Raw genomic sequence first — 72,089 nt, forward strand, 5'->3', positions numbered from 1 at the left:
CTCCATGCTCCCAACGCAGGGGGCCTGGGTTCGATCCCTGGTCAGGGAACTAGATCCCACATGCATGCTGCAACTAAGACCCGGTGCAGCCAAATAAATAAATAAATATTTAAAATTTTTTTAAAAAGTATAAATTGTGATGAAGGAGGAAACAGCGTGTTATGATAGAAAATAATAGCTGGGAAACCCTATGGTGACATTTTAAGACAGAGTTGCCTGGTTGGTCTTTTAAGCTAAGATCTGAAGGATGAGGAACCAGTCTATGTAAGAGTTTTGGGGTAGCTGGTGGGTGGTGAGGAGGGAAGGGGGGGTGAGCACTGTGTTCCAGGTGGCAGAATGACCCAAATGGCAAAAGCCCTGAGACAAAAAAAGGTTTGGCTATTTAGACAGGAGCTTTTTGTGGAAGAGGGACAGGAAATGCAGCTGGAGAAGTTGGCCAGGGCCAGATCATATAGGGTCTTATAGGCCATGGAAAGGAGTTTGGATTTTGTTACACATACAAAAAGGGATAGCCATTCTCAGATCAGTCCTGTTAACAGTAACATAATGAGAGGTTCTTAATTGGAATACTTGGATTGCATCAAATGAAATTTCAAGATCTAATTAATTAGCATGTATTACCTTAACTACTGTGTATCCCTTTACTATTATCCAGCCTTCTAACACCCTTTTCAAGAGTGCATGTGTTTTCTTTGGTAATTTTCCATTTGGAAATGCCCAGCATTTTATTTTAATTTCTCTACTATCTATCCCATAATACACTGATTGGCTTTTAGAAAGCATGTGTTGAAGTCATACTAAGTGACTCAGATATGGATCCTAACCTAATGAACTTGCAGAGTAGCAGCAGAGTTAAGATACATAAAATATTATAAAGGAGAATGTGTTAAGTGGCCTAAAAGATACCAATAAAGTACTCCTGGGAGTTCAGAAAAGAGATTTCTTTTAGCTCTGGGGGATTCAGGGGGAGGAGGGGGGGATTAAGAGAGAGACTTCCAGAAGGAGGTAGCATTTGCTCCCTGTTTTGAAAGGATAAGTGAGATTTAAACATTAGGAAGTCAAGGGCAAAAAATCCTGTTAAAAGTTCCAAGTATACATGAGTGCCTGTGTGTTTAGTGTGACCCTTAGTACACTGCGGATCCTCAATTTGATATGATTGTCACCAGACCCTTGGGAGACATCCAGGACTAAAATAGTTAGAAAGTGTTATGCAGTAGGATTGAAGTTCATAGCCCTCTGCAGGAAATTATCTGTAGATCCAGCCAGGGCTTGTTTGTCTTGACTTTCTCAGCTGCTTAAATTTATTAACAAATTATATGGAGGCCTAAAGAATTAGAGAGGCAGTTTAAAAAGAGCATTGGATGGGGAGACGAAGAATCCAATCTTGTTCTATTGCTATCTTGATGTGGGATCTGTTTCTTTGTCTGTAAAATGGAAAATGATGATTCTGTCCCTTCTACCCCCTTCCTATGAAGGCAGAGATGACTATGCACGGTGATGAAAAAGCTCAGAAGAAAGATACTGCATAAATTACATCAATAAAAACAACAATTAAGAAAGCACTATGATGCAAAATGACATTGTTTAAACTCTTTTAGGCAGAAGGCTTTGTATAGAACCATGGGGTAATTTGAAATTCTCTCTTCTTTATTTTGAAGAAGATATCTCAGTTAGGAAGTTAAAAGAAGACTAGAGATATTTAAATTTGTGGCTAAGTGTGGTCAATTCAGAAGGCATTTAATACGGCTGTCTGTCCTGACTAACTGGGTGGGGAGGGTGCGGGTGGTGTCCTTTGATAAAATGTGGAAGTGAAACACTAAACCCAGCACCAGTTTAAAAAGCAGCATTCACAGTAGCTTCAGGATGCACTTGTATCAATTACAGTCAAAGCATAAAAAATATTTGGAATAAGGCTGGAGATGCTGTACAGAAGGATTTCTTAGAAAAAAGGGGTTTCTTGAAAACTGAGGTGCAACGTCGTTATATTTTATTCTGAATGCCGTCACTGTATAATATATGTTGAAAAAAATCTAAAATTGAAGAATGGTAAAATACACTGTGGTGAAACATTTATTATATCTATCAACCTCCCAATTCTCTCCAGCTCAATATATTTAAATAATTATGATTACTACTTGAAGGAGATTATTCTTTCTGATCTTAATTTGAAGCAATTCTGATTTTAAATACTAAGAAGACAAAAGGAAACTAAGACTTTTAGTTAATTAATAAAGCTATTTCCTAGAGAATTAAAAAAAACTCTCAATACATTTTAACCTTTCAAAATCAGAGCAATACCATCAACCATATATTTGTCTTATATATTATTCAATGATTTATAATATATTTTTCAAAGAAAATATTTTGAATGAAACCTTAACTTTTGCATGTTAATTTATAAGTAAACCTTAATACCAAACCAGGGTTTCTAGAGGTTATGTTCTAGCATGTAAAATATTTAGAAAGGTTTAAAAAATGTATATGGAAAATACCTCTCTTTCATCTTTTATACCAAAGTTTTAATATTAAACCGGGTTGAAAGTGGACTGATGTTATGGGAATGAGAAAATAGGCTTTCTTGGAGATGGCATATCAAGAAGTGGGTTAGCTTTGTATGGTGCATAATTTACGTAAGTACTTAAGGCCAGCTTTAAGATACAACATTAACGATACCAATTATATAAATGTTTTCACACTTTTAAACATATTTCTCTACGTTATAACAAAACTTTCCTTATCCTATATATATGTGTATGTATGAGTCTGTGTATATACATATTTAAAATCTTGCTTATTATTTTGGACCAAATAAATCCTTAAAACGGGTACAATAGATGATAATTAAGAGCTATTGGTAATGGTTTTTAATTATTGTAAATAATGAATATTATAATTTAAATGCTTTTTTTTCCTTCCCCCTCTACATTTTCTTTGTGGTACCATGTATCATTTCCAAGTTCTCGTCTGTAAAGTACTCCAAAATAATTATGAAGTATTGTTACAAAATTAATAAGTTATAGTTAACCGTCAGAAGAAAATCAGTCCCGTCATTTTACACTCACATCTAACTTTTGACCCCTAATTAGTATTGGCTTGATTGTCCACTTTTCTACAACTTACTCTTGGAGGCTATTGTCTAAAATAAGAGCCAGCTTCGAATAACGACAGTTTCTTACCCTTAAGGACGATCAAAAGAACGTGCTTTAGTCTGCAAAGGCTTTTTCAAACAGGATTCTAAAAACGTTTTGAGCATTTGAAAATAAACATATTACCTCCCAATGTGAACTCTCAGAGAGACAACACTCATCTGGAAAGAGAGCAGCTTTAAGTAACGCTGCTTTTCTCTGCGTCTGAAATATTTTCCATATGAATATAATGCATCTTACTGGAATTTAAGTAGAACTCCTCACCCCCAAGTTCTGTGAGCTGTTATACACTCTTGGCTATTGAACTCTTGGGATATCTGAACTCTGGTCATCTATTCTTGTTCTCAGAGCTCCTTATCCTGCTGTCCTGAATCGAGTGTGTTTTGAAACGGGTGTACTCCGCTGAGGTCTCCCTCTGTTGCTTATCCTGTGTTCTGGCAAATCTGTCTTGGCTGACAAACGATATACATGAATAGTATTTTGTTACAAAGTCGCAAAGGAAGGGTATCATACTGGGTATTAAAATGCATTTTTTTTTTTTTTGCGGTACGCGGGCTTCTCACTGTTGTGGCCTCTGCCGTTGCGGAGCACAGGCTCCGGACGCGCAGGCTCAGCGGCCATGGCTCACGGGCCCAGCCGCTCCGCGGCATAGGCTCCGGACGCGCAGGCTCAGCGGCCATGGCTCACGGGCCCAGCCGCTGCGCGGCACGTGGGATCTTCCCAGACCGGGGCACGAACCCGCGTACCCTGCATCGGCAGGCCGACTCTCAACCACTGCGCCACCAGGGAAGCCCTAAAATGCATTTTTAAGGCAGCTTGAAGTTGTCTTCAAGTGAAGGGTGGAAGTAAGAGAGTAACGAACAGCCAGAGGCCTTCAAGGATTGGTGGAGCTCTTTGACGTTATGAAGGGCATTATAAACATCACTGAGGTCTCGCAGGATTGATAGATAGTTGTAGGAGAGGTAGCAGAGGATACCTGTTACCTAAGGGATGTAGTGACTTCAGGGGATTTGAAGAGAACAATTGTTGACTTACAAAGCATCTCCACAGGGGCTATGCTAAAACAACTACATATAGGCCGATTTAGTTTGCACACCTATCTCAGGAATGCAACTCCGTCGCCCCCCCACCAGCCTGCCACCAGGACTAAATAGGATATTCATGCAATTAACCTTTACTTTGGCGTAAAAATCTAATAATATTCTGTGATGTAGACTGGGGTAGGTACCCAGATTTGCTATGTTTCTCAACATTAAGGACACTATATAATTTATTCTTTCTTTTGCTTTGGTTATTTAAAATAGTAGTCTCCTACGTGGAGGAAGGTGTAACCAAGGGAGATGAAGGATTCTGAGAGATGAGAGTAGGAATTGTACAATACAGAGTGTTTCTGGGGACTTTGTTTTTTGGTTTGCTTCCAGTTTACTGTGAGGTTATTGCAGTTAGCATTTGTTGGGTTAAGTTAATTTATAGATTATATTATGTAGTTAAATTAAAATAACCTGACAAATTGTACATATAATTTAAGCATGAAAAGATTCCTGCAAAGAAACTTTGAAAATATTACTAATGATAAAATTGTAGTACCAACTTTTCTCCCCTCCTAGTAGTGGTCTTTCTCAGCCACATTACAAGATAAAAATAATTATGATCTAATTAGAGCTCTTCTCCAACACATTACAAAATAAAAGCAATACATTGGTAGTCTAATTGGAGCTGACAAGAAATTGGCCAAAGAACTTTTTATCAAGAAAGAGTTTTTGAAATATGGATTTATATTCACTATTGTTAATGATAAACTTCATCCTAAATGTGTATTATGCTTTGAGAGTAATAATTCAAAAAATCTTTAAAGAGCACTTGTCATAGGGCAGGCACTGTTCTACGTGCTGAGGGTACATCAGTGAAGCAGATACAGATGCTTGTTCTAGTGGAGCTTAACTTTCTATCAAGACAATAAAAGATAACACCATTGATATATTACCTTAGAAAGAAATAAGTGTTAAGGAGAAGAGGAACAGGGTAAAGGAATTAGGAGTGCTAGGGGTAGGGCACTGGTACAACTTTAAACAGGATTGTCATGGTAGGCCTTAAAGTGACATTTGAACGGAGACTTGAAGAAGATGTATACTTGTTATGCTATGCTCCTAAGACATCTGCATGCCAAGAATTCTTTATTTTATTTATTTAATTAATTTATTTGGTTGCATTGCGTCTTAGTTGTGGCAGGCAGGCTCCTTAGTTGCGGCACGTGAACTCTTAGTTGTGGCATGATGTGGGATCTAGTTCCTGGACCAGGGATCGAACCTGGGCCCCTGCATTGGGAATGCAGAGTCTTAACCACTGTGCCACCAGGGAAGTCCCTCCATGAGTTCTTTAAATTGGGGTTTATTTATAGTTATGGAAGATAATATTATGAATACGCTGGGCCCATACTGTGTACTAGCTTCAATAGCAATATAGAAAAAAGAGAGACTAACATTTATTAAATGACTATTTGGGCTAGGTACTGATTACATTATTTTATATAATCCTGTAAGGCAAATATCATCAGTCCCATTTTATAACCGAGGCTTAGGAGTACCAAGTACCTTGTTTATGATCACACAGCTAAGTAGGTGATAGAGCTGGTGCTGGACATTAATTCCTAATCTTACTCTCTGTTACAGTACCAGGCCCTGCAAAAAGTTTCATCAGTTGATCACAGCTGGTAGGAGAATTATGTTGAGAAAGATTCTGAGGCCAAATCTAAGAGCCAACAAAAAGAAATACTTTGACCAATGTTTACATATACATATATGTATTTATCTCTACACTGCCATGCTAGTTCTTGAGATAAATATTTCAAAAACAAATGAAAGTCAATTTAAATATAATGATGTAGTTTACAAGTAGTATTTTGAAAGGATCTTTATTTCTTATATAAATCATATTGTTTTTCTAAAACTTGACACTTCCCTAATAACCTTTTATACTCTACCAGTGAATAAACTGTTATCAATATGGCCCTGATCTACCTTCCCATAATTCTACTTCTCTGACTTGATTGTTGGTGTGGTTTTTTTCTGTCTAGCATGCTTACACAACCCATTAAAATTACCCATATTTCAAATTACAGCTTCCTAGTAAAATAGAATGCTTCTATTATTAGGAATGCCTACACAGAGACAAGTGTGTCAGAGATAATGTAGAAAAAATAAATGTACTATATTATGGGGCATAAAATTTTTTAAATTTTTAGTTAAACATTTAATAGAGATGGTATAATATAGTGGTTATTGTTAGAGACCATGGAGTCAACCATACACTACCTAACTAAGTGTATGTTCTGGAGAAAATTACTTAAACTCTGTGAAATTTCAGTTTCTTCATCTTAGTAGCATCAGATTCTTGGGTATTTATTAGAATTTGCTTTGTAGTCCCATACATGGTATTTATTTATTTTTAAATGTTCCATATGTGCTTGAAAAGAAAGTGTTTTCTGTAACAATTGAATTCAGAGTTCTATCATTAGCTCAAGCAAATAAATTGTGTTTTTCAGAATGTCTATAGCTATACACATCTGTATCATTGCTGGGAGAAGTGAGTTAGAATTTAATATCATAATGGTAGGGTTGGCAGTACTTCTCTGCATTTTTACTTTCTGTATTTTAAGGCCATGTTTTTAGGTGCGTATAAATTCAGAATTCTTAGAGCTACCTGGTGAATTTATCTTTTTGTTGTTATGTAGAGATTCTCTTTTGTGCCTATGCATATTTGCTTTAAAGTCTATCTTAACTGATATTAATAGTCTACATCAACTTTCTTTTGGTAAGAATTGGAGTGGAATAACTTTTCTACTCCTTTACTTTAAACCTTTCTATGATATTTTCTTATGTTTTAGGTGTTTCTCTTATAAATATACATGTAAAGTTTTGTTTTATTAATTCAATATGAATTTCTGTTTTTTTACTGGCAAATTTAGTGGATTTATGTTAATTGCAGTTTTTGATATTTATTGTCATCATCTCATTTCCTGCTTTATAGTTACCTAAGCTTTTCTTTGTTCCTTCTCCTTGCCTCAATCTTTTTCTGCTCTCTATTGCTTTGCTTAAGTTTTCTGTATTCTTTTTCTTTCCTTGCTGTTGCTTTGGAAGTTATATATTCAGTTCTCCTTTACTGGTTACCTATAATTTTATTGAAATTTTTATTGTGAAATATTTTATATATACAAAAGAATATATGTAATGTACATATACATCATAAAAAACAATAAAATGAACAACTGTATAACCAACACAAAGGTTAAAAAAAAAAGAATGTCAACAACTCAATTGAAGCATTCAATGAACCATCTCCTACGATCTTTGCCAGAGATAATTACAATCCTGAGTTTTTAAAACTGTATTTACATTGCTCTTTTAAAAATACTTTTATTGTGTATATTACACCCACGAACACACACGCATTTTCCATGTTTATGAACTTAAGCAGAATCATACCGTATGTATTCTTTTGCAACTTGCTCTTTTCCCCTCTACATTATGCATTACATTTGTGAGGTTTATCTGGGTTGGTATGCACCCTTCTAATTCATTCACTTTATACTCTTAAATTTTCCTGATCAATCTGGCTAGAGGTTTATCAATTTTACTGATTTTCTCCAAGAACCATCTTTTAGTTTCATTGATTTTCTGTATTGTTTTTATTTGTTTAGATCCTTATTACTTCCTTTTTGGCTTATTTTTGGTTTAATTTGCTCTTTTTTTCCCTAGCTGAAGTCATTGGTTTGAAATCTTTCTTCTTTTTTAATATAGATGTTTTAGTGCTATAAATTTTCCTTTGAGTATGATTTAGCAGCATTCCACAGATTTTGATATGCTGTATTTTCAATTTTATATAGTTGAAAACATTTTCTAATTTCTTGTTTGATGTCTTCTTTGACCCATGGGTTATTTAGAAGTTTAGTCTCCCAGTGGTTGCAGATTTTCTACATGTCCTTTTGTTACTGATTTCTAATTTAATTCCATTGTGGTTACTTTGTATGACTTGAATATTTTTAAATATATGAAGACATTTATTGCTGAGAATATGGTCTCTATCATAGTAAATGTTCTATGTACACTTGAAAACAATGTGTATTCTGCTGTTGTTGGGTTGAGCATTCTATAAATGTTAATTAGATAGGCTGATAGTGTTTTTCAAGTCTTCTGTATATTTGCTGATTTTCTTTCTATTCTATCAAGTTTGATAGAAGGATATTGAAATCTCTGATAAAAATTGTAGACTTATTTACTTCTTGCAGTTCAATCAGGTTTTTCTTCATATATTCTGATGCTTAGTTATTAGGTTCATAAACTTAGGATTTCTAACTTCTTAATGATTTGACCCCTTTATCTTTATGAGATAATTTTCTTTACCCCTGGTAATAGTTTTGTTCTGAAATCTACTTTGATCTTAATATAGGCCCTCCAGCTTTTTTTTTTTAATGGCCATGCCACGTGGCATGCAGGATCTTAGTTCCCCAACCAGAGATTGAACCCGTGCCTCCTGCGGTGGAAGCGTGGAGTCTTAACCACTGGACAGCCAGGGAAGTCCCAGCCTCTCCAGCTTTTCACTAGTATTAGGATAGAATAACTTTTTCTATTCTTGTACTTTTAACCTATTTATATCTTTATATTCAAAGTGGGTTTTTTGTAGGCAGCATATAGTTGGGTTTGCTTTTTTACCCAATTTGGTAACCTACACCTTTTAACTGGGAGTTTTTAAACCATTTACATTTAATGTGATTATTTATAATGATTAGGTTTAAATCTACCAGCTTGCTACTTGTTTGATCTTTCTTTGTTCTCCTTTTCCCCCTTTGCTACCTTCTTTTGGATTGGTGTTTTTTATGATTAAATCTTTTTTATTATCTTATTAGTTATAATTTCCTCTTTATTTTAGTGTTTGATTTAGAATGTATAGTGTTCATCTTTAATTTATAACAGCTTATTTCAAGTTACACTCATATTTAGTATAAGCACCTTATATTAGTATATTATTATATTTCCATTGCTCTCCTCCCAGCCTTTGTGCTGATGTCATACATTTCACTTTTACATGTTATACACCCCATACCACATTGTTACTATTTTTACTTATATTTTAATGGGATTTAAATGAGAAAAAAAATGCATATTTACTCACACAGTTATCATTTCTGATGCACTTTATTTATCTGTTGAGTAGGTCCATATTCCTATCTAGTATGATTTTCCTTTTCCCTAAAGGTCATTTCTTTAACATTTCTTGTGGGGCAAGTCTGCTGGTGATGAATTCTTTCAGATTTTCTATGTTTGAAATAGTCCTTATTTTACCTTCATTTTTAAAAAACAGCTTTTTTGAGGTATAATTCACATACATAATTCACGTATTTAAAGTGTAAATTCAGGACTTCCCTGGTAGCACAGTGGTTAAGAATCTGCCTGCCAATGCAGGGGACATGGGTTCGATCCCTGGTCTGGGAAGATCCCACATGCTGCGGAGCAATTAAGCCTGTGTGCCATAACTACTGAGCCTGTGCTCTAGAGCCCGCGAGCCACAACTACTGAGCCCATGTGCTGCAACTACTGAAGCCCATGCACCTAGAGCCTGTGTTCCACAACAAGAGAAGCCATTGCAATGAAAAGCCTGCTCACCACCATGAAGAATAGCCCCTGCTCGCCGCAACTAGAGAAAAACCTGTGCACAGCAATGAAGACCCAATGCAGCCAAAAATAAATAAAATTAAATCTTAAAAAAAAAAAGTGTACAGTTCAACAGTTTTTAGTATCTTCACAATTATGTGCAAGTATTACCACAGTCAATTTTAGAATATTTTCATCACCTGAAGAAGAACCCTGATATTCTTTTTTTTTCCTTTTTTGGCTGCACTGCACAGCTTGTGGAATCTCAGTTCCCTGACCAGGGACTGAACCTGGGCCATGGCAGTGAAAGCCCAGAAGCCTAACCACTAGACCACCAGGGACTCACCAAACCTGGTATTCTTTAGCTGTCACTCCCCAACCCTCTGTTTCCCCCCTCCCCAAGCCCTAAGTAACCACACACTTTTCTGTCTCTATAGATTTCCTTATTCTAGACTTTAATATGAATGGAATCATGTAGCATGTAGTCTTTTGTAACTGGCTTTTTTCACTTAGCATAATATTTTCAAGGTTCATCTATAATGCAGCATGTATCAGTACGTTATTTCTTTTTATGGCAGAGTAATATTCCATCGTATGGATACACTATATCTTGTTTATTTATTCATCCATTGGTGGACATTTGGATTGTTTCCACCTTTTGGCTATTATGAATGTTCACCTTCATTTCTGAAAGATATTTTCCCTGTTTATAGAATAGTAGTTTGATAGTTTTTTCTTTTAGTACTTTATAGATGTTTTTCTGCTGGCTTCTTGATTACATTTGCTCTGATGAGAAAATCTGCAGTTATTTTTATCTTCATCCTCTAAGTAATGTGACTTTTTTCTCTAGCTGCCTTTAAGATTTTCTCTTTATAACTGATTTTGAGTAATTTATTATAATCTACCTTGGTGTAGTTTATATTTATATTCTTAGGGTTTGTTGAAGTTCTTGAATTTGTGGGTTTATAGTTTTCATCAAATCTGGAAATTTTTTAGCCAGTATTTCTTCAAATATTTTTTCTATCTCTCCCTTTTTTAGAAATTCCAGTTACAAATATACTAGGTCACTTGAAGTTGTTACACAACTTATTGATATTATTTCCTTCCTTCCCTCTCTCTCACTCTCTCTCTTTCAAGTACTTTTTCTGTGTTTACTGTTGGATAATTTCTATTGCTGTGTCTTCAGGTTCACTGGTGATTTCTTCAGCAATGCCTAATCTGATGTTAATCTCATGCAATACAATTTTCATTTCAGATATTGCAGTTTTTAATCTCTAGAAGTTTGATTTGGTTTTTTTTTAGTACCTTTAATGTCTCTACTTAACATGTTTAACATTTTCTCTAGCCTTTTGAATATATGAAATGCAGTTATAATAGCTCTTTTAATGTTCTTATCTAATAATTCTAACATCTATGTTAGTTCTGGGTTGGTTTTGGTTGATTGATTTTTCCTCATTTTGACACACGTGTAAACTTTAAACATGCATATTTGGCTTAATAATGTCAATATTAATATCTCTAACTCCCTTTCAAATAATAAAGGGACCATAGAACACTTTTAGTAATTCTCTTCCGTTGCACATGTGATTGTCATGTATTTTTTGTTCCACTTTGATTGTAAATTAGCAGTATTATTTTTGTTTTGTATCATCAATTCCTCTTCACTGTTACCTACATATTTACCAGTTTATTTGTCCCTCATTGTTATTTTGAATTTCTCTTAAAGTTTTGGGTTTGATTTTTCTTCTTTTTTGTAATATGTATTAAATAATTCTTTAAATGAGGATTTATTTGAAATATATTGTCAAAGTCTTTGTCTAATGATAATATCTCTACTATGTTCTCATTTAAAAATCATAATTTAGCTGATTATAGAATTCTGCATTCACAGATACTTTTCCTTGATCTTTTGAATATATTATTCAATTTCTTCTGGCTTCTCTTTATGCTGTTGAGAAGTCTGTTTTCAGCTTAGTTATTTTTCCTTTGTGAATAACTCTTTCTGGCTATTCTGAAGATATTTCTGTTTATCTTTGGTGTTCTGTGGTTTCTTACACTCTGCTAATTGTGTCTTTAATTCATTTATCCTGTTTGAGACTCATTGTGTCTTGAGTGCATCAATTCTGAAAAATTCTTGTCTACTGTATTTTTAAAGTTATTAAAAAATTGAGATATAATTCACATACCATGAAATTCACCCTTTTAAAATGTATATACAATTCAGTGATTTTTAGTATGTTCACAAAGTTGTGCAACCATCATCACTTTCTAATTCTAGAACATTTTTATTGCCTGGAAATGAAACCCCATATCCATTAGCAATCACTCTCTATTCCTTTCTCTCTCCAGCCCTGGCATCTGGTAATTTACTTTTTGTCCCTGTGGACTTGCCTATGTGCCTATTCTAGACATTCCTTATAATTGTAATCATATAATATGTGGCATTTTGTGTCTGGCTTCTTTCACTTTGTGTAATTTTTAAATGTTCATCCATGTTATAACATGTATCAGAACTTCATTCCTTTTTGTGGAAAAATAATATTCCCATGTATGGATATAACACATTTTGTTCATTCATCAGTTGATGACATTTGAGTTGCTTTTTGGCTATAATGAATAATACTGCTGTGGATATCCATGTACAAGTTTTTATGCAGACATATGGTAACTATGTTTAACTTTCTGAAGAATTGCCAAACTCTTTTCCAAAGTGGTTGCACTATTTCAGTAGCCATAATCTCTTGAATATTGCCTTTCTCCTATTCTACCCTCTCCCTTCTTATGGAACTCTCATCAGAGATATGTTGGAGTTTTTTATTTTATATTCCATGTCTCTTTACATTTTCCCAGTTTTTAGCTTTTTGTGCTTCATTCCTCAGATCTGTCTTCCAGTTCATTAATTCTTTTATTCAACTGGTTTAATCTTTCATGTAACCCATTTCTTGAGTTTTCACTTTAAAGAGTTTAATTTTTTATTTCTGAAAGTACTAACATTAAAAAAAAAGTTGTATAGTTTTATTTTCCTCCTTAATCAATTTATTCTTTTTCATAGTACCTTCTTTTTGATGGCTTTATTCCTTTTTCCATATTCTCTTTCATAATGTTGTTTTATTTCAAGTTCTGGATATGGACTCTTGCTCAATGTGGATTGTTTTCTCACATATTTTGTTGTGAGATTATCTTTACTGAGGCTTTTTTTGCTTTTGCTTCTACAGTTGTTTTAGAGAGATCACCAATCATAGCTCAGTCATTGTGTTAACTTCTCAATTTGAGGCTTTCTAAATCAAGCATATTATATTCATTTTATCCCCAAGTTTATGAGAGGCACAGGCCTGAAATTCTGAATTTAGGGGGAAGGGTTTTTCCTCCAACCTAAAGCTGAAAAGAGATAGACAAGCTCCTTTCTCACCTTGTCCTGGTAAACATATTTCTTTTCTAGTTCATCTCTTACCAGAAAGAGCTGCCATTTGAGGGTCTTGGCTTTATCTAAGGAGTCTTAGCTTCTCATGCACACCCAAATCCTCATTTCCTTTTTCCTGCATGAATATTAAATATTTTTAATATTAAAATGAAAAACTGCATGAATATTGGTCCCAGTAACCCTTTAGGTTACTGGGACCAAGTTTTCTCCAGGGCAATTAAAGCTCCACTCTACCTTACCTCTTCATTTTGGGCACCTAGGATGGATGGAGTTTTTCCTCCCTCCCCTCCTTCCTTCTCAGTCATACTTTAAAAATAATGTTTATTTTATTTTTTCTAGCATTTCTATGTCTTTGTACTGGATGGTTAATTTTGGATATCTTAGATCATCGTATTATCAGAAGTCTCAGTTTCCTCACCATTAATGTGGGGAAAGTAATTTATTTACTTAAGAGCATTTTTAGAATTAAATGAGATAATAATGTATATAAAGTGGTAAGGTTAGTGCCTGATATGTAAGCTCAATAAATATTAGTTATTACAATTTTTAATTAATACTGATTGAGAAGCCCTAGATAAGAATGCAAATCCACATAAGGAAAACTACTCAAATGAATTTGAAAATTAATATTTTGGCTTCCTCTTAGGATGTAATGTTGCTTCATTCAAAAGTTTGCCCCCTCCCTTTTTTCTGGTTATCGCGGCATGAGGCACTATGAACTGCAAAGTCTCCCGAGACACCCTCTACGGAGGCGGTGCGGGAAGTCCTGCACAGTAACCAGTGCAAGCGCCAGAAGTTTTTGGAGACGGTGGAGCTTCAGATCAGCCTGAAGAACTATGACCCTCAGAAGGACAAACACTTCTCGGGCACTGTCAGGCTTAAGTCCACTCCCCTCCCCAAGTTCTCCATATGGGTTCTGGGGGACCAGCAGCATTGTGATGAGGCCAAGGCTGTGGATATCCACCACGTGGACATAGAGGCTCTGAAGAAACTCAACAAGAATAAGAAACTGGTCAAGAAGCTGGCCAAGAAGTATGATGCCTTTTTGGCTTCAGAGTCTCTGATTAAGCAGATCCCATGAATCTGGGCCCAGATCTGAATAAGGCTGGCAAGTTCCCTTCCCTGCTGACCCACAATGAGAACATGGTGGCCAAAGTTGATGAAGTGAAGTCCACGGTCAAGTTCCAGATGAAGAAGGTGCTGTGTCTGGCAGTGGCTGTTGGCCACATGAAGATGACAGATGATGAGCTTGTTGTGTATAACATCCACTTAGCTGTCAACTTCCTGGTGTCGTCGCTCAAGAAAAATTGGCAGAGTGGTGGGACTTTGTACATTAAGAGCACCATGGGCAAGCCCCAGCGCCTGTACTAAGGCACAGCTTAATAAACCATACTCCCACCATTAAAATGTGAACATACAAAACTTATTGCTTGAATATATACGATTTTGTATTATATATCCTTGAGTGTCTCACTTCATTTTTATCCTACTCTACTTAGCATGTGGGTGGTCAGGGAATAGTCTTTATTGATATTTGATGCCTGATTCAATTGGTATGTGTATTTTTTTCATTTTACAGATGCATTTCAATTCATCATAATGTGGCTTATATGATAAACATGTTTATAGTTTCTCTATTAAAATATTTACATTAAGTTGACATAAAATTAGATAATTTGAAATTCATTTTATTGAGAAAAAATCTCTCAGTCTTGTTCTAAAATATTTATTTTCCACAAAATATGCACTTTGGAAAACATTGCATAGGTTATTAACAGGCTATCTGGTTTATTTCCACTTAAGAATATAATTCATTGAAAAGAAAGGCATATCTGATTAAAATGCTGTGTGGAAGTGAACTTTTTCATGTTCTTAAAAGAGAGGAATGATGGAAGAAAAAAATAATAATATTTTTAATCTGAGTATGAGATCTTGAAATGGATGCTATTCTTTCTATTTCCTCTCTGTAACAGATATTGTGTTTCTGATTCTGTGTGTGTGTGTGTGTGTGTGTGTGTGTGTGTGTGTGTGTGTGGTCCCACTTTTGTTAATGTGTCTTCATTTCTCAGTGAAATGAAAGCTGACCTAGAACCGTGGTCACTCCTGTGTCAAAGTTGAAACAACTGTGGTCACTGAGCAATTACCATGGCAATTTGACTGGTCCTGAAGGGATAGTTGTGTTAGAACAAGATCTAAAATGATCTGTGGAAGGGAATGAACTGACGATTCAAACTGCAATGTAATTTGATCTTGTGTCTGTATTTAACCAAAAGGACCAAATTTGTAAACAGATACCTTACTCTGCAGAAGGATAAAAATCCTAGAAAACATTTAAATGCTCTTTGTTTCACTCAGCTGCTTTTTCTTGACAATTTTATTTTAATACTGAAATATTGATAGAGCCCTAAGAAAGACATATAGGATTGTGTGGTGTCTATGTCTAAGTAAAACGCTTTTCTTTTGGAACCATTAAACTTTTTTGAACTGGTATACTAATAAAAAATGTTATTTTTTTCTTTTTTTAAACATGAGATCCTAAAATATTTAGGAGGTGATTACCTGATACAGATTATTAAAATACAGAAGAAAAATTGAAAGAGTGACAAAGTATGTAGAAGTAGGACGTGTGTTTTCATTCTTTTTTTTTCCAGAGGGGTAATAGATTTGTACTGATCCATTTACCTTCTCTCATTTGCTCACATCTATTGTTCATCTGTGAGATTTTTGGCTGGAGTAAGAAGTACACAGCTGGAAGTCAATGAATATCCTGCCTTTTTCCAAACTGTTCTTTGTTTGTTGCTTTATCCTCATTCTTTCACTCATTCAGCATCTACTGAGCACCTGTTCTATACCAGGCACTTTGGTAGGTTGTAGAGGGTCCTTATTGAACAAGACAATCAGGGATCCCTTGGTGAGTGTCTAGTCCCGGACAGGTTTTCCCCTTTTTTGCTCTCTTTTCTTTCATTCATGCATTTTCCTGTCCTTTTATTTCTCGACCCTTTCTTTTTCTTACTTTTATTCTTTCCCGCATTTTCTTACTTCTCTCCCATTCTTTCTTTGGAAATTGTTAAAGGGCTTCCCTTTCTATTTCAGACTTGTCTAGGATCAATAGATGAGACTTCTTTCTTTGCACTGCACTCTTTTCCCATGGGAATTCAGGGACATTCATAACTTTTGGCCTGACTTAGCTGTGTCAGTACCTCCTCTGAGGAAAATTGGTTGCCAGCTGATGAGGGTATCATTTCCTCTACTGCCATGGAATCATACTCCTCTGCCTTTCATCAAGCTGCCAAACTTTGTGAAGAGTGAATCCTTTGGGGAAAGACATCGTCCTGTCTCTGTCTACAAGCAATCATTAATTTTTGTTAAAACCATTTTTAAAAAATTGGTTTTTATAGCCACGTACCTAAATTTATCTCCAATTTGGTTCCATTGGTCACAGAATAGTTTTACCTTACTGGCTGAGTATTTTCATTTCTGCTGAGCTTCCCACAGTGAATATCAGAGAGCGTTTTCCAGCAGTATTTTTGTGAAGGAGTGGGGTGGATAAAGCCCTAATATAAATTCCAACATGGCCTTTGTCCTATTGCTTCCTGACACAATGTAGTAAGAAATCAATGCAGTTAGAGTCACAAATGACAGTAGATAAGGATAAGCAATCTGGGTTCATCTGAAAGCACAAATGAATCAGAATTATAGGATTTATTTTAGCCCTGGAAGAGTTTTTCTGATCCACTTCTGCCTCTTTAAAGTTGAAGAGCAGAGATGTCAAGTGACTTGCTAGAGATCACACAGCAAGTTAATAATAGAGCTGGAGCTAGAACCCAGGTCTCAATTCCCAGTTTTCCTTTTACCTGGCAGGATATAGGAAGTAGGGTATGGGGGAAATTATCTTTTGGGGGAGAGGGAGATGTATTGTTTGTTGGAGGAGGATTTGTCAAATCCACAGGTTTCAGACTTTTGTACTCTTCAGCTGAGAATCAAAGAATCTAGTTTCATATGATCCTTGTGTAACTAGTTAAGATGTGGAAAAGAACTGGCATAAAAATTAAGTGCTGTCCACTGAATATCTAGTCTGTGTCTGTTAGCTTCTATATCCATGGGTAGGGTTCATTTTTATGTCTTGTTTTTTGGTTTTTTTTTTTTGCGGTACGCGGGCCTCTCGCTGTCGTGGCCTCTCCCGTTGCGGAGCACAGGCTCCGGACGCGCAGGCTCAGCGGCCATGGCTCACGGGCCCAGCCGCTCCGTGGCATGTGGGATCTTCCCGGACCGGGGCACGAACCCGCGTTCCCTGCATCGGCAGGCGGACTCTCAATCACTGCGCCACCAGGGAAGCCCTGTCTTGGTTATTGATGTTGCTTATTGTGTAGGAGAAATGTGATTTTTCCCCCCAACCTCAAGTGCTGCAGTTGTAGGTGAAGTTGGGGAAGTGAATATGTTTTTGGTGAGTTGTTTTGATGGAGAACTTTGAACTTTAATAAGGAGTCAGAACCCCAAGTTCATCCACTTACTTACTTTATTATTTGAGATGGTTTAGTAGAGTTTAATCTCAGTTCTGAGGAAGTCATTTGGACTCTGGCTGTCCACCCTCTGAACAAATAAGAATCATTTCTTCCCTGCTCCATTGGTGTGGATATTCATTTTTATTGCTGTGGTAGCCAGGCTCCAAGATGGTCCCCAATGATCCATTACCTCCTGGCAGTCATGGCCTTGTATAGTCCCCTCCTGTGTTGCGTCAGAGTTTGTCTGTGTGACCATCAGAATACGGCAGACATAATGTTATATCACTTTTGAGGCTACCTCATAGACGACATTGTGGCTTCTGCCCTGTACTTCTTGTATCCCTCACTCTGGGGAAGCCAGCTGCTAGTTATGAGGATGCTAGGACAGCCCTATAAGAGGTCCACGTGGCATGGAACTGAGGCTTTCTATCAAAAACCAGTGAGGAACTGGTTGAGGCCTTCTGCCAGTCCCCATGTGAGTGAGCCATCTTGGAAGGATGTTTCAGCTCTGTTCAACCCTTCAGATGACTGTAGCACCAGCTGATTGCTTGACTGCAACCTTACAAGAGACCCTGAACCAGAAGCACCCACCTGAGCCACACTCAGATTCCTGATCCCAGAAACCATGTGGGATAATAAATGCTTGTTGTTTTAAGCTGCTAAATTTGGGGGATAGTTTGTTACACAGCAATAGATAACTAATATAATTTACAAGACAGAAGTTGAACATTCTCAATTTAAAGGCAATTATAATAACAATAGATGTAGATATTTTTATTATGAGATGAGATGTTTTTATTATGTTTTTATTTGACTTAGAAACAAAAACTATATGAATACTTGGCCTATCTTCAGTATTTTCATTTTAAACAGGAAACTGAAGAACAGAAAAATGATGTAGTTATTGGAGGGAGTGGTGGTAGCTAAGAATTGAAACATACTTTTCTTTTTTCACGTCTCTTTAAAATATGGCTCTATTAAAATACTAAGTAAAGATTAAGTCCAAAATAACATCAACAAATTCAAAAGAGAGAGGTATGTTTGAGGAAACTTCCATTTAAGAAGTTTACTGAGTGCTATTGTGTTTCCTTGTTTTTGTTTTGTTTTGAATTGTAGTTGATTTACAATGTTTCAGGTGTACAGCAAAGTGATTCAGTTATACACATGTATATATTCTTCATATTCTTTTCCATTATAGGTTATTACAAGATATTAAATATAGTTCCCTGTGGTATACAGTAGGTCCTTTTTGTTTATCTATTTTATATATAGTAGTGTGTTTCTGTCAATCCTAAATTCCTAAGTTATCCCTCCCCCACCTTCCCCTTTGGTAACCATAAGTTTGTTTTCTATGTCTGAGCCTATTTCTGTTTTGCAAAGAAGTTCATTTGTATCATTAAAAATATATATATTTATTTATTATTTATTTATTTTGGTGCGCTGGGTCTTAGTTGCAGCATGTGGGATCTTTAGTTAGGGCATGCAGACTTCTCAGTTGCGGCATGTGGACTCTTAGTTGCAGCATGCAGGCTTCTTAGTTGTGGCATGCATGCGGGATCTTGTTCCCCAACAAGGGATCGAACCTGGGCCCCCTGCATTGGGAGCGTGTAGTCTTACCCACTGGATCACGAGGGAAGTTCCTCATTTGTATCATTTTTAAGATTCCACATACATGTAATATCATATGATATTTGTCTTTCTCTGTCTGACTTACTTCACTTAATATGAAAATCTCTATGTTCATCCATGTTGCTGAAATGGCATTATTTCATTGTTTTTATGGCTGAGTAGTATTCCATTGTGTGTATGTGTATATATATACATATATATATATATATATTCTACATCTTCTTTATCCATTCATCTGTCAATGGACATTTAGGTTGGAAAGCTATTGTTTTAATATTAAATCATTTCAAGTGGTCTGAGTCATTTTATCTTTACACACAGGTCAATTATGCCATCTTCAATTAATCAACTTGGAGAGGGTTTCAATGGATCATTTAACTCAGGCCTAGATATGAATATTTTTGATCAATTCAGCAAATGTTTGTCAAGAACACCACTGCTGGTCAGAGAATACATAGATAAATAAGATATCTCTGCCCATGAATGGTTTATAGGTTAGTGGCGGGGCGAGTAATTTCAGTAGTGGGAGAAGAGTTCTGATACAGGTATTCACAGAAAACATGCAGAGTATAGAGGAGGAGTACCTAAGTCAGCGTGGGACGACAAATGACTTTCTCAAAGTTGCACAACTGCTTTGTAGCATTTTGAATCCATCTTGGCTGTTTTCTAGACACAAGGGGTAATAACAAGACTATGCTGCCTGCCTATTAACTTTCACGTATTGGTAAGGTCTCTGTTTTTCTACAGAGACCCTTTCCACCACCTTTATTCACTGAGATATTATTCAAACCTCTTTTTAAAAAGAACTTCCAAAAAAATAAATAAAAATAACTTCCTTTGGGGCTTTCCTGGTGGTGCAGTGGTTGAGAATCTGCCTGCCAATGCAGGGGACACGGGTTCGAACCCTGGTCTGGTAAGATCCCACATGCTGCGGAGCAACTGGGCCCGTGAGCCACAACTACTGAGCCTGCGTGTCTGGAGCCTGTGCTCCGCAACAAGAGAGGCCACGATAGTGAGAGGCCCACGAACCGCGATGAAGAGTGGCCCCCGCTTGCTGCAACTGGAGAAAGCCCTTGCACAGAAATGAAGACCCAACACAGCCAAAACTAAATTAATTAATTAATTAATTTTTTTTAAAAAAGAACTTCCTTTTTCTTCCAGCCAGGATAAATGGAATGAAACAGAGACACCAAGAAAAAGAAACAGTAAAATGCAAACCAAAACCCAGGAAGTATAGAAGTGTTGGAAACATGAATTAGGAGACTGAACTACATAATGTAAAACTGTACGAATAAAACATTTAGGGTGTGGGGCTCTGAAAAAATTCAGTAAACAAATCTCCTTAGTGATTTGTCACAATTATTTTAGCTACTGGTCAATAAGGAATTTGTGGCAAAGTGCTGATTGGACTGGAAGGAAAGATTGCACCTGTGGATCAATTTGGTAGAATCTGGAACTTAATTCTTTTAGTTTGAACAAGCAAGTTTCAGACATTCTAGAGCCAAGGGAACTTCCAACAGTCTTTCATGAATGAAGCAGTATGAATGAACAGACCTTTCATGACTTCATTTTGAACTCTGCCTGCAGACCAGAGGTCAGCAGTCCCTTGGATCCCAGGAGGCTGCACAATGCCTGGAGGTCCTGGTGGTGCTGGTAACTGGTGCTGTGGAACAGGCGGGGGTAAAAGAGAAAAGGAAGAGGGGCAAAAGACAAAAAGAAAGGGACTGGAAGAAGTGAAGAAGGCGAGAAAGAAAAGAGAAGGAAAAGGAAGAATTAATAACTATGGTTTGTTGAGCACTGCTAGCCACTGTGCTAAGTGCTTTGCAAACTTTCTTCCAATCCTTACAACAGCTCTATGAAGTTAGTACTGGTAATACCTCTGTTTTACTGATTAGGGTACTGAGGCGCAAGTGAGGTCATTTGTCAAAAGTCATACAGTTGGTAAGTAGCAGAGCTGTGATTTGAACTCAGGACTGTCTGACTCCCAAATCTAGCACTTCTAACCATGATGCCATGAAGGAAATATATTCTCCTACTGCAGTGTGAAAGAGGGCCACTACAGACAACTGCCCGGGCTGTTCTCTGGCTGGCCCTTGGGGTTTATTTTTTTTGTTTTTTGTTTTTGTAGACAAGTCTTTAACAGAACGAAGATCCCTTAATTGGATTTGCCTGTTATCCAATATTGCACACCACATCCCATGCCGTGCTTCAGTTCCCTACATGAATCAGTTAGAACCTTTCCATTTAGTCTAATGAACCCTAATTCAGACAAAGGTAACTGTCACCTTTTGTTTCATCCTGTGCTTTTATTTTTCAAGTACCAGAGCCGACCTCTGAACTCAATCTGCACTTGCCTATTGATGCATAAATATCTATAATATCACAGTAAATTAAATTCTGTTTTAAAGGGTTTCTATTTAACAATCTGTCAGGACTTTCACAGCATTTGATTTCTGGTCTCCTCTGTCCAGTGACAGGTTTATCTCAATATGGCTTGATTAATGGAACCTTTTATTTGGTGTAAGCAAACCTATTATTACCATAATCTCTTAATGCTTGCTTAGGCAACATTGGGGTCTGGTGGCAGGGACTCTCAAAACTTCTGGCTTCTTTAGCTCCTCCAGAACACTGGGTGAGATTAACGGCGGGGAGACCCATGCCCTCCTAATGGGGATCATGGTAATGTTAGTGTCAGCTGAATGATAGAGTAGTCTGTCTCAGAGGCTTGGCCAAATTCCCTTTTAACCTCTGGGGTTTAAGAAATTCTTTTGACCTCATGCCAACAGATCCGCCTTCCTCTCCTTTGCTACCTTGTCCTTGCATGCCAGTCATCGGGGGGCGTGGCAAACATCTCCCTCGGGAGCTGAGAAATTGCAACGTGCCCTGTTGTAGCTGAGAAGTGGGATGAAGTCTAAAATAAAAGAATGTATTGGAAAAGAGTGTCTTAATGAAGCCAAGGGTCCAGGCACTAATAGCTCTTAAGAAACAGAAATGACTTTATGATGGATATTCCACAAGCAACCTTTTCAGAAAAGAAGAGTGCAACTGAATTTTTTGTTCCTAACAAGTACTTACCTCGGAGAGGAGCTGCCATTACTGCTGGATTATCTTCTTTGTGTCCTACATGCTTCCAAAACACTGGAAAAAGAATGTCTTGGATTTCACATAGACTCAACGTTGTCACTCTGTTTTACTTTGCTATTAAATATTTACTAACGTTAAAAGTGAGACATTGAAAATAAAATGAGAAATTTGTTTGTGCTGCAGAAATTCTTTTCTCTGCAGTTGTCCTACCTAGTGTTTTCTGCACTGGTGAAATGATAGGCTTCTGCCATATATTATACTGTTCTTTATTTGTACCCCTGTCCACCTCTAATGCTTAAACATCTCACACTTTTTTTTCTTTCTTTTTTTTCAGTTTGTGGTCATTGTGGTTTTAAGCACAACAAAATCCACCTGGAGAGTTTTGCTATTGTTTCTAAACTCCCTGAAGTAGGAAGGAGAACAAGGTAATATTAATAAATATGATTCAAGAGCCTAATAAATAATCAAATAAAGTCAGATAAAAGAAACAAGTGAATCTGTTATTTGAAGGGAGCATTATGATAGTTAACATTCTTTGTTAAGACTTGAATGTTCAAAGGGAAAATAACCTCTGAAAACAGCAGAAAAAAGTATTTTGTTTATCTAATGACCATACTAGCTTGATTGTTAATTTGATTACTTGAGTTTGCAATTTGTTATTAAATTTATATGCTTATATAGACTTTAAAATACAAGAGTTTTCTTTCTGGAGTTTTAACAGTGAAAAGGAAATATTATAGGAATTATTTCTTTTAAAGGGGTAACATCAGATTTTTATTATCAGTTTAGCTTTAATTGGATTAATTGTAATCATACTGAAAAAATAAAGTATAATTTAAATGTACTTTCAAAATTAGATATATGGTTTAAGAATATCCATTCAATAAAATAAGGAAGTAGAGAACCTAGTTTAATTTAAAGTGATGCTGCAAGTCAAATAATTTTCAATAACATAATTAATAATAAGGATCTTGTGTTCTGTTTGAAAAATATAGAACATTTTTGTTCATTGAAAGTGTTCTTTTGCAAGAAAATACAGAAATCTCTTAATGAGATACTGAGTGGAGGATTATTACAATTCTCCAACATGTTTCTAGTTTTTAGTTTATTTCACATCATGCTTTTTAACCTTCAACAACAAATATTGTTGTACCATGAAGACAGCAAATCCAAACAGTTACATATGTAGTCCAAAGGCATACACAAGAAAATCAATATTTGACATCTTTGCAACTCCCTCTTTGCAGTAGTGTTCAATAGCTCTTATTCATTATCCACTTATACCTCTTTCAGATTCGCCTTTGTCACTAGAAACCCATTTTTTTTTCTCCTTTGACTTCCACATAACTTCTTTGCCCTGTACTTTTACAGATGCCTTCTGGCTATAAATACTAATGAAATCTCTTTGCTTAATTCAATTTTGCTGGTACACTTACAGTTATGACCTAACTTTCCCACGAGAGAGACTGATTGAACATTCCACTACCTTATGGATGGGAGCAAACATTCTTACAGAACTGGACTGACAATTTCCATAATTATAGAATTCACAGCCTAATGACCTTAAAAAACAATAAAAAGATCTCTTGTTAATTCCCTTTCTGTTACTGACATTCAAGATATTTCATTTTTCACGGGACAACAAATTTACTTTTTTATTTTCCAAAGAGCAGTCTATCCTTTCCCCCCAGATTAAATTTTCTGAATATTGAAGTATTCCATTGAATATTTAGCATTTCTTTGTCTTTTAAAAGTTAGAATATTTATGATCCTTAGAATGCATTTGACTGATTTATAGCAATCAATTATAAGAGTACATTTTCAAATAGCCCTTTTAAAAATGAAGAATAGAATAATTAAAAAGATCACAAGTCCTCCCTTGCATATAATTATTTCATTATTTCATTACAGTGCAGAAATTATTTTTGCTGACTGTGAGCAATTTTAATTGAGCGAGATCTGTGTTAATATACGATAGCAAGCAGTTCTTCCTACGAAATAAGATCACTAATTGCCTAAATTTTTATTCAGTACAGTGAGTCTTATGAGTCACATTGCAATATAAACCTAATCACTAGGTAGAGTGGCTACAATACCTTTTGTGTAGTGTAGATATCCTAAAAGCATAACCTGCCTGCTAATTTATTCCTTCAACAGGTTTATTGCTTTATTAAGCATTTGTTTTATAGAAAATTCTTATTCTATCTAGTTATCACAGAAGAACTATGATAATGAAACATTAAAATTCAGACTTGAAGTATACTAAAGCCAGCATAAATAGGCAAAACTAAAACATAGCACCTTTGATTCTTCCTAAAAACCAGAATGCTCAGCACCCTAGCATATATTCTGGAAGCTTTTGGCTTACAAATAAAGAATAGAAATCTCGAGTGTAGCAAGATAGCATGCTATTAAGTGAAGTTAAATTAAATGTTAATAATAGCCATTTTCTTGTAAAAATTTAACATTCATCATAAACGGTATAGTATCCTTGGCATATCAAAATATTGTATACATATCTAAGATATCTTCTTAATAAATATTTTACGTATATTTGTTGCTGTGGGAGAATGTATAAATAGTAATAAAATTCATCAGAACCACTGTCTTAACAACATAAGCTGTTTCGATAAAATCTGAATAAACAGTTTAAAAAGCATGTTTTCATGTATAGTTTAGTATTGAATATGCTGTTGCTGATTTAACTTAGACCTTAAGTGAAAGGTACAGTATTTGAGTGTATTATTAGTTTAAATATAATATTTGAAAGTGAAAACAAAATACTTGAAAAACTCTATGATAGTATTAGTAATTCATTTATTCATTCAGTAAATATTTATTAATAATTTATATTTAACTTATCAATAAATCTAATTTACAAATACTATTTTCCCACTCCCTTCCAAGACAAGTGCTAACATTTTTGCCTTCTTTGCTTGGATTCCAGTATGTTCATTTGATGCTAAAAGGAGAAGTTGACCAGATTGGTATTTAGTTGACCAATGTAGAAGTTACAGAGTTGTTTATAATAATTTCCAGATTCCAATATTTAATGTGTCAGTGATGGCTAAAACCTTTTGGAAATCTCTAAGAAATTAGTTACTATTGTGAATAGGACAGTTGTTGTACTTGGATCTTTTTTAGCAGAGATCGAGAGAGTTGTGTGTGTTGTGGAGGATAAAATAAACTGTTGGCTGTAGAAGACTTTCTCATGGTGAAGAAATTTCATTGTAGTGCAGTGTGCAGTTAATGTGATCTAGAAGAATAAGAACTAGAGCACATGGAACTGATATAATATTGTACGATAAATATACTTCAGTTAAAAACAAAAACAAGGGCTTCCCTGGTGGCGCCGTGGTTAAGAATCCACCTGCCAGTGCAGGGGACACGGGTTCGAGCCCTGGTCCGGGAAGATCCCACATGCCGCGGAGCAACGAAGCCCGTGCGCCACAACTACTGAGCCTGCGCTCTAGAGCCCGTGAGCCACAGCTACTGAAGCCCATGTGCCTAGAGCCCATGCACTTCAACGAAGAGTAGCCCCCGCTCGCCGCAACTAGAGAAGGACCGTGCACAGCAACAAAGACCCAACGCAGTCAAAAATAAAATAAATAAATTCATAAAAAAGACAAAAGCAAAACTGGACTGTCCAGAGTCCTGGGTTCTGCTACTGCTGCAACCTAGCTTTAAGACTTTGGGCAAGTCTTGAAACTTCTCTGAACCTTAGTTTCCAGACCTGGAAAATGTGGATAATAATCCTTACCTTGCCGCCTCATAGGGATGCTGTCATGATAAATAGTAGCTTCCTTGTTTGTAAAATGTGAGCTGCAAATTAGACAGTTCTTAATCTGGGGGTGTTCCAAGAATCCCCTTGGAACTATGCAAATTTGTGTGTATGTCTTTCTGGGTATGAGGTCTGTAGTTTTTGTCAGATTCTCAAATGGACAAATGACCTGAGGAAGGTTAGGAAACACTAGATTTGAGAATCTCTAACATCCTTTCTACTCTTAAATTCAAATTCCATTCTCCCTCTATGAATAATATATATGAAAGCACTTTGAAAGACTGCTAAACAAATGCAAAGTATCATTCTCCATCTCCCTTTATGGATCTAGTCTATGTAAAAGTCATAGCCATACTTGAAAAGGTGATATTATATTATGTTGCATGGGTTATTGAATAAACATATTGCCTGAGGGAATCCTTCAAATACAAGGTTCAGTATTAGACCCCTAGGAAAATTGGAGTATCATAGACTCAGATTAAATAGAAGGCAATCTAGGTGAGAGTGCGAAAATATTTTAATATAGGTTCAGTGTAGCTTACTGAGCAAGCTTTAAAAGAGTAATTAAACTAGGATGAGGCTTTTTGATCTTGTTCTCATCTAGATTATGACACTTATAGCTGTGTCTCAATTTCTTCCTCTCTAAAATGATTTTAGTAATTCATACCTCACAGGATTTGGGGAAGATTAAGTTAGCCAGTTAGATTAGTTTAGTTATCATAGGTGAAGGTGTTTTTAGCTAAATGTACAGCAGTACATCAAAGCAATGGTATGAATTCTCCATTCAAAGGAGGAAAATACCACTGTTAAGGATTCCCTGAGAATAAAGACACAGACCTACTAGAGAATGGACTTGAGGATATGGGGAGGGGGAAGGGTAAGCTGGGACAAAGTGAGAGAGTGGCATGGACATATATACACTACCAAACGTAAAATAGATAGCTAGTGGGAAGCAGCTGCATAGCACAGGGAGAGCAGCTTGGTGCTTTGTGACCACCTGGAGGTATGGGAACATATGTATATGTATAACTGATTCACTTTGTTATAAAGCAGAAACTAACACACCATTGTAAAGCAATTATACTCCAATAAAGATGTTAAAAAAAAAGGATTCCCTGATTATTTTTTTTATTGTTTTATGACTTTATTTTGTCTTGCTACATATTTAATGACAGGTATGAAATCAGAAGTAAAATGTAACAATTAAGATACATTGTAATTTCTTCTTCTGGGTTTTTCCATCCTCTTTTTGATACTTTAAAAAGGAGTGATCATTTGTCTCTTTAAAGTTACATCTAAAATTATGTTAATTTCATGGCTTATCAGTAATTTTTAGTTTTCCACATATAATTAGCAAAAACATAGCTATACAAAACATTAAGAATATCTTTAAAGAATTGCTTTAAAACAAAATAACATTGTGCTATAGTTAAAAGACTGTGCAAATAGTTTTTTTAAAAACATCTTTATTGGAGTATAATTGTTTTACAATGGTGTGTTAGTTTCTGCTTTATAAAAAAGTGAATCAGCTATACATAAACATATATCCCCATATCTCCTCCCTCTTGCGTCTCCCTCCCATCCTTCCTATCCCACCCCACTAGGTGGTCACAAAGCACCGAGCTGATCTCCCTGTGCTATGCGGCTGCTTCCCACTAGCTATCTGTTTTACATTTGGTAGTGTATGTATGTCCATGCCACTCTCTCACTTCGTCCCAGCTTACCCTTCCCCATCCCCGTGACCACAAGTCCATTCTCTACGTCTGTGTCTTTATTCCTGTCCTGCCCCTAGGTTCTTCAGAACCATTTGCAAATAGTTTTTTAAAGAGTACTTAGGAAAAAATTAGGGAAAGGGAACTTTTTTTTTTCTTTCTTATCTCTAAAATGAGGGGAGTTGAAATTGTCTTATTTCTTTTTTTTGTTTGTTTTTTAATTGGGATATAGTTGATTTTCAATGTTGTGCTAGTTTCAGGTGTACAGAAAAGTGAATCCGTTATACATATACATATATCCACTTGTGTTTTTTTAGAGTCTTTTCCCCATAGGTCATTACAGAGTATTGAGTAGAGTTCCCTGTGCTATACAGTATCCTTATTAGTTGTCTATCTTATATATAGTATAGTAGTTTTGTATATAAAGATTTCCTGATTATGGAGGGGAGGCAGGTTGGGGAGGGCACACTGAGTTAGAGTACCCTTAAACACAGTGAAAGAAATTTAGTGCATATGAAGAATGTTTTTCATCTAAGAAATAGTTGACATGAGTATCAGTTTACCTCTTCCTTTCTAGATTTGCATCAGAATGGAGTGAAAAGAGCATTTGGCTCTAGATTTTGTTTGCTTTCTTACTAAGAGTGAGTGTGACTTCCTAGATAGAAGGCAGAGATGGGATCTTATGCATTTTTATATTCACAGCCCTATGCAGGTACTCAATAAAGTCTATTCACTGAATGCCCTTGGGCTGGTTACTTTCCCTAAGCGATTGTTTCCTCTATTTGTAATAACAATACTACTACCAATAAAAACTGGCTACCATTTATTGAGTACTCTGTACAAAGTACTTTACATGTTACTTTGTTCTAGCCTCACAAAAACCCTGTGAAATATTATCTCCATTTTAAAGGTGAGGATTCTGAAGTTCACAGAAGTGACTTACTTAAGACTATAACCAACCACCTTACACATTTATTGGAAAGATAAAATTAAAATTATGTAATGTACTTGATTGTGCTCTGAAAATCATTTAGGCTACACAGATGTCATGCTCCAGCTGCTCTTTTACTTTTTGTTTCATCAGCTGCTCTGGTTTCAAAGATTTTTTTTTTTTTTTTTGGTTCCTCAATCAGGTTATAAAATAATGAAATAGAAAATATAGTCAGATGTCAAGCAGTGAACTGCAACTGATGGATGAAAGCGCTAATGTTCTTAATCATTTAAACAGTAAAATTAAAAACTGTCATTTAATATAGTTTTTAAAATAGTAGCTATATTCATATTCTGCTTTTATATATTTTTGAGGTCTACTTTGAGTACTAAAACATGCGGGATCTTCCCGGACCGGGGCACGAACCCGTGTCCTCTGCATCGGCAGGCGGACTCTCAACCACCGTGCCACCAGGGAAGCCCTCAAAGATTTTTGCCTTATAAACAGCTTCCTCACGGAACCAAAAGGGTGCTTTGATAGAAGACTTAAGGTACCTTGCATCCCTGAAATGCAGATTTGGTGATGACAGGAAATGTTGTTGCTAGGTCATATTTGATTGGGCTAGATGCACCTATTTTGTTACCAAGTAACTGCTGCTGAGAGCTGAGAGAGGGAATGAAGAAGAGGAGCCAGGAATGTTTGAAGAATAAGGTCCTTTATAAATATTCCACCTGGAGCTCCTTCCACCACCTTGACGTTAAAATAGTTTAAGATAAGGAACACCAAGTAGTTCAGACATAAAGCTAAGATTCAAGGTTGGACTATCATCAGCCTTAACTGATGGGTGCAAAACCAGTAATCTCTGTGGGACCAGACCGTGAGTGTGCTCTGAATCTCTGGTTTCTGTGGAGCTGCGATTCATATTCACTCTAACATACAAAGTTGAAATACTTGAAAACTTCATAGCATAACAAAGACAGATTTATATAGAATAGTAGCATTTCCCACCTGTCACTGGAGGAGTGGTAAAGTCAAGTTAAAAGAAAACTGCTGATTATCATGGAGAGTTATGTTTTATTTCTGACAACTATATTTCTCCTGATTTTGAAAATATCCTTTTATGGAACAATTTGATTCTGTGCAATTTTTTTCTGCTTAAAAAATTTACTAGGCGACCCGGAAGAGGAATTTGATCATTTATCGCACATCTACACATTCACTAATAATGACGAAAGATTTGTTGGTTGTCTCGTTTATCTGAGAGAGAGAGATGAAGCACGCCATAAGAGAGGGTGGGGACTCTGGGCTCAGTGCCCAGAATTTTTCTTTCCTATTTGGATCACTGTGTTTGCTAGAATATTTAATTAATCCCACTCTTGGAGTAATGCTCATTGCTGAGGGCCATTGCTGAACTGAAATATTAAACCATATGCAATATATCTTCAATAAAATTTAGATTTAAAAGTCCCTAAATGATGTATGTATTTGACAGTCCTTAATGAAAACTGACTAAAGGAATTTCAGAGAATGAATAGGCTTAATAGTAACAATTCTTTTCATTCATGTGGAAGGAAGTTCAAAATTATAAAATTAAACAAAAGGAATTAACACAACATTTGGGGTAAGAGTGTACCAATTCTTGGATATATAATTTGTTTTATTGTTGTTGTTAAATATTTGGCTTTTCTACTATATCGCTAGTGAAGACCTTTCCTGAAGTTCTTTAAGACCAGTTCTTTTTGGAGTACAGTTTAGCCATGGTTTTAGACCATCAGGGGACTCTCTGATAATTCTCTTTTGAGTAATTCAATACATAGCATGATTTTCTCTTATTATTGAACCGATGCCTCAGCAAAAGGTTGGAAGAATTCTGCTGTTTGTAGCGAAAATCTTGTGCCAAGAGCATTAACCTTGAAGTTCTACACACTTTGCAGGTCAGGCAATTACCACAGTTATCCTATTTACTTATTTAAGGATGTGGCAAGAAGAGCTCCCCAAAAATGGACTGATAAATGTGGGTGGAGGGAAAAAATCAATTTCTTTTGTGAAAGGATAGATCCAGAATTGTAATGATGGAAAGATTCTAAGATTCAGTTAAAATATCTCTTGAACAGGTCGGAAGAGAAAAATAGTCTGACATATTGGAGGGTGCCTGTGCAGTCAAGAGGATAGAAAATTTGAAATGAGACAGTACGTAAGAATTTGATCAAATCCAGTGGTTTTCAAATTTTGTAAAGCCTTGAGTTCCTTTGTTCAAACAAAATCTCATATACTTAATATGTAAAGCAGGTTTAAGGGGAGCTACTCTCCTTGAAGCCAAAGAGGTTCCACCTGTTCATATGCTTCCCCTTTTTCCTTCCTTCTGAGCACAGTTTGAAAATCATCTAATCCAACTCTTCCATTTGAAAAATGTGAACATTCATTTCCAAGAGGAGTGGATCGACTTACCCAAGGTTATATAACTAAAAAGTGTCAGGGCTGAGTCCCAGACTGTGCTTTGCTCATTACAGACTTTCGCAGACACTCTTTCTGCTTCTTGCTTGGAACTCTGGGAAGAGAGCCACACTCTCTACTAGAATACTAGGGAAAAGTCATGTGGTCAGGAGTTTTGAAGACAGGTGGGGAATATGGATCACAAATACTATTCTCCCAGTCCTAGAGCTCAACCATTCATAGGACAGGTATTTATCGATTGTCTATTATGTGCAAGTCATGGCTTTAGGCTACAAAGGAAGTGCAGAATTCCAGAATAGAGGAAGAAACCGTATCTTTACTATTCTTTGCCTTCTATTTTCTCCTTAAAAATATGAACAAAGTGATAATTTAGAGAATACATATTGTACATTCACCATAATATTTTCGGGTGTGGACTCTGAAGTCAGACTGCCTAGTTTTGAAGTCTGGCCCTGACACTTGCCTTGGGTAAATTAATTAATTTCTCAGCACCTCAGTTTTCTCATCTGTAAAGTAGGGATAATAAAGTACTTGCATCATGGAATTGTCGTGAGGATGAAATACATATTTATATATAATTTAGAATAGTACCTAGCACATAATAAATACCAGGTAAGTCTTAGTTATGATTGTGATTATGATTATTGTCATATCTTATGTCACTCACAGTGATGATTCAAAATCATTGTTTTGGTTTTGTACTTCTTGTGTGTGTATATATATATATATATATATTTTTTTTTTTTTTTTTTTTTTTTTTTTTGCCGTACGCGGGCCTCTCACTGTTGTGGCCTCTCCCGTTGCGGAGCACAGGCTCCGGACGCGCAGGCTCAGCGGCCATGGCTCACGGGCCCAGCCGCTCCACGGCACGTGGGATCTTCCCGGACCGGCGCACGAACCCGTGTCCCCTGCATCTGCAGGCGGACTCTCAACCACTGCGCCACCAGGGAAGCCCTTCTTGTGTGTATTTTAAAACAAATCATTTGGAAATTATATTATCAATACCTAAGTTACCAAAGCATTGTCAATTCAATTTGGTAATATTCATTTCTTATTTTATAAAATGATATGGTTAACTGCTATATACTTGTATTTTATAAGTTTGGGCTGCAATAACAACGCATTATAGACTGAGTGGCTTATAAACAACAGAAATTTCTCAGTTCTGGAGGCTAGAAGTCTGAGATCAGAGTGCCAGCATGGTCAGAATCTGGTAAGGGTCCTCTTCTGGGTTGCAGACTGCTACTTCTCACTGTATCCTTCACGTGGAGGAAAGAGCAGAGAGCAGAAGCAAGCTCTCATGTCTTTTCTTATAAGGGCACTAATCCTATTCATGAGGGCTCCACACTCATGACCTGTTACCTCCCAAAGGCCCCACCTCCCAACACCACCATCACACTGGGCAGTAGGATTTCAACATATGAATTTTTGGGAGAACACAAACATTCAGTCCATAACAATACTCTACGTTTAGTGATAGTTCTTACAGTATATATAATATATACAGTATGATATATTTCACTTACTTGTGACTCCTTACTTAAATGGGAATCTTGATAAATAGAAATATATGGCACTCGCCAGCGATAACCTTATACCATTACTTTTTGTTTTTCAATACATGTGCTATCTCTTCAAACAAAAAGTAAGACTATGGGCACAGACAATGACATATGTATCTCTTCATGTTTCTAGAGTTTAGCCTTGTACCTTGCACATAGAAGGCCATCCAAAGATGTTTGCTGTCTCATGAATTCTACTGTTAATGGCAACATCTCTTCTCAATTTCAGTTTTTCTTTTCTAATTTTAAACTGTCAGCCTAATTATAATATCTTCTGTACTAATTTTTCTTTGTTCCACTGGTCCTAAGGTTCATAAATTTGTTGAACCATGAATAAAAGCAAAAAGCTAGCACAAGTAGGTAAGAGCCATATGCATTGCTTTAATGAATAGTCATCGCGACATATGGAGGAGGAGTGCCCGATTAATTATTGGGTTTGATGGAGTTGCTTCCTGCCTGAACAAGTCAGTCCAGGGGACAATTTATAGTGGCAAAATCCTGTGATGGGCTGGTCTGACCGATAAACAAAGTAAATAAATGAACCAAGTTGATTCAGTAGCCCAGATAATTTGCTAGATTAGCATGAAAATATTATACTGCTTCTTAAGAAGATTTGTATACTTTTTGGAAGTAGTAGAATCTCTTGGTGAAATCCCATTCACACATTTTAGTAATTTAATAAATTTCTTCAGCACATATAAAGCAAATATTTTTGCTCCTTTAGAGCCAGTGGTGCAAACTGTGAGTCATGTTAATAGTCAAATGAACAGGTGATTTTTAGACTTTTTAAAGTAATAAAAATCGTGTGTATTTAGGTAAACAAATTAAAATCCCACGGGATATAAAGTGAAACTAAATGTCTTCTTCCTGCCACTCCTAACTCCCTAGTACTTATTCCTGAGCAATAAACAGTATTACTCATTTTTTGGACATTATTCCAGATTTTTTTTAATGTATCTACCAAATTTACCTATCTTCTTGCAATTTGCTTTGTTCCCTTGACAGTGTATCATAGACTTATTTCCATATCAGAACATATAGATCTACCTTATTTAAACATGATTGTGCAGTGTTTTCCCTATGAATATAATAATTTAACAACTTTCATATTAATGGACAGTGTTTTGCTATTACAAATGATGCTTCAGTGATCATCCTCTAAATATCATCCTTGCACACTGGTGTGATTTATGTATAGGATACATTTCTTGTAGTAGAATTGGGCAAAAAGAACGTGTATTTGCCAAATTGCCCACTCAAAATAATGTATGAAAATGTCTGTTTTGGTGTTCTGTTCTTATTAGTTTGTTACAAAGATTTTATTTTATCTTCTAATCAGTATTTGTTTTTTCTGCTCCTCCTTATTTCGGAGCTCTACCCAAATGTCCTTTAGAGAACCATTTCTTTCCCATGTAGTTGGTGGGGCTCCACCTGGAATAGATGATGTGACTCAGTCCTGGCCAGAGTATTAAGTCCTCCTAATAACATTGTTTATTTTAATGCTTTTATTTTCCCTCAGTTTTATGAGAAATTGTATACACTTAAACTGTACAACATAATGATTTGATAGACATATACATTATGAAATGACTACTGCAATGAAGTTAATTCACACATCCATCACCTCACATAGTTGCCATTCCTAATAACATTGTTGTTTCAGGGCTGGGCCCATGACCTAAGTTGTTCCAAAGCCCCAAGCTCAGATGCGAGCCACCAGGAAGAGCTGACTGTTTTGCTAGACTGAAACCTGGGAGAATGTAGGCATGAAGTTGCTGACTGGCACATTGCCTCCTTGTGGCGTACAGTATGGAGGGAAGTAAGGCTGAGAGCCAGAGGCAGATGGTGAGTGCCTCTGGATCAGGTTTAGATGAAAGCCAGGAAAATCTCCCTCTGGAGTTTTCAGTTGTGTGAGCCAATTTCACTTTTTGCTCAATCTGGTGTGAGTTTTTGGTCATTTACAACCTAAAGAGTCCTACTGAATGTTTATACCTGTTTCTCCTAGCCCTAATACAGTGAAAATTTTAAGTAATATTAATAATTCCTTTTTATTGAGTACTAGTAATGTGTTGGGTACTGAACTAGATGCCTTACATGCATTATCTCAATCCTTACAACTATTCTAGAAATGCATTATTATCATTTTACTTTATAAAGGAGGAAAAGAATTCCAGAAAACTTAATTGTCAGCATCATCTGGAGGAGGGGTGTGTGTCATACTTTGGCCTCACTTGGGTCATTGGTCATGTGTCATGCTTTGTGCCAGGGCATGGAAGTCAACCGCATAGCATCTACATGGACCGAGAGGAGAAGGGTTGATTTCCAAATGGACAGCAGAGTTAATTGCTGGAAATAGGTTGAATGATGCTGGGCAGTCAAAAAGAGCAAATGCCCATTTCATGTGCACCTTGAATCTCCAACATGGCAGATAGAGAATGCAAGGTTTCCCAAACACAGGTACCAATGGAACTCCCCAAACCCCATCCCCTAGAATTTTGCCAAATACAATTTGAGAAGTCCTGATTCTGCAACAACAACCTTATTTGGAGAGATATTCCAAACGATGGAGAAACTGAGGTTGAGAGAGATTAAATGACTCACCTGAAGTCTCATGGATGTTTATTTTATTAGAGAAAAGGCAGTCCTTTTGCATTGTGGGCTCTGATTGCTTGTCTGCAAAATCTTGATTTCTCTGCTCAGGCATCTTTCCTCTTTTCTCCAAAGACTCCCTTGTTCTACAGAGCAGAAAAATCCCTGAGAAGACCATAGGGATTCTCTGCACATTCACAAGGGTGTAGGATTGCTTTTTTTAGTGACTGTTGTCAGGAAATGTGTTCTCTTTGGCACCTGTTCCTCCATCCCAGCCTGTCTCTGTCTCTTGTTTTAATCTGTAGAGTCTGAAACTGCCTATAACCTGGGGCCAAGTTTGTGTCTATGTTGTGTAGCAATGAATGATGTGACACTGGACTCATTACACTTCCCTCTCTGGGCCTCGGTTTCCCTCACTTAAAAAATGAAGTGTGTCTTTATTCCCGTCCTGCCCCTACGTTCTTCATGACCATTAAAAAAATTTTGTTTTTAAATTTTTTAGATTCCATATATATGTGTTAGCATACGGTATTTGTTTTTCTCCTTCTGACTGACTTCACTCTGTAGATGCAGACCTATTAGAGAATGGACTTGAGGACACGGGGAGGGGGAAGGGTAAGCTGGGATGAAGTGAGAGAGTGGCATGGACATATATACACTACCAAATGTAAAATAGATAGCTAGTGGGAAGCAGCTGCATAGCACAGGGAGATCACCTTGGAGCTTTGTGACCACCTAGAGGGGTGGGATAGGGAGGAGGGGAAGGGAGACGCAAGAGGGAGGGTATATGGGGATATATGTATATGTATAGGTGATTCACTTTGTTATAAAGCAGAAACTAACACACCACTGTAAAGCAATTATACTCCAATAAAGATGTTAAAAAAAAAATGAAATGGGGGTAGAAGCTAGACATAGTTTAAGGCCCCTTCCAGCTCTGCCATTCTAGTCTCTGTCTCCCTGGATTCCGATCCAATAGGCGCCCTGGGTTTGGATCCTCTGCTGTGCCAAGCTTATTATTTGGATTTTGACCTCTGTACCTCGTTCTTCCATCTAAACCCACTGGAATTTTTTTGTTTTGTCATATATTTTAGTATTCTGAGTTTTATTAATTTAAAATTGCAGAAGCAACACTGCTCTTTAGTCAGAGTTAAATAATCCTGAAACATAATAAAAGCAGAAGTTTCTTTCATGTAGCACACTCCCTATTCCCAGACGTAATTTCTTCCCTATTAACGACTTGGTATAGAGACTTCCATATATTTATTGTCTATTAGTATTTTTCTTCCTCCGTCTTTTCTCTGTTTTCCCCTTGGGTTCTTCTGTTTTTTATCAGCCCAGTCCTGTGACTGCTCATCTTGCCTTACTCAGTGATATTTGTGACTTCCAGGTTGCTGCCTCCTTATTTGTTTCTAGCTCAGTGCTTTATTTGACCCTCATTGCTCCAGGCTACTCAGTTTTCTCCAGGCTTCTTTTTTTTTTTTTAACATCTTTATTGGAGTATAACTGTTTTACAATAGTGTGTTAGTTTCTCCTTTACAACAAAGTGAATCAGTTATACATATACATATGTTCCCATATCTCTTCCCTCTTGCGTCTCCCTCCCTCCCACCCCCCCATCCCACCCCTCTCATGGTCACAAAGCACAGAGGTGATCTCCCTGTGCTATGCGGCAGCTTCCCACTAGCTATCTAATTTACATTTGGTAGTGCATATATGTCCCTGCCACTCTCTCACTTCGTCACAGCTTACCCTTCCCCCTCCCCACGTCCTCAAGTCCATGCTCTAGTAGGTCTGTGTTTTATTCCCATCCTACCACTAATCTCTTCATGACATTTTTTTTCTTAGATTCCATATATATGTGTTAGCATACGGTATTTGTTTTTCTCCTTCTGACTTACTTCACTCTGTATGACAGACTCCAGGTCTATCCACCTCATTACAAATAACTCAGTTTCATTTCTTTTTATGGCTGAGTAATATTCCATTGTATATATGTGCCACATCTTCTTTATCCATTCATCTGTTGATGGACACTTAGGTTGCTTCCATGCCGTGACTGTCTTTAAATAAAAACCATTATTTCTCCTACTGGTTCCTTGGCTGCTGCTTCTGTTGTACAGATCTTCCTCAACTTACCATGGGGTTACGTCCCAGGTGTAATCTTTTCACAATTTCATCACAACTTCCAACTCTAGTTCAGGTCCTGGCACATTGCAGGTTCTTAAAAACTGTTGACTCTTTTTGCAAAGCACTTCACATTAACAAATTGAATAATCTACATTGGCAGATACAAAAAAACAATAATGAGGTCCAAAGAGATTGAAATAACTTGCTTAAAATTACACAGATAGTAACAACAAAACCAGGATTCAAAGTCAGATTTTTTTGGCTCCAGAGTTCTGTGCTTCTCTCTATTCTCAGCAGTGTTAATCCATATTTTATTCATTGGGGGCCTTTGATACTCTCCTGATGCTTGTGGAGCCTTCCATCCTCTAACTTGGAATCTGGTTGGTTCGTTATTTCTTACGCATGGCTTAATGGGTTTCTTCTTCCAAACCCATCCCCTTCTGCTAGGTAATCAAGTAAGAAGTTCCTCCCCCGTCCCCAGAAAGGACTGGGCCCAATATTAAATCCAGAGTTTACTCTGATTTCAGAGTCTTTGTTTTTCAAGGCAGAATGGTTAGTTGAAAGAGTATTGACTTAGGAGCTAAATGGGTTCCAGTGTTGATTGTTTCCTTTAGTACTTGTATGGTTTTGGCCAATGCAATTAATTTTCCTGAGACTTAGTTTCTTTATATGTCAAATGGGGATGGTAATATTAATAATACTTGCCTTACAGGATAATTGTGACACTGGAGATCAAATATGATAAGTACTTAGGCATAGTAGACATACAATAAGTCATTGTTATTGTTTGAAGTCGTTACTTCAACTTGTGAGAGACCAAGCTGTTACAGGCCCCAAAGATAATTGATATTATTATGGGGGCTAATCTTTGAGTATACTGTCTTTCAGTTGTATTTGGGAGGGATGGGGGAAGAGACTAGCTTGGTGAGAAGGACACCCTTTTTTAAATTAATTTTTTTATTGGATTATAGTTGATTTACAATGTTGTGTTAGCTTCTGCTGTACAGCAAAGTGAGTCAGTTATACATACACATATATCCACTCTTTTTTAGATTCTTTTCCCATATAAGTCATTACAGAGTACTGAATAGAGTTCCCTGTGCTATTCAGTAGGTTCTTGTTAGTTATCTATTCTATATATAGTAGAAGACACATATTTGGCCTGGATTTGGATCTGGCCTGGATTTGGATCTGGCCTGTGGCAATTACCAGTTGTACAAACAGGCAAGTTGTTTAATCATTGAGCTTCAACCTCTTCACTTGAGAAAACAGGAGTAATAATACCAATCTTATAGAGGCTTTTGAGGCTTAACTGAAATAGTATATGTAAGGCATGGCAGTGATTTTAAAAATATTTGTTCTCCATAAGACATTGTTACAGAATGTCCCAACGTTTGTTATGTGTCATTGTATTCCGATTTGTGCTCTTAGCACTCAGCATTGCCATCACATAGTAGGAACTAAAAATATGTTTGTTGGACTGAATGGGCCCTTGAGTTGAATAGTACAAACACTTTATACCCAGAATTGTTTTTGTTTTTTTAAAGAAACTGATGTTTATTTTCTATCTACCTTATTTCTGTTTTCTGCTTAAAAGCCTGGGGAAGAACAGCTTAAGACCACTCAGTGGTTGCTCCTACCCTTTCAGTGGCCTGAGCCGTGGGAGCTGCAGGCCAGTCCTCAGTGGCGGGCTGAGGGCTCCTGGCTCGTGCAGGAACTTCTGGGCAGGCACTGCGGCACCTGCGCCTTCAGACCCGTCTGCGACCGCGGGTAGAATACAGTGAACTTGGGAGCTGCAGCTGTCCATTCACCCTGATGCTCCTCCTTGGCCATGGCCTTCTCAGCATGGCCTGCTCTTCCTTTTCAGTCTCTCCAGCACCTCTGTAGAAGCAGAGATCAGGCGTGACCTCCCACGGTGTGCACACGGGATGGTACCACGCATGTGCAGAACTTCCTGGGCCAGGATCCACCACCTCAGACCCACTGAGTGACCTCCCTTGTTGCTGCAAGGATGGCAGTGTCCACAGGGCGCAGAGGAGAGTCTGTGTTACAGGGAGCAGTGGTAGGTGGGTTAACGTACAACACCTCTGGGAGAGGCTGGTCGTCAGCCCTGGGATCAGTAACCCCCAGAAGACGCGGCCCCCGGAAGGCTGCCCGGATCTGGTTAGTGAAGGTTCCAGGAGTGAAGCGGACAGCAATAGGAGTGGCTCCAGTGACAGCAGCGAACTTCAGCACAGCCCTCTGGCCAGTGTTCCTGGAAGATATGACACTGATCAGTCAGTTTTTAAATGGTAACAATGGCACAAGCCATCTGCAGAAGCTTCTCCCAGGTCCCCTTCAGATCTGTAATGTAGATGCCATCACTTTTCCTTTAGGAGATGTATTGTTCCATTTGGAAGTCAAGGTTGGTGCCACCTAAGTGGGTTCCTGCTGCTTGGAATTTAAGGACATCCTCTTCCTTCATTTGTGGGACATCAAGGGCTATGGTTATTGTGAAAATTTCCCTTTAAGTTATTATGGAAACCCAAGACAACACCATCTAGATCCCTCTCCTGGTAGTGCAGCGTGGTACACCCAAAGTTTGACTCCTAGTATGCTCACTGTTCTGTGTCTGGAAGCCCTACAAAATAAAATGTTAAGGGAGTTTTATGCTGAGTAAAACCCCCAGGCTTAGGAACCAGTGTGCTTAAGACCTCAGATTTCTTTCTGGCTCTCAGTATGAGGGTCATGATTATTTCCCTTGCGTCATCCTCCACATGTGGCTTTTCATCTTACATTCTGGCTTTGCTCCAGGAGACGACACACTGCCTTATGCCAGGGACCTGGTGAAAGGTCACACTGGGAATGGCCAGGCTGGGAGGAGCTCACCTAATGGTGTGGGTCCCTGACTGCATTCTTTAGTGCTCCACCTTGGTGGGGTAAAAGCAAGAGTGAAAAATTCCAAAGGGGCCTAAAATTTTGAGTTTGGCCTGATAGTATAACTAGAAGGTTTTTTGCTCTGAATTGCTGTAACCGGGAGAGAGTGAGTTTCTGTCATTTCCCTACCAAATGAAAAATGGAATTTATGATGAATGGTTGTTAAATACAGTGATCTGAACTTATTCTTTCCAGCCTAGTGAGACCCATTCCAACCTTTTACAGACAGTTTCTTTAAAGACAGCATGAGAAACCTCAGTGTCCTCTGAAGGTTTTTGTAAAGGGATGCCAGCCCAGCTTTTATTAAACTGGGTTTATACATCATTTAATTGGTCATCTTGACATACCTCTTCCAGACTCTGCTTGAGCAAGGACAAAATGAGTTGAGTGTTCTCTTCTGCTGCAAATGCTGAGCTTGAGTGTTTTTTTTTGTTGTTGTTGCTTCAACTTTGTCTTTTTTTCATGTTGTCCCTGAATTTGTTAAGTTTGTCCCTTTTTCAGGTTTTTTTTTTTTAATCTACATCGATTATGTCTAGTGTGGTTGATGTTCACCTCAGTCCAATTCAGAGTACTAAAGCAAATATCTACTGAGCACCTGGTCAACACAAAGCTTGCTGGTGCTATTTTCTAGAGCTTCAATCACAGAGTCTTTAGAGCTGCAGCATTCAACACCGTAGCCATTACCCCTATGTGGCTATTGAAGTTTAAATTAATTAAAATTAAATGAAATAGAAATTTCAGCTCCTCAGTTGTACTAGCCATATTTCAGGTGCTCCACCGCCACATGTGGGTAGCGCATACCGTATTAGACAGCACAGACATAGAACGCTTCCATCCCTGTGGAAAGGACAGTGTTGTTATAGAGATTACAAGCGCAGCCTCTGGGGACAAACTGCCTGGGTTCAAAAACCTGGCTTTGCCTCTTGTTAGCAAGTAAATTCATCTTTCTAAGTCTCAGTTTCTTCATCTGTAAAACGAAGCTAATAATAGTAGCTACCTAACAGGGTATTTGTGAGGATTGAAATGAGATGAGGTATTTAGAGACTTAGCACAGCGCCTGGCTCATAGCAGGCCACCAGAGGAGGACCTGGGGGAAAGGGAGGTTGCAAATAACAGAATGTTCAAATAGCAGCTGAATTCGGTGTCTGAAATACTATAGAAAATAATTTCCCTTTTAATTAAAAATCTGGAGGTAGGCAATCCAGGATTGGCATGGCATGTCCCAGTGGGCAGGATGAGGTATGCATCCACTGTCTCTTTAGGTTCCCAGAATTTTCCTCCTGACATTTTCACTAGTGTCCTGTTGGCCTGAATTTAGTCACATGGCCACATCTAACTGCAAGGGAAGCGGCTGTGTTTCTAGCTAAAATTTTTATTACTGATAGAGGAAGGGGGAAATGGATATTGGAGGAAACTAGCAGTCTCTGATACTAAGAGAGACAAGACTGAAGCCAGAGTACAGAGGTCTTTAATGAAATCTAAGGAGTTTGTTTTTTATTGCTTGGTCTCTGTGGAGCTATTGATATTCTCAATGTAGGGAGTTAATACAATCAAAGGCTGCTCATGGTAATGGACTCTGAATTGGTTCCTCAAACTAGCAACACTCACCTTAGCAATACTCAGATAATTTCAAGAACAGTTACTGTCAATTAAAAAAATTTCCCCCTTAATCTTCCAACATTCTTTCCCACTCTCCCTCCTTTTTAAGTAAGGGGAAAGGTAGCCTGAGGGGAGGAAATGTGAGAAGGCAGCACTTCCATCTGACAGCTCTCCTTTTAAACTTCCTCCAGTGTATCACTGGCCCTCTCATAAAGGGCTGAGAGTGGAAATCAGTTCTTCACATGGGGTGGGGAGTGCTGAATAGAAGGAGTTGCTCTCTTTTTGTTATCAAGATAGTGTGCTCTCTCTCTCTCTCTCTGAGCACTTGTGCTTACCTCAGACACTGCATTGTTGATGGTGTGCCCCGTTAGATTCTAAGCAGCTTGAGGAGAGAGTTCAGGTCTTACTTGAGTCCATATCCTCTGCAATTAACACAGTACCTAGGGCAAGGCATATATAGGGTTATGGAACGTCTAAGTAAATGCTGAGCCCATGAATGCTGTGTAGATTGCATTAATCTTAAAGCAGGTGCACTCGAGCTGAAATCCTCATACTGTTGATTACTGCTGAGTTTGTGCTGAAAGCATTTCATGCAAAGGCTAAGAGAAAGACTTGAAAGGTGGAGACAATTGTGGCCACCTGGAATGTGATTCTGCTCAGAGTACACTGGACTGTGTAACAATCAGAGAGGTCAAATAGTTTGTGTTAAATCCTGGAGGAGTTCCTCTCTTTTCTTACTTTGCCTTTGTCTTTCTAGGCACTGGTTTACTAAGACAATAAAAAATATACTGAATTTGTGTACTTATAAAATATATCCTCAGGTAAGCCCCTCCAGTGAGATTTTTAAATCAATGAATGTTTACTGTGTCTGTGTAAAGCATTATGGTAGGGGCCAGAAAGAATAAAAATCGATAAATAAAAGAACGAATCCTAGCTTTCAAGGAATTTGCAATCAACAAACACTGTGCTAGGTTGTAGGAATCTAAATATGATTGACTAGGCTCCTACCCACAAGGGGATTACAATATGGTATGAAAAGCAGACAGATAAGCAGATGATGACATGTACTGTGATCTAGTGTTTGAACCTTTCTCAGGGCCAAATGTACATATTTTGGTTAAAAATTTAAAGAAATTGTCCATTTGAGATTTTGTGAAATCTGCAGACACATTCTAGTTAAGTGGTATGTAAAATGTTTTCGGAGAATCGGATATATTTTAGGAGTGGCAGGGATATGATATGCAACCAGGAGGGCGGGGGAGGAAAGAAAAGAGGGTTGATCATTTTGAGGTGACATTAAATTATCTTTTGACACCAGCTGTATCTTTTTTATAACAGAAAATGGAAATAACTCTGTCCTTGACCTTCAAAAAGAAATTGACTTACCTAGCTTAACTATTCAAACAAACAACTGTGTACTCTCTTCAATTCCTATGATGATTTTGATTTACTGTAAATGACTGAATTTAATGAACTAAATTATGCTATTTAAATGCATTTTGTGAATGGTATTGTAGTTTGTTACAAAGCATTATGTCTATGCTAAATTGTGCTGTAAATGATATGGTATGGAACATATGTGCTGTATTCATAATTTAACTGTTGCTATGCAGTGCCTTCTTAGAGAGGACATACTAAAAAAGGAGCCTTTATTTACCTGGTGAAATGAAGGTGATATCTCAGCAAATCACTAGGTCTTACTGACCTTGGCAGAATTACAGTGCTAATATTTTCACATGGATGAACTGTTCTTGAACAATTTCTCTAATGTATATGGCAGAAATAGGCTTTCCATTAAAACTACGTGTATATGGTATATCTTCCCTTTCCATTTTTTTCCCCTTCAACAAACATTTACTGCAGTCATAGCAAGGATAATTCCACCTCCATTAAGGTTCACGTTTTCTCCTGGCCTCTCAAATGGTAGAGACAATTGAAATCAAAAGTTTGTCCTGCAGTTGTGCTGGTGTTCTCTGAAAGGACTTGCATTAGATAACACCCTGCTCTTCTTCTTTCTGAGTAATTTGAGAGATTTTGTAAAAAGAGTAAATGCTGAGGCCAAAATAGCATCTTTATTTACTGATACAGGCTATGTTGGCTTAGTGTGGGAGCCAAATAGGCTTTCTAGCAAAATCCTGACATTAGGTATACTTACCCACTAGGTCCTGGGCTTTCTTACATGGAAGGATGGCATAGGTAAGATTTTTAACATGGAAAAGCAAAGAATTTGTGCTTTCTTTGGATAGACTCATCTCAAGAAAAAGAAGAGTTAAGCCAATGTGAGCATTCTTTATAAAGTTTTATCAGTTAGGTTCAAATGAGTAAAGGGAAGAGAGAGGGCTTAGCTGTCTTTATAGGAAGGAAACATTAGGCATAAGAAAAAAACCATTCCTCAATAACAAGAGGACTTTTTTAAAAAAGGAATTAGTTTAAAAGTTTATTGCTAAAGAGAAATCCATAGGATTTGTTGCACATTTATGATGATTATTGCATTTTTTCCCCTCTGAAGGGTATCTTCATTATAGTAATACTTCTATTATTTGCTAGATGAAGAGACAGCCGCTTGGGGCAGCCCCAATTATAAGTTCAGGAAAAATTGCTTGAAATTCAAGTGATCATTCTCAATAGTTCAATGCCGGCCATTATATTGTATTGACATAGCACAAGACTAAAAGTAAGGACACTTTGGTTCTCAGAGAAGTTTCATGATCATTAGCTCTGTCTTAGCTCAAGTTGCCATAACAAAATGCCGTAGACCAGGTGGCTTAACCGACAGACATTTCTTTTCTCACAGTTCGAGAACCTAGATGTCTGAGATTAGAGTTTCAGCAAGGTTGGTTTCTGGAGAGGACTTCCTTCCTGGCTTGTGGGTGGTGGCCTTCTTGACATGTGCTCACATGACCTCTTGTTTGTTTGCACTCAGAGTGAGTGAACTCTATAGTGTCTCTTCTTATAAGGACACTAATCCTATCATGTCTGGGAACCCACACTTATGACCTCATTTAACTTTAATTACCTCCTTTTGGCACTATCTCTAAATACAGTCACACTGGCGTTAGGGTTTCAACATATGAATTGGTGGGGGGGGACACAATTCAGTCCATAGCAGGCTCATTGTGTGACCAGGCAAGTGATTTCTATCTCATTTCCCCTTCCTATGCATGGGAGTTAATGCCTTACGTTAGCTCATAAGGTTACCACATTTAAGTTTAATTACCTCCTTTTGGCACTATCTCTAAATACAGTCACACTGGCATTAGGGTTTCAACATATGAATTGGTGGGGGCGACACAATTCAGTCCATAGCAGGCTCATTGTGTGACCAGGCAAGTGATTTCTGTCTCATTTCCCCTTCCTATGCATGGGAGTTAATGCCTTACGTTAGCTCATAAGGTTACCAGCACATCAAGTGAAACCATGGACGTTAATACATTGAAATGTTTAAAGTGCCATACATATGTCATTATTTTTATCCATTTATGAATCTAATAGTTACTGGTGGTTGGGTTTTCTTGATATTTGACCATCCTTAGTTCTTTTTCTCTTACCTGAATGTTTCTAGATGGCAGATAGGAAAGTTGAATTATGTCTGATTGTGGTCTCACCCCCTTAAGAAAACATCTTTTAGAGGCAGGAAACAGCATGAAGTGGGCATTGCACAACAAGAAATGTTGATTTTTCCATTATGACTTCAAATATTCAGCAACTGGATTTCACAAGCAACCAATCCTCTGGTAACAAATAAGAGTTCAGTTTTATTTTTATTTTGTTTTTCAAGTACAGTTTTTTTGGATCAAATGCATAAAAGGTTAAGAGAAGAATGGGCCTATCTCTAATCGGACTGCAAAAGAATATAATGTTGGCACTAGACAGAGAATATCAAGCTGGTGGGAGAGTTTTTTCAGTTAATGAGATTGAATTTTTCAACTCAGAGTTAGGTGTATGCAGATGACTAGATAGTCAGTTTTGATGAGTTGCTATAAGAAAAGAATTAGTTTTAGTCATTTTTCTGTGCTGTATTTGGCATTTTTCTTAGAGTGATTCATTTAACGTGTCTCTTGGTAATATTCTCTGTATTTATTTTAGAAGTAGCAGTAAATGATACAACTAATATTCTAAAATATTTTAATGGATATGAACTTGGAGTTCATCTATTTGCTCTTTCTTAGGATTATAGTACGAATTGCTGCTTTGGGAGCAGGGACAATATAATTCTTATCAGAAATGTAAAACTGGTAATACTATCTTTTTTAAAATAATTAATCCATTAATTAATTATTTTGGCCATGCCTCGCAGCTTGTGGGATTTTAGTTCCCCGACCAGGTATTGAACCTCGGCGCCAGCAGTGAAAGCACTGAGTCCTAACCACTGGAACACCAGAAATGGGACCTTTCTTTGTGATTGGCTACCATGAATGGCTATAGGTGGGGCAAACAGTCGGTTAATGACTGTAGGATTTCCCATATCAGCAACATGGAATTATAATGTTAGAGATTTTACATTTTTCTGAATGCCAGAGCATAGAATTTTGGCTGGTTATTCTAGCAAGGTGCCGGGCTGATATACAGCTAGAGTCAGAGACTTGGAGAAGCAAAATCTATATATAAAGTAAAGTGAACTCTTGGGGCATGTCTTTAGAGCCCCCAGACCACACTTGCAGATAACAAAACAAAAAACAAGGACTATTAAGTGATTTGTTCAAAGTCACCCAACAAGTTAGTGATTGATCCAGATACCCTAGACACTGTATTCTTCCAGTACAGTATTTCCTATATGCAAGAAAGGGACAGGTATTACAATCATCCTATAGAGAAATTAAGGCAAAGGAAATTCCTTGTGTGACCACCAAAGCTTTTAAGATCATAGAATTAGATCATCTGAATGTTTAGGAATACTTAAAGATTAGATTTTTAAATATTGTCTAATTAAATCTTCTATACAACACTTGAATCCAATCTACAAAGTCCCTGGCAAAAGGTCATTCAATGTTTGCACATTTAGAGTGATGGGAAATTTGATCTTTGTTTAGCTCAGATTGTTAGAAAGTTTAGTCTTATATTGGGCCTAATGTGTCTTCCTGCAACTTCAAGTCATAGGTTTTAATTCTGCTTTCCGGTGGTTCAAAAATCATAGTTAGCCACGGGACTATATCATCCTATACCCTCTTTCATGTGTATTACCCTTGTCTTTCCGTACTTTCAACATTCTATGTTTTAGTAGGACATACTGAAATGTCCACTGGATCAGTCAAATCTATAAATATGCCTCTTTGATAAGAATTTCAAGTTCATTGTATAAAACAGGCCTGAAAAATTTCCAAAAGTGTTAAGGAAAGGGAAGCTAGAGTCTATTATAATTCCTTTAGGCAAATTGTTTGATTTCCTTGAGGTATTTACAAATGCTGGTTCTCATGTGGGTCGCATTAGGACTAATATAATCTATTTGGCCAGCTTGATTCAACCCATTTTCTAAAACTCATTGATTTGTTATCTCTATATATCTTTGTGATACTGACATTTTCCAATATCCATGGATAGTACTCTATAAATTATGTAAGGTATTCCCTTCCATCCAGATCTGCAAATAATACTAACAGTTTAGTTTTGTGTACCTGTGTTAAGTAAATTTGATATATAACAATCAGATTTAGATAAAAAATTTCAGAAGATGATTAATTCACTCAAAGAATTCTTTTAAATAATTAGTTCCCCAAATGCCCTTTAAGTTTAATTAGTTTGGAAAAAAGTCGTGTTTAGACCTAAGATCTCTGGAATATTTCAAGTACATAAAGCAAGATATAGACATTTGAAAACTGCATAAGGGAGAATAGAATTATGGAAATAGATTTGTAGATGAACAAAGAGAATAGAGAGGTGAAATTCAACACAAAAGGCTATCTGAATATCCTGCATTTGGTGGGTTACAGACATGCTCCAAGCTGTTTGAGAGTTAGTGGGGCTTGTGGCTCAGCCTAAGAAGGTTAACTATTATTTTAAACAATCAAGTGTTCACAGACTCATAGAAAAGACAGGTCAGGTGTATGCCAGAATTTACAAGGGTTATCCAGGACAGAACCTGAATTAAAAACTTTAAGAAAATTTGTTTTTTGTTTTTAATCTATTCCAATGTCAGGAATTTTTTCTCCTTACAGTCTAACCTAAGCCTCTAGCTTGATTCTCATGAAAGAAAAAGTTACAAGTAGTTATCACCTCTTTGTAAGGACCCTCCATGTATACAGGCTCAGTTTCTCTCTGGATTATGAAGACCTTAACTTGCCACTAAGTTCATGGTGATTTTGTTAGGACCTGATAAGTGGGAAGATTCTCTTACTGATCTTATGCCCTCTTTTATCCAAGTGAGTAAAAGCCAACTGAGGGATGATAGTGCTCCCCAGCACTTATTTGTCTTGTTCAGGCTCTTGCCTCTGCACTTGCGGGGGCCCAATTTGGTATTTTATGTATTGTTTTGGGGTATAAGACTAGGTAACCTTATAATGACAATAAGGATAGGAAACATCACTTTAGAAAGTCAAAAAGTAAAGAATAGAATTCAATATAAAACTTCTGAAATATCTCTCATACTTAGTGGCAAAATTGACTGTTTACATTAGGTTAAAAGTTATTCGTAGAAAATGTTATGGGCCAATGTCTTAGGAGCCAAGTACAAGTCTGACTTTGGATCAGATCTGAACCAATAAATTGTGCGGTAGTTTTTTGCTGAAAACATTTAGAATGTATCTAAAATGCATTTTAAAGTCAGTTTGCTTTAGGCTACTTGATTTATGATATACCTTGGTGTAGCTTCATGTTTCTTCAGTGTATGATTTTCATCAACATTGGAAACTTTTTGGCCATTATTTCTTCAAATAGTTTTTCTTTTCCCTTCCTTTCTCTCTTTTCCTTCTGGGATTCCAATTAGTCACATATTAAGCTGCTTGAAGGTGTCCCACAGCTCACTGGTGCTCTGTTCATTTTTTTTTTTTTTTTCCAGTCTGCAGTGTCAAACTACCATTAATCCTATCCAGTGTATTTTTCATCTTCGACATTGTACTTTTCACTTTTAGAAGTTTGATTTAGGTCATTTTTATATCTTTGATGTCCTTCTTTAACCGTGCTTATGCTTTCCTTTTTCTTCTGGAACATATAGAGTGTATTTTTAATAGCTGTTTTAATGTTCTTCTCTCGTAATTTCTAATCTGTTTGATTTCTGGGTCTGTTTCTATTGATTGATTTTTCTCCTCATTATGGGTCATATTTTCCTGCTTCTTGTGTGACTTTGTGAATTTGGGTGCTAGACATTGTGAAATTTTATGTTGTTTAGTGCTGGTTACTTTTATGTTCCTGTAAATATTTTTAAGCTTTGTTCCAGGGCATTCAAAAAACTTGGAAATAGGTTAATCCTTTTGAGATTTGCTTTTAAACTTTGTTAAGGAGGACTAGAGCAACTTTTAGTCTAGGGCTAATTTGCCTACTACTGAGACATTATCCTTCTGAGTTTTTTACCTGTTGCTTTATATATTATGAGGGTGTTTTTGTTTTGTTTTTAGCCCTGGCTGTTGGGAATGTGAACTATTCCCAGCCCTGTGTGAGCTCAGAAAATTGTTCTGCCTGCTCCTTTCCCGTGGTTCATTTTCCAACCTTGGGTAGTTTCCTTGTATGTGTGTGCCTATCAACACTCAACATGAGACTCTGTAGATCTTCAGAGCTCTCTTTTTTGGTGCTCTGAAGGTACACCAAAGGTGCAAATCTCCTCCATGGTACTCTTCCTGTGATTCTAGCCACCTGGCTTCCCCACATTTTCAACTCTGTCTCTCACCTTAGGGAGACCACCTCATTTATTTTGCCTTCTCTTCCTTGCCTGTTGTCCCATGTCTGAAAACTATTATTTCATATATTTGTCTGTTTTTTTAGTTACTCCATCATAGCCAGAGGTGGCATCCTAAAAGTCAGTATATTTTAGGACTCTTAAGTGAGAAGAATGCTTTTTGGGGCTTCCCTGGTGGCACAGTGGTTAAGAATCCACCTGCCAAGGCAGCGGACATGGGTTTGAGCCCTGGTCTGGGAAGATCCCACATGCTGCAGAGCAGCTAAGCCCACGGGCTTAGCCCGTGGCTTAGCCACAACTACTGAGCCTGCACTCTAGAGCTCACGAGCCACAACTACTGAAGCCTGTGCGCCTAGAGCCCGTGCTCCGCAACAGAAGCCACTGCAATGAGAAGCCCGTGTACTGCAAAGAAGAGTAGCCCCCGCTCGCCTCAACTAAAGAAAGCCCACGCGCAGCAGCAAAGACCCAATGCAGCCAAAAATAAATAAATAAAAATAAAATAAATTTTTATATATATATATAAAAAAAGAATGCTTTCCAACTCTTTATTCTATACCCTAAAAATGTCCAATACACAGTATTTAAAGGCATTTATACAAACAATTGAAATCTTTCTTTGGGGAAATTAAAACAACAAAACTTGATTGCATATCATGATTTCATACTTTGCAGATGTTAATATTTAATCATATATAGAGTCATTTAGCTTAAGTGCATTAATGTAACTCATTTAAAAGAGGCCAGTAATTGTCCTATTAACTCCCAGCCTGGATGTTATCTGCTCTGCCCTGCTAGTAAGGCCAGAGGGGGACTCTTCTCTATTGGCACCCACAGAGATTGCTCTGATCTGTTGAAAATCCTGTTAAAATCTAATTACTTAGGAGAATCAGCCAGGGAATATCTAATGAGCTTGAGGAAACCCACTAGAAGAAATTCTGTGTTACTAGCGAATGAAATGTCTTCTGTCTTTCAATTATACTGGTACCATATGAACATAATTGCTGCCTTATAAAATGTGACTTTTGTTTGTTGTTTTTTAATTGTATGTCATGAATTTTTTGATGTGAAAATAACTTAATTTCCTATGGAGGACAAATGATGGTTTAAAGCTTAAATATGCATACTTTATTTCCTCACAAATATTTGATAACTTGTTATCAAATGCTTAAAAATGTACATTAATTAGTGAAACCACCACACAGGTGTGAAAATTTTGACTATTAAAAGAACTTGAGTTTTTAGTCGAGAATGAAAAACGTGTTCATCAGGAGACTTTGGAAAGGATTTTTCTCTGCAATCATCTTAAAAATATTGCCAAAAGAAGTTGATTTATTAAAAATGAAAATTTATTTGTCTCACTTATTCTGTAAATGTATCTTTGAGACTCTTAGTGTGGTTTACATTTCCTTCTCTAACAATTAGCAATATCTTTTTTTTCACATCCAATTTAACTTTGTATTTCAACTTTGCTGACTTTCCACTTCTCTATATTTAGGACTTTTTTCTTAACATTGGATGGTTGTTTAAGACTATGGGCTTTGTAGTCAGATAGACCTGAGGTATTCAAATCCTAATTCTTCTACTGAGAATGAATTTCTTAACCTTCTGAGTCTCAGTTTCATTTCTATACAATGGGAACACTAATTAATATGTTAAAGTTGTGAATATTTTATGAAGTAAAGCATGTAAAGTGCTTAGCACGGTATCATTCATGTTGTAACTGCTCAAGAGATGGGAGTTATTATTTTTGAAGACTAATTAAAATTTGGTATATGAAAGAATTGTGATATCTAAGATTCATTAAAAACTAATGTAGGGTGAATTTCTATTATCCTAATGTATTTCTATCACCATGCTCGTATTAAATTTGTTGAAAAAATTAAAAAGGGTCTATTTTTAGTAGCATGTCGGTGAACTTCATTCCAGAGTTTATCAAGTTTTTAGCCAATGTGTCACTTTATAACATGGATTGATTTCAGCAGATGACATCAGAAACAAAATGTGGTTTGGTGATACATTACTTAGAAAAATACCTGTCTTAGTGATAAATTATTATTGGAATATTATATGATTTTAATGATTGAGGAGAAAAAAAGACTATTACATATTATTTCAACAATTAACAATGTAGCTATTATTTAAAATTATTATCTGGCCTATAGAACTCTGGCAGTTGAAATACTTAAATTGACAGTGCTTTTATTTTCAATCACTTGATAATATGTTAAAATTCGATTTTCTATTTTGCCTAAAATATAGATTAAAACATTCTTTAATCAGACTATTTGGAAATTAATATACAAGTAGCCTTATAAAATGATTCTTGTGTTTTATAACTGGGCAAGGAGGTAGAATTATTATAATAACGTTTTCACTTAGAATATGCTCTTTTATATTTAAAATTCCTTTTTTGTATAATTCATTAATTCTTATAACAATTTTATGTAATAGCCATATAGTACTGTATTGTAAGCAATAAAAGGAAACAGAGAATTTTTGTATACATTTAGCTCTGATTATATTTATAGTATAAAAAATACACATACAAAGTATAATATACAAACTAGGATGTTTCAACAAAAGAATATTTAAAATAATTTGCTAACATTTGTGAATTTAATACTTTACATAGATTTGATCTTCTTGAAAAAAATCTGATTGAGAGATAATGAATGGTGTTATTTGGTGGGGGAAGAATTTAGAATTGAATGTATGGTAATTCACACTATTTGTTAAAAAGTTTATATGTAATCAATAAGTATGGCTAACTTATTTTATCTGGCAGGAATTATTATGCTATAATCAAAGACCAAACACCAGCTAATTTGTTCATTTAACAAATATTTATTGAGGGCTTATTATTTGCCATAATGGGAATGTAATGTTGAACAAGACAGGCAGGGAAGAAGAATTAGCAGATTCATTATTAAAGCTAATATTTTGCCACAATGTCAGTTCATGAAACTGTTCACTTAGCTGAAGTCCCTGACAGAAAGTGCTTTGGTTGTTGATCTTAGCATATGAAACTACCTGCTAAGCCTGGCTTTGCTGGGGAATTCATATACATAACTCGATTAAGTTAGCACCTTTTCATTAATCAGTTTCTGTTGATAACAGAAACAAATACTTCACTGACAAATAGAAGTAAAAATAAAAAAGAGGTAGTCTTACATCTTTATTTTGGTCTTTCCAAGGTTAAACTCTCTGTTTGGAAAACTTCAAATGTCTAAATCTCTGTAAAGCATGTCACATTGCTCCTCCACTATGCCCTTTTCCCATCCTGTCCACTCCCCCCAAGGACACACACTTCCACAACTTTGCCTGGCATATATGGTAGGCACTCAGTAAGTGCTATTGAATTAGTGTAATTAATAATTCTTTTATTCCATTAGGTTATATTTCTAGTTCTGTTGTTGATTCCCTGTGATAATTTGGCATAAAGCCAAGTCACAGGACCCCTTAATTTTCCTGAATAAAAATGAATGCTACATTTTCCAAAAACCTGATTAAAATATACTGAGGACTGTGAGATATTAGTTGGAGCTGTATGAAATTGTGATACTTGACCATTTTTTTTGACATACAAAAATAAATTTTTTTCTAAGGTGTTTTAACTTGACCAAAAATGTAATATAATTATTACAATAATCACGACTCTAAATATGTTAGTCACATCACTGCTTATAGTTTTCTTTCTACCTTTCTATCTATTTCACCTTGATTGCTAATTTTGGCCTTGCTTTCTTCACTGAATGGTATTTTATTACCAAAAAATTAATTGCATAATATACCTGTCACTCCAAATAGTAAATTATATATTTTTTAATGTTAATGAGCCTAGAGTCCAATAGGCTAGGTCTAGCAAGCAGTATTATTTGACTTCTTTAAGGACTTTTAGGTAGGGAATAGTGGGTAGTGTTTAAATCCTAAATTTTGCTATAGTTTAAAAAAAATCAGTTCATTTCAGTATTAGAAAGTACATATAAAACTAATTTTTATTGTTTCTAACAAACTGGAAGATTTTATTTGTCTATGATTTGAAAATTATTACTGTGTTTACTCTGAAAACTAAAATTTTAAGCCCTGGTCAACTGTTATTCTGATAATACTGTGAAATACCTTATAATTTTCACAAAATATAGTTATGACAAAATGATATTCACCAGAAATTATTATTCTATCTCTGAAGCAAGGTCACAGATGATCCTTCTTTTCTTTTTTAAATAGAAAGTAACCCCACTGTATGAGCTAAAGCTCCGCTAAGGTAAAACCCGCACTGCTGTGTGTTTCACATCATTTAAAGAAAGGAAACATAATTTAATTTGCTCAACACAGGGTATCTGGAAAGATGGCTGGAGAAGAGAGATGTAACCTCGCTATTTATGCAAATATCAGGAAGCTGTTATAACTACTTATGTGTTAATCCAGGAGCCCTGAGCAAGTAACTCAAATGAGTAGTCCCCAAATTCAGGGCCTATGACAAGGTTTTCACCAGTTGGCAGCAAAAAAAAAAAAAAAAAAAAAGAAAAAAAAAGAAAGGCAATATAAATTTTCCATAAAGCTAAATTTATTGAATTGAAAGAACTATTTATATTCATATATATGTAAAATTTATATATATATACACATACATATATATATCAATATGTATAGCCTATCTTTTCTTTGTAAGGAAAAAGCTTTTTAGAGTAGTTTTAGGTTCACAGCAAAATTCAGAAGGAGGTACAGAGATTTCTGATATGATCCCTGCACCCCCAACATGCAGAACCTCCCCCATTATCAACATCCCCCACCAGATGATACATTTGTTACAACTGATAAACCTACATTTATACATCATTTTCACCCAAAGTCCATAGTTCACATCAGGGTTCACTCTTGGTCTTGTGCATTCTATGGGTTTGGACAAATGTATACTGACATGTATTCACCATTATAGTATCATGCAGAGTAGTTTCAACTGCCCTAAAAATCCTCTGTGCCCCACTTATTCATCCCTTTTCCTCCCACTTCGCAACCACTAATCTTTTTACAGTCCCTGTAGTTTTACCTTTTCCAGAATGTGCATATAGTTGGAATCATATGGTAGGTAGCCTTTTCAGATTGGCTTCTTTTACTTGGTAATATCCATTTCAGTTTCCTCCATTTAATATAGCCTATCTTCTGTGAATTTATAGTAAATGATTTGTTCAGTGTTCCTATTTGCCAAAATAAACAGTTAGTCATCTTATGTGACTTCCCTGAATATTTTTTGAAATGTCCTTGAAATTGAAAAATCTTGGGGAACTTCCCCGGCGGTCAGGTGGTTAAGACTCCACGCTTCCAATGCACAGGGCACTCGATCCCTGGTCGGGGAACTAAGATCCCATATGCCATGCAGCGTGGCCAAAAAATAAGTAAATAAAATAAAAGAGACATTTTAAAAAAATCTTGGAAACATATACTATATATATCTGTTTTCTCACCTGTTGAATGGAAGTAATGATTTTTATTTTATAGGATTATTGTGAAGAATAAATGAGATGCATAGGTGGAAGTGCTTGGGATAGCACTTGACACTCTATGGATGCTTCTGATTTTAGTCCAGTCTGAAACTCTGGTGTAAGGCCCAAGATTTCATCCAGTTTTCCTTTGAGGAGATTGAAGATAGTAAGCTCAGATTGGGACATTCTTTGGCGCATAGTAGATGCCAAATAAATATTTTTCGAGCCTAAGTTTTAATAAAGTAGAAGAGTTTTGTAGGTAATTGGGCATGAGTGTCAGGAGTTCTAGAATGAGTTCTAGACAGGAAATCTTTTGTACATAGATGGTAACTGAAGTCAGTAAAGTATGAAGACAAGAGGACCTGGGACATACTATAATGATTTTAAAGCCCATGAAGCTGTGTTGCCTCCCCAGCATATATGCAAAGGAAGCACAAAGTCAAGACATCTTACAACATCCTCATAGCAGTTATTTGTTCCATGTCCTTCTTAATTTTGTAGGCTTTCCATCCTAGTTGAAAGTCTTTGGACTCTGCTTGTTGAATGTTTAATTCCAGAGCTGGAACCTCTTTTCCTGTGAGGCCTTAGCCATGCTGGGTGCTGTTGGCACTAAATATAATCCTTTAGGGTGAAAAAAATATGTCAGAACTAAAAGATTATTTAGGGGCCTTTAAGTCAAGTTGGGTTATTTCCTGATAATAAGTATATTCTCTGAAAAATGGTCCACCCTATTAGAGAAGCATGCCTTCTTTGACAGATCACGCAGCTTGAGAAGAGATGTACTTGGAAAGGTAAGGAAGAAAGGAGACCCTAGCTTAGCCAGCCAGAACGAATGAAGCCAGCCTGGCAATCAATGGCATGACAGATGTTGCAGCCAGATCACTCACACCCAACAGAGATGTATGCTTTTCTTACTCGTACATAAAAGGGCAGCCAGAAAGACTTTGTGCAGCCTGCCCTTTGTTACCAGCTGTCTGGCTGTTGGTAGGACTTGTCTCTGTTTATAGTACCCTCCCTATTTCATCCCAAGGGATACATTTACTCCATAAACCCTATTCTCATGTGCTTGGTCAGTCTGTCCACCAGAGTAGGTCTAAAGTTTCCTTGGCTTGATTTTAATTCCTGAACTTTTTGTTATTGAGATTGGGCCTCAGCTAAGCTGTGATGTTGGCAAAGTTCATTGTCCACAACTCTGGGATTTTTTTCTGTGCCCTTTCTGCCTGGCTCCTGAGGTGTTCTCCCTTTGAAGAGACTATATTTCTATAGTTCCTGCCTAAGGGAGATCAGAGAGACAGTGTGACAAAACAGCAAACTATGGTATTTATGGTAAATGCAACTTCTTTAGACCCTTAACAAACTTTTATCTGTATTCATACCCACCCTTTTCTTCTAGCTTAAATGTAAGAGATATCCATCCTTAAATCTAAGGCTAATTTCTCTATTTGTGCTCTGGATCTCATTTCCTCCTCCTAGCTAAGGTTCTTTACTTTATCAGTGATGCCCCCTCTCTCCTGTACTTTGGTTCTCTTCCTCTCTTAGAATGTCTGAGTTGTAACTTTGGTTTTGCCACCTGTTTACTGTGTGAACTTGGACAAGTACTTTCACCTCTCTAGGCCATAATTTTCTCATCTGTATAATGAAAGAGTTGGACTAGATGATCTCTAAACTCCTTTTTGTCTCTGATTTTCTTATCTAAATGTATAAATTTACAAGGCTGGAGTTTATCTTTGTATTCTTACATATTGACCTACCTGACTTGGTGATAAATTACTATTGGAATATTATACATTAATGATTGAGGAGAAAAAGACTATGGCATATTATTTCAACAATTAACAATGTAACTATTATTTAAAGTCATTGTCTGAGTTGGAGGAAAAATTTCCTGGCCTATAGAATTCAAGAAATATTTGAATTGACAATAGCTCTGAGGTGCTCACAACTTTAATGTTGTTCTAGTTTCTCTCTTAGAAAGCAAAATGATTTTTTTAAAAAAACTGACTTTATTTATTAAAAAATTTCTTTGTCCCTACCACGTGGCTTGTGGGATTTTAGTTCCCCAACCAGGGATCAAACCGGGGCCCCCTGCAGTGGAAGCGCAGAGTCCTAACCACTGGACAACCAGGGAATTCCCAAAATGATTTCGTAACTCAGTTTACACAGTTATATATTTATATATATATAAGAATATATTATACACTTGTATATACACACATATAATAAGAGTATATTATACACTTCTAGATTATTAGTATATTATAATACACTAATGTATTATTGAATTTGTTTTTTTTTTTACACATTTCCTCTTGTACTCTGTGTCAGTCAGAACTCTTCTTGTTGCAAGAAACTGAAACCTAATTCAAACCAACTTAAACAAAAGGATTTCCCAGGGGAGTAGTTAGCTTCAAGCCTAGATGGTTCTGTGGACTCAAACAAGGTCAGTAGGTCTCTGTATTATCTGTTAATCAGGATGGGCTAAATGCTGTTATAAACAACCCCCAAATCTCAGTAGCTCAACACAATAGAAGTTTATTTCTGTATACATAACAGTTTAATGAGCAGTCAGTGAATGGCCTTCCATATGATGATTAAGGGCCTCAAGCCCATTTCATCTTCTAGCCTGCTACTCCAAGGTCCTCAGAGTCCTCTGCTGGACACTTGACATCTAGCCAACAGATAGATGTTGGGGTGGGAGTGGGGGACAGCCTGTAGGATCACTGTCACTGACCAGAGTTTAGTCATATAACTACAATTGTCTGCAAGGGAGACAGAAATACAGTTTCACTGTGTGACCAGAGGGAAGAGTGAGCACATAGCAGTCTCCTTTGTACTCTCTTTCCATCTCTTGGCTCTGTGTATCTCTCCTGTGTCATTCTTCACCAAGTTCTCTCCACGTGGAGCAAAAATGGTTGCAGGTGACCACAGACTCAAATCCTCCTAATGTATCAACCTCGGTGGAAGAGACCATCTTCCCTGTCAGCTCCAGCAGAAAAGCCCCATCTGTGGACCAACTGAGGCTAGTGGAATGGTTCATACTAGTTGGCTAGGCCTGAGTCATTTGCCCCTCCAGTATCATCTCTACCTAGACTGCATGAGTGGGTTACCCTGGAAAAGAGGGGTTCTTGCTGCATAGGCAAGAACCAAGAGGTGTATACTACCTCCCTCTTAGGAACAGTGCTCATTTTAATTTTGTTAAAATATTTTTTCAGTGCCTATGTCTTGTCAATCTGTAAAATGCCTCCTCTTTCTTCTTCCTGCTCATTTCCCTCCTTGTCATTTACACTGATATGTGAATTTGTTTATCTCACCAAACAAATGAGTACCGATGGGGACAATATATTTGACTGGATGTATGCCAAAGTCATTCTGAAAAATGTTCCCAGAGGTACTGTCTCCAAAACAAGTCTGTTTAGAATATTGTCTATGGAAAGAGAATAGTGTAAGGGCAATGCTTATTCCATAAAAATTAATCTTTAGCAGTAGAATTTTAGGCCCCTGATTGGAGAAGTTGCTTTGGGTTGAATTGCTGCTCTGAAGCCTTCAAATCAGTCCACACGGGTGATTCTGTGTGGATGAAAGGCCAGTGAAGGAGGCTTCAGTGTCTGTGCACCAGCTGCACTGATGGACCCCATTGCTTGTATGGAGGAAGTTGACTTAGGGAGACTTATGGAATTTATGAGTAAGGGGCCAGGTTCCTAATGCCCACACAGAGATAAGAAATTTGGCCAAAAAATCTGTGAAAGGTAGTGAACCTAGAACTGATGCTCCTGAATAGAGCCTACAACTTAGTTCTGATACTCAAATGTTAGAAAAACTCTCTGTCCCAGATATGTGGAAAGAATCTTGGCATCTGTCTGGGAAATTAAAATCCCAAGCTTGTGCTATATGTATGTGTGATGCCCAAATTTTTTCTATCTGCATGATATAGGTATATATAGGATATATAGGATACATTATCCAAGAAATAGTCCAGGGACATTGATACTATTGAGAGAAACATATTTGCAGAAACAAGCCTAGAAATACTGTGTATCTTCCATACTTTTACAACCAGGGCACCTATTATGGCTATAGAATAAATAAATTCCCCTGAAATGGAATAGAAAAAAATTACAAACCATATAAAGAAAAAAGCTTCCATAAGGGAGAGTCAGCAGGTGCAACCAACAGAATTAGCACCCTAAGAACTAGAAATAATGGAATATTTTGAAAGAGATTATAAAATAAATGTTTGTTATGATTTAAGAAATAAAAGGAAGACTAGAAGCCATTCTGAAGTAAGAGCATTGTATTAAAAATGAGCAGGTAACAGAATATGTACAAGATCAATATGAGGAAAACTACAAAACTCTGATGAAAGTAAAACTAATAAGTGAATTCAGCAAAGTTGTAGGATACAAAATCAGGACATCAAAATCAGTTGCCTTTCTGTACACTGACAATGAACAGTTGAAAAGGAAATTAAGAAAACAATTCCATTTATAATAGCATGGAAGAAACTTAAATGCATATTACCAAGTGAAAGAAACCAATCTGAATAATCATATTTACTGTATGATTCCAACTATATGACATTCTGTTAAAGGAAAAACTATGACGACAGTAAAAGGAGGTTGCAGTGAAACTATTCTGTATAATACTATGTTGGTGGATATATGTTATTATACAATAGTACAAATACATAGAATGTACAACACCAAGTGTTGAACCCTAATGTAAACTTTGGACTCTGGGTGCTAATGATGTGTCATTGTAGGTTCATTGATTGTAGCAAAGGTATTCCAAGAAAGAATATTACAGAACTTACAGAAATAATAAACTGCATGGATGGTGTAGTAGCCACTATCATATTCACCATTGTTGTTTCCTGGGCACATGGAAAGCTATACTTCTCAGCCCCCTTGTAATTGGGTTGCACCATGTAACTAGTACTGGCCAATTGGCTCTGAGAGGAGTTCACTTTATGTTCCAAGTATCTAACTGCACATATAAGAAATGTCAGTGCTTGTTTCCTGCTTATTGACCAAGGAAGGCATTTATTTGAGGTAGTGAGGCTTCCCTCACCTGAGGGGATGCTTCCTGCCTATCTTGTTCCTCCTTTCCATATTCTTGCCTTCTAGTCCCCTTGCAGCTTGGGATGGCCAAGGGACTCATTTTGACCAATGAGACATAGGGGAATGCCTGATGTAGGGCTCTGGGGAAAGTTTTTCTTCTTAGGTAAAAGAGATTTATGAGGAGAAAACCTTTTATCCTCTTCTTTTCTGCTTGAAACAGTGGTGTGATGATGTTGTGTTTGGAATGGGGACAGCTCTATCTTATGACCAAGTATGAGGACCAAGGAGAGTGAGGAGCAGAAAAATAGAGTCTGTGTCCTTGGTATCACCATTGAGCTACTGCTCTTTCAACCCTGGAGCATCCAAATTCCAGATTTCTAGTTATGCAAGATAATTAAGGGTCTTATTGCCTAAGTCACTGTTAATGGGGTATTCTGATACATTTCACACTGTTTTCAAGCATACATGTAATATTTCTAATAATTGACCCATATTAAGCCAAAAGGAACTTCAAAATATCCTAAAGAACCAGAACCATATGGAACATGCTTTCTAGTTATAGCATAATATCAATATAATAATATAAGTATAATATATAATAAAAATGAATATCAAAAGTTTAAAAATTATTATATTGTGGAATCTAAAAAACTCTTCTAAATTCATAGATCTAAGAAGAAATGATGATAGAAACTATGGAATATTTAGATAACAGTGAAAGAACTACATCATATCAAAACATATAGCAGCAGAAGTATACTCAGATGAAAATTTATAGCTTAAATTCATATATTAGCAAATAAAGAGATATTAAAAATTAATGAATTATAGACAATAGAATAGTGCTTACCAGGGGCCAAGGGCAGGGGAAAATGAAGAGTTATTGTTTAACAGGTAGAAAGTTTTTGTTTGGGAAGATGCAAAAAGTCCTGGAGATGCATGGTGGTGATGGTTATACAACAATGTGAATGTGCTTAATGCCACTGAACTGTACACTTAAAAGTGGTTAAAATGGTAGATTTTGTGTTATGTATATTTTACCACAATAAAACATTTTCTTAAAAAATTAATAAAAAGTCAGTTCAAGAAGTTGGAATAAACCCCCCAAAAGCAGAAGGAAAAATGATGATAAGAAAGGAATGTAATTAAATAATAAAAATGGAAATAAATCCACAAACTAAAAGATGGTAATCTGAAAGGGCCAACAACAGATTTATTAAGAGAAAAAAGATAACAGGAATGACGAAGGGAATGGCTCATTGAGTTAATCACTTTAGGGATGTCTAGTAAGCTAAGGACTGTCAGATGTCCCCTTGAATGAGCAACAAGCATGGAATGGCAAGGGCAGTCTCAGCAGAACGGTAAGGTCAGAAACTTCATTCACTAGTTTTTGAAATGAGTAAGTTGGGAAGAACTAGGAACATTGAGCACAGATGATTCCTTCGAAACTTGATTGTGAAGGAAAGGAGACAGTATGAGAGAGTAAGTGAACAAGCGTGAAAGAATACTAGCTGGAAGGGGAAATAAGAGCACTGGTACTCATAGTTGAGAGATTTTTCTCCAATTGTGTTCAGCAACCTTTGTGAAAGAAGGAATTGATGTAGAATAGTGTTTGGGGGTGCCTGCTCTGCTCATATTCCCTGCTTAGGTACAAGATGTAGCAGCCATATTTTTAAAATGTAACTCGACCTTTTCTGGACACAGTTGATTAGCAGGGGTGGGGTGATCACTTATACTCTCTCTCTTTCTCAAGAGTTTGTCCCAAGAGACAGAGATTTTTGCCTACTGGTGGTAAGGGTGGACCTTTAAGACATAGATTTGAGGCTGGCAGCACACAGCGTTTGGTACATCCAGAGGAAGCTTGTTGGGAGAAGATGGGGTGGGGGGCAGCCCCATCTTTGGGAGGTTGGGAGAAGCATGGAGGTGGAGGGAAGAGGAGAAGAGAGGAGAAGGCAAGGGAAGAGACAGGGGAAAATAGAAATAGCAGAGATGAGAAAGACCATATGAGCTCTAAGAAGAACGTTTTGATTTATTTTTCCAAGCTTTCTTTCTAGCTCTTGTTTCAGTGAAATCTGGCTCTGTGAATATCTGGGTCAGAAAATTTGCCCCATATAAACACTATAATAAAGTATTTGTTAATTGAACCAGATTTAGTATATATCTATTCCTTGAAACAAAACAGCTTGAAATATATGGTTGTATTATCTTAGGTGGTGGGAATAGCATGTATAAAGCCATAAAGGAGCAGGAATTAAAATCCAGTTGAACCAAGGAGAAATCATAATGGGAGTAGTAGCTAAAGGCAAAGAAAATTAAAGCAGTAGGAGTAAGCCACCACAAGTCCATGGTGGAAGGAAAGTGAGGTTGAATTGACACATTAACAACCAATCCACCTATCCAACTTTCTCAGTGTAACTTTCAGCAGGATGACTCTGGCTAAAGCTTGCCATGTCATCTGCCTTCTCGTCACTAAACCAAACTTGAGTCCACTTACCCATGTGCAGTAAAGCCAATCTCCTGATACCAGTTTGTGATGAAGGAAAGTGCAGAGTTTATTGCAAAGCCAAGCAAGGCATATGGGTAGCTAATGCTCAAAAGGCCTGAACTCTGAACCTTCCGATGGATTTCAGGGAAAGGTTTTTAAAGACAGGATGAGGAAGGGGGTTGCAGGGTGCATGATCAGCTCATGGATATTCTTCTGATTGGTTGGTGGTGAGGTAATCGGGAGTCAACATCATCAACCTTCTTGTTCCAACCGCTCTGAGTTCTACATGCTTGTGGTCAGCATACAGTTAACTTCTTCTTCCTGGTGGGAGTTTCAGTATCTGTAAAATAGGTCAAAGGATAAGGCTCAGAATCTCATCTGTAGCCCTCCAGGAGGAACTAAAGGTCCTTAACTTTGTTTCATGGCTAAACTGTTATTATTTTGCCTTGCTTGACTCTTTTCCTTTGTTTCTGCATTTTCTCACTTCTCTGATTAAATTTATTCTTTGGAACTTTGTGAAGGCCTAGGAGACTAAATTTTTTTTTTTTTACTAACAAGAGGCAGGTGGAGGACATGGTGGGAGATCTCTCCTGGGAAGGCTCCATAGGGTCCTGCTCAGTTACATTCTTACTAAATCAGTCTTTCCCTTTTTGTTTAAAAATAGTTGAATAAAATTTTTTGAAGTTACTTTACAGAAGACTGAAAGTAAGTGTCAGCCCCATTTAACAGCAAGTTTAGAAGAGGGGATAGAGTAAGCTAAAGCTTTCAGCAGCAGGAAACACTCTGAAACTCTTTCCTTGCTTACAGCATATTATGTTTTCCAAAGATGGTCACAGTAGTACATACCCCGTTCCACATGTTCTTACCATATGATGATAACATTTTTTTCATTGAGAGGTGGGATCTGTGCACTGAAATTGCAGAAAAATTTGTATAACTGCCTTGACCAATAAAACGCAGCACAAGTGATGTTGCATTACTTCTGAGACTGGTCACAAAAGACAGTTTTTACTGCGCTCTCTCTCGGGGTGCTTGCTCTTGGAGCCCTAAAACCATGTTGTGAGGAAGCCCAGGCCACAAAGAGACACCATGTATGGGTGTTCTGGCCAACACCTTCAGCTGGACCCCCAGCCAACAGGCAACATCAGCTAACAGTAAACTTCAGATGATCCAAATTTCAAGTCTTCTAGCTGAAGCACAGAAATCATGGAGAAGATGCCGTCTTCACTGTGCCCTGTCTAAATTTCTGACCCATAGAAACTGTGAGAATTGATATATGATTATTGTTGTTTTAACTCACCTAGCTTTGGGGTAATTTTTTATGCAGCAATAGATAACTAATATACTACTTATATCATAAACCCAAATCATAAGGTTGGTGCTGACCAAGACAATGCCAAGTTTTCTTGAAAGAAATAAAGTTTTTAAAAAATTATTATGGAATATTAAGTTTTAATGACATTCCTGTCTAACTTTGTCTTTGGGGAATGAAAACATTGTTATTTTGACCTAGAAAATCAGTTGCTATTATAGCCCTTTATTACAGAATCCAGAATCTATGTAACAGTTACTGCTTAATGAATTATTAGACTTTCAAATTTCTTTATCCTAAGATTCTTATTCAGTTCTTTGCACATAGTAGGTACTGAATTAAGATACTGAAATACTGAATTAATAACAAATACTGAATTAAACTGAAAATTTCAATGTAAAGCACGTCATTTTACAGGGCAGTGGCAGTGAAAATGCCATAATTTCTGTGAGAATGAAAGGTTTGTGAAAGAAGCCATTTGACAATAGCATTTTGAGCAATTTTAGTGGCAACACCAAAAGGGTTGCCTACAGTGGCATTAAAATCGATTAATAAAACTCGATTGAGTGCTGATAAAAATTTTTACTTGGATGAAGAAGACAAGGCAAGTGAGGTTGCCACTGAGGAAGAAAAGGAGGAGGAGGAAGAAAGTGAAGAAGAACCATCAGACAGTGACAGAAGTAAAGATAATGAGTTTAGTGATGAAGACAACTTACTAAATAGTACAAAATCTAAACTTCTGAAGTTGACTAGCAGCAGCATAGATCCTGGTCTGAGTATTAAGCAGTTGGGTGGTTTGTATATTAATGTCAATGCAGACAAGCTACAGTTGAACAAGAGAACCCTAACACAGATCAAGGAAAAAAAGAAAAATGAGCTTTTGCAGAAAGCCGTCATTACTCCTGATTTTGAAAAAAACTACTGTGTCCCACCATATAGTGAATCAAAGTATAAACTTCAGAAAAAACGCAGACAAGAGCGACAAAAAACAGCAGGTGATGGCTGGTTTGGTATGAAAGCTCCAGAACTGACAGATGAACTGAAAAATGATCTCAAAGCACTGAAGATGAGAGCTAGCATGGACCCAAAAAGGTTTTACAAGAAAAATGATAGAGATGGCTTCCCCAAGTACTTCCAGGTATGAAGCAAACAGAATAATGGTAGTGATGTTCTGAGGATTTTAGTTTGGAAAGCACTATAGTGATTTGTTTACTCTTAAATGAATATTTACAGAGCACATCTGCTCAGGCCGTATAATAATGGCCAGAACCCAATTCAGACAGCCACCAGCTTGTAATGGCTTTCCATATAGAAAGACGGTGTTCCAGACGGTAACTAGGTTTCCAAACGGTAACTAGCTTTCATAATTTCTTCTCTAAAAATTATGAAACCTATAGATGGTTTATGTACCATATATGAGTATTATTAGCCTAAGAGCAAGACTCCTTGCAGGATGGGGCAGGGAAGAGGGACTCATGTACACCAAACTCTTCTTTTTTTCAAGGTTCTTTATTCTGAAAACAAGTTAAAAGTTGGTTTCCAAAGTGTTTTCAGATGAAAGTCCAATTGATTCACCCTCTGGTAGCTCTCAAGTTCATTTCATTCTTCTTGGCTACCTTTCTCATGGATTACTGTAATAGTCCTTTGCCTCCAGGTCTGCTCTCCCTTTTGGTTCATCCTCTACATTGTAGGCAGTCATCTTTCCTTTTAAAAATAGCAATCTTTTATGACACACCTCTGCTCAATGATAATCAAGATACTCAATGGTACCTTCAGTGATTCTTATAACCTATAGGATAGAGTGTATACCCTTTAAAGTAGCCCTTCACCATGTGCACCCAAACCAGCTCACCACCCCTTTTTTGGTCACATAGTCTCCTCTTAAGCTCCAACACACTCAGCTACTCATTCTTCTCAGATATGCACAGACTGGTCTAGTCATTCTGACTTTACAAGTGTTTGGCTCTGCCATGTTTGCTTGGTGAAATTTTACCCATACAAATCCAACCTAAAATGTCATCCTTTGTTAAACCTTCTTTACCTCCATTAGGTAGAATTCGCCATTTAGTTTTCAGAGCATCTAGAGTGTTTTGTTCAGCATAATATCAGGTTATGCTTTAATTTTTTAGTTGTGTACCTTTGGCTCTTCTTTGAGACTCTGGGGTCTTCCCTGGTGGTGCAGTGGTTAAGAATCGGCCTGCCAGTGCAGGGGACATGGGCTTAAGCCCTGGGCTGGGAAGATCCCACATGCCACGGAGCAACTCAGCCCGTGTGCCACAACTACTGAGCCTGTGCTGTAGAGCCCACGAGCCACAAATACTGAAGCCTGCTCACCTAGAGCCTGGGCTCTGCAACAAGAGAAGCCACCGCAGTGAGAAGCCTGTGTGCTGCAACGAAGAGTAGTCCCTGCTCGCCGCAACTAGAGAAAGCCCACAAGCAGCAACGAAGACCCAATGCAGCCAAAAAAATAAATTAATTAATTTTTTAAATTATTTTTAAAATTAAATTAAATTAATAATTTTAAAAAGACTCTGGCCCCCTCACCAGCAGGGACCAGATATTCTTTGTCTTTGTTTCCCTAACACCTAGCACAGTGCCTGGCACATAGTAGACATTGTAAATTTTACTTGGTTGAACATATGAACAGATGCAGAGTGGTCAGTAAGAAGGTTCTAAGTTGGCAGCAATTATGATAACCTAGGAGATCAAATAGGTATATAGTAGAATGTATGTGTCAATTTCGTTAAATTGGAAAACTAAAATAAAAGACTTTATCTGTCCCACTTTTCCTCCTCTGTTTAGACTATTCACCAAGAATTAACTGTCTAGCACTTATATAAAAGGAATTTTGGTTTTACTGTAAACTCTAATGAAGAAATGTCATTAGTAGGACCCAGTGCAGATTGAATAAGTGATTTTTTTCTTTAAGAAACGGCAAAACTAATTTTAATACTGGTAAATTGTAAGCTGTGTTTTCCATTACTTTGTATAAATATACTTTGTTAGAGCTACCCTGAGATATGAAAGATACTTGGCCTTCAGGTATTGCATGACTTATTTCAATCAATCATTCATAGATTGGAACCATTGTTGACAATCCAGCTGACTTCTACCATTCACGAGTTCCTAGGAAACAAAGGAAGAGAACTATTGTGGAGGAACTGCTGGCCGATTCTGAGTTCAGAAGGTAAAGGAATTTATGTTTCACTTAATAATATGTTTGCTTTCCCTTAGAATATGCATAAACTTTAAATTCAAGATAATTTTTAAATGCTTTAGCACAGAGTTTCTAAACAGCAGCACTATTATATTTTTTGGATGGAATAGTTATTAGGGGGGACTGTCCTGTACATTGTAGGATCTTTAACAGCCTCCCTGATGTCTATCCACTAGATGCCAGTAGTGCACTCCCCTCCCCCCCAATTGTGCATGATCAGCTCATGGATATTCTTCTGATTGGTTGGTGGTGAGGTAATCGGGAGTCAACATCATCAACCTTCTTGTTCCAACCGCTCTGAGTTCTACATGCTTGTGGTCAGCATACAGTTAACTTCTTCTTCCTGGTGGGAGTTTCAGTATCTGTAAAATAGGTCAAAGGATAAGGCTCAGAATCTCATCTGTAGCCCTCCAGGAGGAACTAAAGGTCCTTAACTTTGTTTCATGGCTAAACTGTTATTATTTTGCCTTGCTTGACTCTTTTCCTTTGTTTCTGCATTTTCTCACTTCTCTGATTAAATTTATTCTTTGGAACTTTGTGAAGGCCTAGGAGACTAAATTTTTTTTTTTTACTTAACAAGAGGCAGGTGGGGGACAGGTGGGAGATCTCTCCTAGCCATAAAGGAGCAGGAATTAAAATCCAGTTGAACCAAGGAGAAATCATAATGGGAGTAGTAGCTAAAGGCAAAGAAAATTAAAGCAGTAGGAGTAAGCCACCACAAGTCCATGGTGGAAGGAAAGTGAGGTTGAATTGACACATTAACAACCAATCCACCTATCCAACTTTCTCAGTGTAACTTTCAGCAGGATGACTCTGGCTAAAGCTTGCCATGTCATCTGCCTTCTCGTCACTAAACCAAACTTGAGTCCACTTACCCATGTGCAGTAAAGCCAATCTCCTGATACCAGTTTGTGATGAAGGAAAGTGCAGAGTTTATTGCAAAGCCAAGCAAGGCATATGGGTAGCTAATGCTCAAAAGGCCTGAACTCTGAACCTTCCGATGGATTTCAGGGAAAGGTTTTTAAAGACAGGATGAGGAAGGGGGTTGCAGGGTGCATGATCAGCTCATGGATATTCTTCTGATTGGTTGGTGGTGAGGTAATCGGGAGTCAACATCATCAACCTTCTTGTTCCAACCGCTCTGAGTTCTACATGCTTGTGGTCAGCATACAGTTAACTTCTTCTTCCTGGTGGGAGTTTCAGTATCTGTAAAATAGGTCAAAGGATAAGGCTCAGAATCTCATCTGTAGCCCTCCAGGAGGAACTAAAGGTCCTTAACTTTGTTTCATGGCTAAACTGTTATTATTTTGCCTTGCTTGACTCTTTTCCTTTGTTTCTGCATTTTCTCACTTCTCTGATTAAATTTATTCTTTGGAACTTTGTGAAGGCCTAGGAGACTAAATTTTTTTTTTTTTACTAACAAGAGGCAGGTGGAGGACATGGTGGGAGATCTCTCCTGGGAAGGCTCCATAGGGTCCTGCTCAGTTACATTCTTACTAAATCAGTCTTTCCCTTTTTGTTTAAAAATAGTTGAATAAAATTTTTTGAAGTTACTTTACAGAAGACTGAAAGTAAGTGTCAGCCCCATTTAACAGCAAGTTTAGAAGAGGGGATAGAGTAAGCTAAAGCTTTCAGCAGCAGGAAACACTCTGAAACTCTTTCCTTGCTTACAGCATATTATGTTTTCCAAAGATGGTCACAGTAGTACATACCCCGTTCCACATGTTCTTACCATATGATGATAACATTTTTTTCATTGAGAGGTGGGATCTGTGCACTGAAATTGCAGAAAAATTTGTATAACTGCCTTGACCAATAAAACGCAGCACAAGTGATGTTGCATTACTTCTGAGACTGGTCACAAAAGACAGTTTTTACTGCGCTCTCTCTCGGGGTGCTTGCTCTTGGAGCCCTAAAACCATGTTGTGAGGAAGCCCAGGCCACAAAGAGACACCATGTATGGGTGTTCTGGCCAACACCTTCAGCTGGACCCCCAGCCAACAGGCAACATCAGCTAACAGTAAACTTCAGATGATCCAAATTTCAAGTCTTCTAGCTGAAGCACAGAAATCATGGAGAAGATGCCGTCTTCACTGTGCCCTGTCTAAATTTCTGACCCATAGAAACTGTGAGAATTGATATATGATTATTGTTGTTTTAACTCACCTAGCTTTGGGGTAATTTTTTATGCAGCAATAGATAACTAATATACTACTTATATCATAAACCCAAATCATAAGGTTGGTGCTGACCAAGACAATGCCAAGTTTTCTTGAAAGAAATAAAGTTTTTAAAAAATTATTATGGAATATTAAGTTTTAATGACATTCCTGTCTAACTTTGTCTTTGGGGAATGAAAACATTGTTATTTTGACCTAGAAAATCAGTTGCTATTATAGCCCTTTATTACAGAATCCAGAATCTATGTAACAGTTACTGCTTAATGAATTATTAGACTTTCAAATTTCTTTATCCTAAGATTCTTATTCAGTTCTTTGCACATAGTAGGTACTGAATTAAGATACTGAAATACTGAATTAATAACAAATACTGAATTAAACTGAAAATTTCAATGTAAAGCACGTCATTTTACAGGGCAGTGGCAGTGAAAATGCCATAATTTCTGTGAGAATGAAAGGTTTGTGAAAGAAGCCATTTGACAATAGCATTTTGAGCAATTTTAGTGGCAACACCAAAAGGGTTGCCTACAGTGGCATTAAAATCGATTAATAAAACTCGATTGAGTGCTGATAAAAATTTTTACTTGGATGAAGAAGACAAGGCAAGTGAGGTTGCCACTGAGGAAGAAAAGGAGGAGGAGGAAGAAAGTGAAGAAGAACCATCAGACAGTGACAGAAGTAAAGATAATGAGTTTAGTGATGAAGACAACTTACTAAATAGTACAAAATCTAAACTTCTGAAGTTGACTAGCAGCAGCATAGATCCTGGTCTGAGTATTAAGCAGTTGGGTGGTTTGTATATTAATGTCAATGCAGACAAGCTACAGTTGAACAAGAGAACCCTAACACAGATCAAGGAGAAAAAGAAAAATGAGGTAAGTTGCACAAAGCATCCCATTGGTTTCAAGAGCGACAAAAAACAGCAGGTGATGGCTGGTTTGGTATGAAAGCTCCAGAACTGACAGATGAACTGAAAAATGATCTCAAAGCACTGAAGATGAGAGCTAGCATGGACCTCAAAAGGTTTTACAAGAAAAATGTTTGAGATGGCTTCCCCAAGTACTTCCAGATTGGAACCATTGTTGACAATCCAGCTGACTTCTACCATTCACGAGTTCCCAGGAAACAAAGGAAGAGAACTATTGTGGAGGAACTGCTGGCCGATTCTGAGTTCAGAAGATATAACCGAAGGAAGTACTCAGAGATTATGGCTGAAAAGGCAGCAAATGCAGCAGGAAAGAAGTTTCGAAAGAAGAAGTTTCGCAGTTAAGATTCACCAAGCAAATCACAAAATTTTACATCTCCCCTTTATTTATTACTAAAGATATTTTGAAAACTAACATGACCATCACATTAAAAAAAAAAATCCCTTCTTTCATAATTTCTTTTAGACAGTTTTGCATCTATGTTAATAAGGGATATTGGTCTATAATTTTTTTTCTTTTTATGTCTTTATCTGGCTTTGATATCATAGTAGTATTGGTCTCATAGAATGAATTAGGATGTGTTTCTTCCTATTCTAATTTTTTGGGAAAATTTCAGGATGATTGGTGTTAATTCTTCTTTAAGTGTTTGGTAGAATTCACCAGCGAAACCATCTGATCCTAGACTATTTTCTTATTGGAAGATTATTGATTACTGATTCAGTGTCTTTATTTGTTATAGGTCTGATGAGATTTTCTATTTCTTCTGGATTCAGATTAGGTAATTTATGTGTTTCTAAGAATTTGTCCATTTCATTTAGGTCTAAATTAGGTCTAATTTATTGTATTATAGTATTCTCTTATAATCCTTTTTATTTCTGTAAGGTCAGCAGGGAATGTCTCCACTTTCATTTCTGATTTTAGGTTTTTTTATTTGTGTCTTTTCTCTTTTTTCCCTCGAGTGATGTAGCACTCCACCCTCCCCCTGCCAGCTTTATTGAGGTATAATTGAAAAATAAAATTATAAGATATTTAAATTGTACAACATGATGATTTGATATATGTATACATTGTGAAAGGATTCCCACAATTGAGTTAACATCCATCACTGCACATACTTATCTCTCTCTCTTTTTTTTTTTTTGGTGAGAAAACTTGAGTTCTACACTCTTAGCAAATTTCAATTATACAATATGGTATTATCAACTATAGTCACCATGTTATACATTAGATCTTCAGATCTTATTTATCTTACAACTGAAAGTTTGTACTCTTTTACCAACTTCTCTCTGTTCCCCCCTGCCCTCCACTCTTGGTAACCACGATTCTACTCTGTTTCTATGAGTTCAACTTTCAAAACAAATTTCACTTATAAGTCATAAGTGACTTATAAGTCATTTTCACTTAGCATAATACCCTCCAGTTCCTTCCATGTTGTTGCAAATGGCAGGATTTCCTTGCTTTTAAAGGCTGAATAATATTCCATTATATAATATAATTAATA

General features: G+C 36.9%; 2 protein-coding genes and 1 pseudogene across 2 annotated transcripts; 2 read left to right on the forward strand and 1 right to left on the reverse strand.

Moving 5' to 3' along the window:
• Nucleotides 1-13,928: 13,928 nt before the first annotated feature.
• LOC102997054 (60S ribosomal protein L10a-like) lies at nt 13,929-14,585 on the forward strand. Its single transcript, XM_055083961.1, is given in 3 exon segments — nt 13,929-13,961; nt 13,963-14,290; nt 14,293-14,585. Coding segments are annotated over 3 exon segments (654 nt in total).
• Nucleotides 14,586-39,201: 24,616 nt separating this feature from the next.
• Nucleotides 39,202-42,452, reverse strand: LOC102973394 (40S ribosomal protein SA-like; annotated as a pseudogene).
• Nucleotides 42,453-61,798: 19,346 nt separating this feature from the next.
• LOC112063878 (deoxynucleotidyltransferase terminal-interacting protein 2-like) lies at nt 61,799-67,486 on the forward strand. The gene is made up of 3 exons (XM_024119950.2): nt 61,799-61,829; nt 64,772-65,403; nt 67,343-67,486. Exons 1-3 carry the CDS (start codon nt 61,799-61,801, stop codon nt 67,454-67,456), a joined length of 777 nt encoding a protein of 258 aa, XP_023975718.2. The 3' UTR covers nt 67,457-67,486.
• The last annotated feature ends 4,603 nt before the right edge of the window (nt 67,487-72,089 follow it).

This window comes from Physeter macrocephalus, chromosome 4 (genome assembly GCF_002837175.3).
Source record: "Physeter macrocephalus isolate SW-GA chromosome 4, ASM283717v5, whole genome shotgun sequence".
In the NCBI taxonomy this organism is placed as follows: domain Eukaryota; kingdom Metazoa; phylum Chordata; class Mammalia; order Artiodactyla; family Physeteridae; genus Physeter; species Physeter macrocephalus.

Bases quoted from the DNA above. Each gene is read 5' to 3' on its own strand.
- LOC112063878 (XM_024119950.2), top strand. From the start codon at position 61,799: ATGGAATGGCAAGGGCAGTCTCAGCAGAACG. The intron at 61,830-64,771 runs GTAAGGTCAGAA...GAGCAATTTTAG, and splicing joins AGGGCAGTCTCAGCAGAACG to TGGCAACACCAAAAGGGTTG. The intron at 65,404-67,342 runs GTATGAAGCAAA...AATCATTCATAG, and splicing joins GCTTCCCCAAGTACTTCCAG to ATTGGAACCATTGTTGACAA.